We start from the raw sequence: 72,089 nt of genomic DNA, 5'->3' as shown, positions 1-72,089 counted from the left end.
TTTCGTGTCGGATTTGTGTCGTGTTTTCGGTTCATGTCATTGTTTGCCGACTCTAAATTATACTAGAAATACATTTGTCAAAATCATTTATTTGTTTTTTTATTCTTTACTAAGGGTATTTTAATTAAAGGGTTTTGATATATACAACTCATTGGGTTGTATTTAAGAAATTAAATATGGAAAGAATTTGTAAATATATGCATTAATTACATTGAATTGTGCATAATTTGGTTTTGAATTCCTAACTTAATACCAAATATAGAAGATATTAAATGTTTAAATACAACCCAATGGGTTGTATATATCAAAATCCTTAATTAAAGGCAAACAAATGATTAACGAAAGTAACTAATTTTATAAGGCTACGTATAACAGCATTTATAACAAAAGAAAATGGTTAGTACAAAATTAGCCATATAAAATGATTATTTTTTATTTCGGAACTTATTAAAAGAAAACAACATTCGCGCATCCTACGGTTTGGAACTTTGGATGATACCAAAGGTCCAAAGCTATATGGACAATATGATGGAAATTATGTTTAAGTTAATCATATACATGGAATTATCTTTTGTTATAGTATTATCTATGAAAATCACCCACATTTGATTCATATCTTAAACTTTGTGCAAAAAGTAGATTAAATGTAAGAAATTAATTAAAAAAAAAGGCGTAATATAAAATGAAATATTCACTCCATCTCATTTTTATTGTCCTAACATCTTACTATTTTGGAATGATAATATCAAAAATCAAATAAATTTTGTACCCAGAATAAAAATGCAACAATTAATTTGGAAAAAAAATTATTGCCCATACTCGTATATGATTTTTCGACGATTAATGAGAAAGGACAGTGCTCTACACAAGGAATTCTAGACGTCATTAACTTCCTTCTTCCTTCCTTTCACACATTATATTTACATTTTTACATCTTATCTTATTTATATAAAACCAAGAACATTTCAAGCATCCTCATGTGTTAGGTATTAAGTGGTAAAATAAAAACAAAGTATGGAAAAACACACAAGATTTTAGTGGAAGAACTCTCCCACACCCTTATTGTATTAATCAACAAGGCCACTTATAAAGAACTCTTTGTAACACTAAAACTTTGAGAACTCTCAAATATGACTACTAGGCTCTCTCTCATAATTCTTGGGTACAATTATGAGCAACCTAGCCAACCCTATTTATAGGGTAGTATAAATATTCTCCTTACCAAAAAAGAGTCTACCTTCCTAATTCTATTAGGAAACAAATAAACTTTCTAATATCTTATCTCTATTTTTCCAATAGGAAAATATTTCTAATTAATATGCAATATTAATCAAGAACTAACAAAATATCAGAAACAAATATCCTACTTTGTCTAGAACTCTAGACTTATATTTCCATATCAAGCCTATTTCCTAACAAACCTCCCCATAGGCTTAATATGTTAGTCAACCTTGATTAATGACGAACAACTTCACCATGACGAACTCGTCCTGGCAAAGCCTCCCCTGAAACACAAACCTCTCCACAATGCTCGAGCTCATAGAGGTTTCTCTTGTTTCTTCTTCCTACTATAGCCACCGATAACCCATTAGTGACCATAATCCTTCCGTCCCCTACATGAACGTTGTACCCAAGTGTATCTAATCTCCCTATTGAGATTAAGTTCTGGCTTAACTTAGACACATGTCTAACCTCAGCTAGATGGAGTATTTGATTATAAGGAAGCTTTATCTTGACCTCTCCGACTCCTTCAATCTTCACCTTTTCTCCAGTAGGTAAAGTTATGAACTTCCCCTCATACTTTTCATACGAAGAAAAAATTTCCTTCTTTGTACAAATATGATATGAACACCCGGAGTCTAAGATCCACTCTCCCTTAGCCTCACACTTCTCTTGTACCAAGAGCAATTCACCATCCTCACACTCGACCGCCACAGCTGCAACTCCTTTCTCCTTAGACTCCTTCAATAATTTTAAGTCCTCCTTCACTTGGAGACACTCATATTGAATATGTCCAAGTTCCTTGCAATAATGACACTTCACCTTACGGCGCCCGCCCTTTTTTGAAGATCTACCGCCACTACCGTCAGCTACTAGTGCACCCCCTACCTCCGAAGTGCTCGAACTTGAGCCCTGCTTTGACAACTTGTCTGCTTCGAATATAACAACGACAGTTTCATCCAAGGTTAAAGTTGTCCTTCCCACTAACAAACTAGTAATCACGTTACTATAATGATTAGTATTTGGTAGAGATGCCAACAACATTGTATTTGGTAGAGATGCCAACAACATTATCGCCTTGTCTTCCTCCTTGAATGTCTCATCTAAACTAGCCAAATGGGTGATCAGGCCATTAAACTTGCTAAGATGATCCCGCAAATCGCCGTTCTCTTCCATCTCGAGCTCAAACAAGTCTTTCTTCAAAAACAATTTATTTGCTAGGGACTTCGCATTGTATATATGTTCCCTAGTTTTGTCCACAAACTCTTCGGATTGTCTTCATCAAGAACACTATACTTGATTTCTGGTGCAAGGGCTAACCGAATAGTTGAAACTGCTCGTAGTTTCATCTAATTCCACTTGGAATCTTCTAAATCTTTGGGCTTCTTGTCCTCAAGAGTCTGATGTAACCCTTGCTGTATGAGGATATCTTTCACCATGCTTTTCCATAACGCGAAGTTGTTCTTACCGTTGAACAACGACATCTCAAACTTACCACCTAATATTTTCTCCATCGCAGCGGAATCTTCAACCTAGCTCGGATGCCAGTTTGTTAGGTATTAAGTGATAAATAAAAACAAAATATGGAAAAACACACAAGATTTTAGTGGAAGAACTCTCCCACACCCCTTATTGTATTAATCAACAAGGCCACTTACAAAGAACTCTTTGTAACACTACAACTTTGAGAACTCTCAAATCTGACTACTAGGCTCTCTCTCACAATTCTTGGGTACAATTATGAGCAACCTAGCCAACCCTATTTATAGGATAGTATAAATATTCTCCTTACCAAAAAAGAGTCTATCTTCCTAATTCTATTAGGAAACAAATAAACCTTCTAATATCTTATCTCTATTTTTCCAATAGGAAAATATTCCTAATTAATATGCAATATTAATTAAGAACTAACAAAATATCAGAAACGAATATCCTACTTTGTCTAGAACTATAGACTTATATTTCCATATCAAGCCTATTTCCTAACATCATGCGTCCACGTCATCACACACAACTTTTTTTATTTAAAAATCTACCTAGTATAAAAGCCAGGTTCTTTCAAGGCTTCTCATTGGCTGAATTTTTTTTTAAATTTGGCCAATATAGGACCCACCATGTTCTATACACCATTTAATTACCCTCTCTCCTCTCATCTCCTCCACCCAATTCAAACTGAAAAATTACTCCGAAGAAAACGATTTTGAGTTTATTTTGCACGTTATTTTTATAATAAAATCAATGTATTAATACTCCGTATAATCTAAGCTAATATAATTTGAATTAATATAATCTAATTCTTTTAAATGATCTCAAGAAAGTGATAACAAATATCTATAAATACTATTAAAAGGCTAACCTAAAATGTTCAATTAAGTCCACGTAGACAATGCCACGTAGGATAAAAAAAGCCACGCAGACATTTGAAGCCCACCTGAGCCCATAGCCCAAATGCCACATACACATTCATACCCAATTACCCCGTCTCTTATCATCACTGTTCCAACCGACAACGACAATCCCCCTTTTTCCGCTCATTTTGTTAACCGGCATTAATTTATTATTACATGACATTAATTTAATTCATTTATCTATAAATTAATTTAGTTCACTTATCTATAATATTAAAAGATATTATCTATATTCTTAAATGATTTTTGTATATTAAATATATTGTTTTCCCAAATTTATGTAACCTTAGAAATTACATCAAATTTTCATAATTTATAGTTAATATTGACATTTTAATTGAAATTTTTGTGATAAAACATGTTAATAAAATTTATAATTTATAATTAAAATTGAAATTTTTATAATAAAATATGTTAATAAATTAATTAAAACTTATTAATTAAAACTCTTCATATTACTTACCACCCACCATTTTTATTAACATTTTTTCCTATTTAATTCATTTTTTTAATTAAACACGGAAATAAATTGATTAAAACTCTTCATAATACTTAACACCCACCAAATTAATTATTTTTTTTTTCTATTTAATCAATTTTTATAATATAATATGTTAATAAATTGACTAAAACTCTTTATATTACTTAACAGTTAACACCAATAATTTTCATTAATATTTTTTCCTATTTAATTCACCTCTTGAGTTTCTCGGCAATCAATTATCTAATTAAATAATACCACAAAATAAATTAAAAATAAAATTAATATATTGGATTTTATGGTTGTATAATGGCTATAAAACCTATAATAGTTTCTATCTATAAAATCTTATTAAAAGGCTAACAAAAAAATGTGACATTGCAAGTTTAATTGTGATGTGACAACTTTTAATGTGACATGGTAAAAAAAAGTGATATGGATTACCAATTTAAGAAAATTAAAAAAATATAAGGTAAACAAAGTTAAAAAAAATATAAGGGATAAACACACACAAAAAAAAAAAAAATTGTAAACCATTGATCTCCTCTCATAATTGTTTTTTATTTATTTACCTTATTTATTTAATAACCATTATTTCCTTTATTTAATGAAATGACCTTTTAACTTTCCTTTCATCATTACTATATATACTCCTATTTATGTACCATATTTTTTTTTTATTTTTCTTTCATTCATAAAATTTTGAGAGAATTTGTAATAGAATTTTTCATATATATAACTATTATATTCACCCTAATTTTCAATTTTATTCAAAAAATAGCACCTAAAGTATACATAGAAAAGTAAACTAATTGTTTCATTTTTCATTTTTCTTATGTTTTGTATTAATTTGTTATTATTTTTTGTGTTTGTATTAATATTGCAGGAGAATGAATTTCCAACTTTATTCAAAAAATTGGTAGGTAAGGTATAGCTAAAGAACTAAATTAATTATTTCGCTTTTTATTTTTATTATGTTTTGAATTAATTAGAATCTTATTAGTTACTTTTTTATGTTTATATTAATATTGCAGGAGAATGAATTTTCAACTTTATTCAAAAAATTGGTAGGTAAACTATACAATGAGAACTAAATTAATTGTTGCACTTTTTATTTTTATTATGTTTTGAATTAATTAGAATTTTATTAGTTATTTTTTTATGTGTGTTTGTATTAATATTATAAGAGGATGACATACTCACATATCAATAACAATGCACGAGATTCGAAATAATGGCTATGGATCTTCTTTACAGATTTTTTTTCTTGGTTTGGATGACTCTTTCATTTTTGTCAGTTTTTCATTTTTCTACAATGGTGTATTAGAAATATCGAATGGTAGCAAAAATCTTTAATAAGTTGTTGACATGTTGTTGCATTATTGTCCTTCACTCTTTCATACACTTTAGTCTCCTTTGTAACACTTATGTTTTATTTTTACTTTGTCAAACAGGTTACAAATCAAATTATTTAGCCAAATTACGATACACATGTCAATTTGATCTTATCATAGTGTTATAATATGCATAAATAGTAATTAGTTAGAAAACGATTCTTATTCTCCAATTCATTGTTTCAATTCCAATGTGTAATTAGTTTTGCTCATCTTATACTAATAATAATAATTAGGGTTAATTTATAGGAATAATCCATCCTATTACCCATCTTCTCAAAATAATCTGAACTATATTTTAACCGAAAATAAACCCAACTTTGATTGCTATCCTCTCAAATTACACCAGCTTAATTTTAACCTGATATATCAGGTTAAGGTGACCTGCTCTATTAAAATACCTCTTTCCCCCTTTACTGCTTTCCCCACAAAACCACTACTACCTCACCCATATCCCCATCACCACTTCTTCACCTCCGATCACCGCCTTTTTCATTGCCATTGAATCTGCACCACCACCGAACGATCACCTCCTCATTACCACCACCTACTATCACCACCCTGACATGTCGTTCATGCCTGTAAATTGTAATACTGCACCAATGAGGTCCAAATCATTGGTAGCACCAGGCCAGGTCCGCCCCGCAATGTACTGTAAAGGCAAAAATAAATAAGCAGTATATATCAGTTCTATAATTGAAGACACTCGCTATTGACATGCCTATTAGAAAGGAGAGCAAATTATTGAAGATGAAAATCAACCAAGAACAACTTATTGTCCTGATTTTTACCTAATCAGTAAGATGTTAGACAGGTTTGATCCACCTTTTTTAAATAGCTACTCTTGAGCTCATCCATTAACCAAGGAATATTGGCGTACTTGTACAAGAGCTTCAGTATTCAAGGTACACATAAGATAAGTTTCCTGAAATAGGTATTAGCGTCTATCAGAAAAGCAATTAACGGAAATAGGCAAGACCGTCTATCAGAAAATTGATGTGCGGTGGGTTGGCAATTGGAGGCAATGAATGACAAAGATGATTTGGTTGATTGGCGATAACAGTTGCGGTGGTGATGAATTGGCGATACGGTGACGGAGGAAGGTAGGTCTGAGTGGGTGGGAATGTGGGATTGGGAGGGTAAATAATTAAGAAGGGGGAGGGGTTAGTTAACTTAAAAAAAAAATGAAGGTAAGTTAACCTTTTAAGCAGGTAGTAGGTTACTCGAATTGTTACGAGAAGAAGGGGCCAATAGTATGGTTTATTGTGAGTTAAAATAAAGTTCAGATTATTATGAGAAGACGACTAATAGGTTAGATTATTCTTATCAAATAACCCTAATAATTATTAGAGTTCACCTATAAAGTTTTGATCCTTACTTTACTCTCTTACTTTTTGTCCCATATCTAATCTTATATATACTACGGAGTATATTATTATAACATAAAATGTGATATTTTAAATATATGTAATCTTTCCTTGGAATTATTTGGAATAGTTGTTAAAGTTGCTCACATAAAAGTTCACGACCGTTTCTTTGCAAGATAAACATAGGGCCAAGTACTTTAAAATGCACCAAAACGACAATAAAAACAGTATCTTCATTCAAGCAATAAAGAGGCAAAATGCAATGTTTGTTGGTGAAAAAAACCATTCATATTCTATAATCTTTAAGCCGGTCAAATCAATGGTTAAATAATAAAGAGACAATTGAAGAATCGCTAATTAAAGAGACAATTGAAGAACCATTAATTGAACAGGCAATTGAAGAATCATTAGCAACTAAAACGAGAAAATTGAGAGTCATTGATTTTCTTTCTATAAAATCTCATCAAAATACCAATTCATATTGTCTTATTTGATACCAGGTTGTCGAAACCAACATTACCCGTCCTTTGAAAACAAGGGACGACAATGGAGCGCAATTTCATGTTCCAATACTTCTATGGCGTCAAGATTGTCCATAAGACCAGAAGTACCCGAAAATTCAATTTGAGGATTGTGTCCTCACTTCAAAACAAGCAAGCTAATCACATTTTGGTTTGCGTACCATCCAGAATCAAAAATTTGGTGTATTAAACTTTTGTTTTAAAATACCGTTCCCCCAGTCGTGTTTATTTATTTACTTTTTTTTTTAATTATTTGTGAGTGGTTTTTTTAATTAAAATTAAACAAATGATTGAGAGGGGGACTACTCCATATAAGTTATTCACAAATTAAACACTTCAACACAATCAATTATTAACGATCCCGTGATTTTCACGGGCTCCAAAACTAGTTTAACATCTAAAAATTACTTATGTTTTTTTTGAAAAAATTGTTTTAAAATCTTCAAAAAAATCCGAAAACTAAATTTAACAATTTATTTCAAAAAATTCTCTTTAAAAATCATGTAATTCAGTATAGGAAAAATATGCCATTAAACCATAAAAAACTTATATAAAAAATAATATTTAGGAATTTAATTGATAAATATTCTTCACAAAATATCCAAGTCATTTAAATTTAATAGATTTGATTTCCGTTCTTAGAAATACTCTATTGTTTTGTCAAAAATAAAATAAAATAAAATAAAGAAACTTCAAAAAAGGGGAAGATTACATTCAAAATATGGGATTTTTTAAAATTAACGAAAATAAGTTTTAAATAAATGAAAAAAATAATTTAAACATAATATAGGCAACGAAATAAAGTAAAAAGAATATTATTTAAAAACACATACTTACTTATATTGAGTAATTTTATTTTAAAAAACAATACTCATTAGATCTATGATATTCACTAATAATTTTATAATTTATAAAAAAATAAAAAATCAACTTTTATAAAAATAACCATCAGATCTATGAGAAATTGAATAGAAAAAAATCACATAAACATGAACAAAAAATGAAACCAACATAGCTGATAGTGAGAGAGATTGACAATTAGGTAAACATTATCGAGTAAGGAGATGATATATTGTTTAAAGAATGAGGATTATAGAGAGAAATTATAGGGACTATGAATCCATGAGATTTACGAGAGATAAAGTTGAGACAAAAGTGAGAGAATGAGTTTGAGGGAGTGATATAATGACGGTGACTGGTGACGGTGTGTTTGATGAGAGAGAGCGAGGGAGAAAGAGGCGTGTGAAGTATGTTAGGTTAGCATTACTGATTTACTACTATTAGGTGAAGGTGGGGGCTTTGGCGATATGTACTGGGATTTTAATGGGTTAGTTTGAGGTTGTTTAAGCCTATTTTAATCATATTTAGATTTTGAGCCAACAGTTTGTTATTCACCCTATTTAGATTGACACGAATTATAGAGTAAGACGGATCACCCTGTGAGACGGTTTATTTCTACAAATAAACTATTTATCTAATACCAGTGGCGGACCCAGGAATTTAAGAATGGGAGTGCACACTAAAACGAAAAACTTCGGACAACATAAAAAAATGATTCAACTGCATCATTGTCATTACATAGTAAACATCTTGCCAAATTTTTTTTACCAATGATAAGGATTTGAAATCATCCTAAAAGTTAAAAATCGTCTTTTAAACTATTGAGTTTTTTAAATTAATGAAAATGGTGTATTTTTTATCTCTAGCTTGTGAGTACTACCTATTGAGGGTTTTTATGCGTGTGTTTTTTTTATGGATTAAAAATAAAACTTTTAAGTTATTGTATTTTTCTACTTTTATTAATCTAAAAAATGAAACGTAATATTATATATTATATAATACATAATTCACAATGAAAATTCACAAACAATCAAAACAAAAGTTAAAAAAAATTCATAATACAAATCAATAAAAGAGAATTTGAAACTAACAATCTAAATTAATTTTTAAAAAATGGGTAGAGGGAATTTAGAAGTTAGAGTTTGAAGATTGAGGATTTACACCAAATTAAAAAAGAAATCGAATTTCCTCGGAAAAAAAACAAAGGAAAGTTGTAGTCAGCGATTTACACCAAATAAAAAACAAAAGTTAAAAAAAATTCATAATACAAATCAATAAAAGAGAATTTGAAACTAACAATCTAAATTAATTTTTAAAAAATGGGTAGAGGGAATTTAGAAGTTAGAGTTTGAAGATTGAGGATTTACACCAAATTAAAAAAGAAATCGAATTTCCTCGGAAAAAAAACAAAGGAAAGTTGTAGTCAGCGATTTACACCAAATAAAAAACATGGGAACAAAGGGAGGGGGAATGGAGGCTGGGAGGGATTGAACACGCAACCTCACTCCTAAGTGATAGCTGCGCTACCAACTGAGCGACTTGACATTAATGATACATAATAGGCGGAAATAATATAGGTACTCGATTTTCACTGCTTTTATAAAAAAAAAAAAAAATCCCGCAATTAAGGGTGCGCACCCCTGGGTCCGCCACTGTCTAATACTAATAAGTAAGTTGTTTTTATATACAACGAAATCGTCTCACCGTGTAAAACCATCTCATGTAATAACGACTGTATTAATGTTATTGTCTTTACTATATTCAATATTGTCGATTGATATTCTTACTTATAATTTTGTATATTTGAAATTCAATATTTCTACATTTTCTTCATTCATAATTTAATAATAACAATTGTTTAATAAGTAACCCCATGCAATTTTTGCACGGGATTAAAACTAGTAAAATAGAAAATATGGGACCCATAACAAAGAATCTGGAATAATTAATTACTGAAAAATCGACTATGTTTATGTTTGTACGTAAATGTTTACATTTATATTCTGTACGTAAATATTAATGAATAACGAATAATGAATAATTTAAATAAAAAATAATTCAGTCCAAATTTTTACTACAAAATAAATTACATCAATTGATAAGAATTCAGTCCAGTTTTTTACTAAAATGATAAATTGCAATAACAATAACAATAATAATAATAAAGTACAAAAAATTAAACCATAGATAACAATCAATGGATTTAATCAAAGTGTTGAATATCCATCCCGTGCAATTTTGCACGGGAGTAAAACTAGTTAGTTTTATTCCTAGAACTTTGAAGGTTATAGTTCATAATTTAGTGAAACGGGCTCTACATATGTAAGAAATCTACCTTTGTTATTGCCGAAAAAAAGAAAAAAAAAGGGAAATAATTGAGCAACAAGGCCATTAATTTAAATTTATAATACATTCGAACTTGAAACATAATATCCAAAATACCTTTATCTTAACCACTAGACTAAAATATCTTTTGTAATTTGTATAGTCGCATTAACGACTTAACGTAAAGATCAAAACAGTTGGTATCGGGACAAATTGAAGGCTGTTGATAGCAACCCGCAAGGCCGCAATGAGTGAAGTTGCGAGATAATTGGAGGACATTAGATATTTGGAGCCATTTGGATATGAATGTGATGTCTTACTTATTAGAGCATCAAATGCTGGACATTAGATATGAATGTGATGTCTTACTTATTAGAGCCATTGTATGGAAGGAGTAGTAAGATTGTGAGGGTGTTTGGTAAATAATAGATTGGTGAATTTTCAGCATATTCAAGCATTTTAGCATGTTTGACTCACCAATTTACTAATTTACGTGTTTGTTAAATGACATATTGAAACAGTAGATTGAGCTTCAATATGCTTTTTTACAATATGCTACTTCACCTAGCATATTCACATTAGCAGATTGAGAAAATTGAATCTGTCAACTATTTCCATATAGATACAACAATCTATTGATCTAAATCCGCTAATTATCAAACACTATTATTAAATATGCTAATTGAAACATACTCGTCAAACCTGTCAATCCAATCTGTCATTTATAATCTGCTTAACCAATCTGTTTCTGCTATTATTAATCTGCTGAGTATCAATCAGGGCCTGTGTTTAGTTAACACCCCATAAAATATTACTAAAATTTGGGAGAGGTGGTTTCTCCTTAAGTTATTGAAAGACCAATCTTTTATACTAATTTTTTTTTTCGTGATCCTTTTATTGTCGATCGTGACATGTTAATTTCGTACCTATTTACATAATAAATATACCCATTTGATCTTTAATCATGATTTGTACCTACTATATTACCTTTAGTACCATTTTTTCGTAAAAGTGTAAAATTGTGTCTCAATAAGCTTATTGAGATACCGTCTCTCAGGAGACTTATAAAGATACATATTGAGACTGAGAGAACTCAAGTTAGTCATACATGAATATATTCTTGTGACTATTATTTTAGTTTAAAAAAAAAATAGTACGATTTCATCTTTCAATATCATTAGTTATGAGAATATTTCTACATATGGTTTCTTTTTAGGTACAATATATGTCCCACATTGAAAGATTAACATAATGTGGGGTGATTCTATGATTATAAATATGATCGAGTCATTCTTGGAGCTTAAATATCAACCCAAAATCTTTTGAGTCTCTAAAGTATTGTATTAGATACCTCTTATAAGAGTTTGTATTATTAATTTCACAATAGTGAAATTTATTTGTATTATACTTTTGATTTTGTTGGTTTCACAATTATATATAGGGTTAATTTACAAAAATAATCCATACTATTATCCATCTTCTAGAAATAATCCGAACTATATTTTAACTCGAAATAAACCGAACTTTGGACAATCTTATCTCAATATAGACTCACTTTATTTCGACTTGTTAAATCAGGTTATTGGTAACTTTTTTTTTTTTTTTTTTTTTTTTGATTAGGTAAGAAAACTAGGTTGATCCTCTAGGGTAGGACCAACCTATCTCATCCTTTCGAATGAGGGAGGTAAGTTGAAGCCACCGGCTATCAAACCACCTCGAAAGAGTTGGACATGAATGTCCAACTGAAGCCATGAAGTCAGCAACCTTGTTGGCTTCACGAAAGCAATGTTTAATTATCACTTCATCGAAAAAATGAAGGTCTAATTTCACATCCTTGATAATACTAGAAATTTCCCACGGAATTTGCCAAGTACCTCGAATCGAGTTAATAACACATAAGTTATCACCCTCCACAATTAACTTTGAGATTCCTAAGTATTTAGCTGCTAAAATACCTTCTTTTAAAGCAAGTGCTTCCGCAACAAGGATACTATTGGATCCGCAATTTTTTGCTCCCAACAAAACGACTTTACCATTGTGATCTCTTATAGAATATCCTAAAGCAGCTTTATTACCTTCTATTCTCGATCCGTCAAAATTTAGCTTTAGGAAACCGTTTGTAGGTTTTTCCCACCAAATCTCTTCCTTACTAGAATTGTTTCTAGCTGATTCTTCTACCTCGGGATTGTTGAGATCCTTAAATCTAGTCACATTCCATGTCTTAATGCTATTATTACATAAAGTAATAAGTTTGCTGATACTTAAATTAACATTATTAAAGATAATATCATTTCTATGGAACCATGCATTCCACCAAATAAAAATAATCTTTATAAAGTCATCTTTTGGAATTTCCTTGAGATAATTAAGTTTCGTTAGAAAACTTTGACTTGTAATAGTATCATAATTTGACAAAAACTCGTTGAAACTAATAATGTTCAGGTCTTGGATGACAGATTCAATTAAGGGACATTCGTAAAAGAAATGATCTTTGTTTTCAAAAGGATTGTTGCACAGAACACAATGAGGTGGGACATCAATATGACAAAACTTGTTGTTGATGTGGCAATAATAATAATAAAATAATAATAATAATAATAATCATAATAATAATAAATTATTCCCAAATCCACCCTCCTCAGTAAACAGTGAAACAACACCACCCCTAAATCTCCTCCCTGCCTTCCACCGAAGATTTAGTCACCTAATCAATCAACCAAAAGACCACTTCAAGTTGAAAAATTAAAGGGTTGGCGGGGATGATAGCGTTTTAGTGAAAATAATGGTTTAATTCTTCATAATTTCATAATTTGATGCCTTTTCATCTTGGTATTATTTTCTCATCTTTTGTGTTTTTCATCATAACTGTCGACGCTGCATCCCTGCCGCATAATCTAATGCCTTTATTTTTCTTCTTAGCCGCACCGTAACTATGCGCCGCCGTCGAATTCATAGCAGTTGTCGGTGTCAAATTTTGCCACCTTGAACCACCGCTTGTCCGCCTACTTTTGGGTAATTTTGCAAAACCCTTAATGTAATACTCCGTATTTATAAGTCTTGGGGTACTCTATCGAGTAGCCCTTACTCTGTCGAGTAAGGGTAAGTTGCGAAATAAAATAGTTTCTGACCTGTTGGGTACTCGATCGAGTAGTCAGGGTACTCGATCGAGTAAGGGGGTACTCGATCGAGTACCTTGGGTACTCGATCGAGTGTCCTGTTTTACGGGGAGTTTTCTCGGGTTTTGTTAATTATGCGATTAAGGTATTTAAACATAATCGTCATTGTTTTAAATCACTTTTACAAAACCTAAAACCCCGTTTAAGAGAGAAAGCGACCGTTCATCTTCCTAATCGCATTCTTAGCAATTCCGGAGTTCGGACGGTCGATTCTTGTCGTAATTCGTGTCGTTGAGTTCCTTGCGTCGAGGGTAAGCTTTTAACATAATTTTTATAATGCTTTGTTAAGATTGGTTAAACCCTAATTTAGAGATTGGGGTTTTGTGTGTAGTATGTGATGTGTAGTCTCTATGTGTTATGTGATAGGAGGAGGGTTCGTAGAAGAGGCGTTTTGATACAAATTTGTAGATACCGTCTCGCTTATTGTGCTTTCCGGTAGGATTTCTACTCGGTATTAGTCCCATAATGGGATATTGGTGATGTCTTTGTATTTGGTTGTTTGATATAATGATTGTCTTGTGTTTGTGGTTGTGATTGCTTGTTGATGGTTCTCGAGATGCGTTCTCGGGTGAGTGGGGTCACTTGCGGGAGTGACTTCACGCCCTAGTTTCGCCCTTCGTGGAACCCGCCACGAAAGGGGATGTGCACATTAATGGACGGGGTTATCGCTCGGTATGATGAGCGGGGCTTAGGTGGGAACGGCTGCGGTCCCCCACTGGCGGGTCGTCCAGGTGGACGGTCGATATTGAGATGATGGGAGTTGGTTGGTGGTGTGTGTGTGTGTGATTCAAATTTTGTCGGTTTATCTTGTTATTATTGTCTATATTGATTGTGTGATTAGTACTCGACCCGGTGTTGTTTTGTAAACTGCGGTGATCCATTCGGGGATGGTGAGCGATATTGAGCGGTATTGAGATGAGTACTTGGGATAGGCGGGATGCCACGACATGATGATAGGAGTCTTCCGCCGTAGCCTTTAGTTTATTTACTTTTCGATTAGACGATCGGTTTGAGAATAATGTATCGTACTTTTAGTTGGTTTCATGGATTGTAACTATTCGTTAAACTATTTATAATAAACGTTGTTTCTTTATTGTTGTTTGATTATCATTGCCTCGGGTAACCGATATGGTAATGTCTTCATACCTGAGTGGTCCTGGTAAGGCACTTGGAGTATGGGGGTGTTACACTTAATCCCCATTTCAATTTTGGGGTTCGAGAGGTCGTGGGTTGTGTTATTATGGTGGCTGTGGCCCGTGGGAATGGTAGCCGATGACTGAAGTGGAAGGTAATGCTTGTCAGCTTGTGATGGTGGTGGTGGGGGCGGTGACTGGTGATAAGGATGGGGGAGGAGGACTAGGTGAATGATATTGGGAGGATAATAGAGTAATTAAAAAGGGGGGGGGGGAGAGGGGTTGTCACGTAATTAAAAAAACAAAAAAAAGGTCAGTTATTAACTGGTTACACAAGTAGCCAGTTACTCAACTCGTTGTGAGAGGAGGAATGTAATACTCCGTATTTATAAGTCTTGGGGTACTCTATCGAGTAGCTGGGGTACTCGATCGAGTGTCCGGTTTTACGAGGAGTTTTCTCGGGTTTTGTTAATTATGCGATTAAGGTATTTAAACATAATCGTCATTATTTTAATTCACTTTTACAAAACCTAAAACCCTGTTTAAGAGAGAAAGCAGCCACTTCATCTTCCTAATCGCATTCTTAGCAATTCCCGGAGTTCAGACGGTCGGTTCTTGTTGTTTTTCGTGTCGTTGGATTCCTTGCGTCGAGGGTAAGCTTTTAACATAATTTTTATAATGTTTTGTTGGGATTGATTAAACCCTAATTTAGAGATTGGGGGTTTTATGAGTAGTAAGTGATTGGTAGTCTTTATGTGTTATGTGTTAGGAGGAGGATTCGTAGAAGAGGCGTTTTGATACAACCGTAGATACCGTCTGCTTGTTGTGCTTCCGGTAGGATTTCTACTCGGTATTAGTCCCATAATGGGATATTGGTGATGTCTTTGTAATTTGTTGTTTGATATGATGATTGTGATTGTGATTGTGATGGTGATTGGTTGTCTATGGTTCTCGAGATGCGTTCTCGGCTGAGTGGGGTCACTTGCGGGAGTGACTTCACGCCCTAGTTTCGCCCTTCGTGGAACCCGCCACGGAAGGGGATGTGCATATTAATGGGACAGGGTTATCGCTCGTACGATGAGCGGGGCTTAGGTGGGAACGATTGCGGTCCCCATGGCGGGTCGGTCCAAAGGACGATCGATATTGAGATGATGGGAGTTGGTGGTGTGTGTGTGTGTGTGTGTGATTTCAAACTGTATGCTGTTATCTTATTGTTGTTATCTATATTGATTGTGTGATTAGTCGACCCCGATGTTGTTTTGAAAACTGCGGTGATCCATTCGGGGATGGTGAGCGATATTGAGCGGGTATTGAGATGAGTCTTTGGGATAGGCGGGATGCCACGACATGACGATAGGAGTCTTCCGTTTGTAGCCTTAGTTTATTTTATATTTCGGTTAGAACAGTCATTTGAGAATCTTGTATCGTACTTTGGTTTGGTTTTGAGGATTGTATTTATTCATTAAACTATTTATAATAAATGTTGTTTCTGTTTTGTCTATTTGATTATCATACCTCGGGCGACCGAGATGGTGATGTCTTCATACCTGAGTGGTCCTGGTAAGGCACTTGGAGTATGGGGGTGTTACAAATGGTATCAAAGCGACGATCCTGAAACCTGTAACCAATGAATCTAATGAACCTAGGGAGTCTAATTAAAATGAACCCGGGGTAAAAGTTGTAGGAGCTAATGCAAAGGCTTGGGAGACGTCCTAAAGTCGCGAACTCGCCCTACAATTTTGAACCGGTCACCATGGGATATGAGTCGGGATCGCTATGTGTTTATCTTGTGAATTGTGTACCAATATGGTGATGTGTGGCATGAATAAGGGTGATTTTGTATGCTGTTGGTTGAAAGCATGTTGGATGATACTTGGTTTACCATGTTGATTGGAATAGTTGGAAAAGTATGTGAGAATGACGAATGATGTGGTGGAAAAAGGAAATAGTTTATATGTGATGAATAATGATGTGTAGGATGAATGATTTATAATGTGTACATACCAGTAACTTGTGGTTAGAAGATGTGACATGATTTTTCATAATCCTGTTTGCGTAAAGTTAGATAATAAGTTCATATAATTGTCTCTTTGTGGTATCGTATGCACTTGTAGATGAAGAATGTGGATGAAATAGATGAACTGATTGGAAAAGATGGGGTGTCAATTGCATGAGAATATGAATTTTGTGATTATGAATATGTTTAGGTGATGAAGTTGGTCTGTAATATTGTTGCATTAGTAACATGGAAATAGGATTTGTAAGATACGGGTATGTTTTGTGTTACGAAAAGTTATAAAATTAAAACATGTGGGTAATATGTGATTGGTAAGTTGAATGATATATGTGCATCGAATTATTTGTTGCTCGGCTTTTGAAGTTAGTAACATGTGGTTAGGGATACTGGTTTTATGAGCATCGAGTTGTTTTTGTTTACCATGTTGTCATTTAAGTTGTTTAGAAGTAAAATCAAGTAGTTGTGTTTCCGATTATAGATATGTTGTCTTTAAACTGTCATAACTTGAGATGTATATATGATTTTGATGTGATTCCAATTGGAGGTGATAGCTTGTTCTTTTACGATTCTAACGATAGGTCACACGCCCAAAACGACCAAGAAATGAGTGAGTTATGGCTGTTTTACGAAAACTGGACAGTGCTGAGAAATAGGGTACTCGATCGAGTAGCCTTGGTACTCGATCGAGTAGGGGGGTACTCGATCGAGTACGTCAGTTACTCGATCGAGTGTCCCTGGTAATTTGTTTTACGTGCTTCTGATCTTCACCTACTCGATCGAGTAAGTCCCTTACTCGATCGAGTGGCCTGTACTCGATCTAGTGACCCCTATTTTGGGTCATATGCTTATCTTTTGACTTCGTTGCATATTATGTTTAATTCAAAGGCGTTATTTTGCTTCTTTATGCATTGTTTTACATGTATGTTGGTCTTGACGCGTAAGTTACCCAATTTTGTGGTGTAAAGAGTGGCACCTATGATGAGTATGAGTTCGGTGGGGAGGACATGATTTATATGTGTTGGGATTCGTAAGAATTAATTGAGGCATAGAGCATGTTGTGTGAAACGAGATGAATGACATGATTGTATGTTGAGTAATGTAAAAGTAAATGAATGTGGGCAAGAGTGATGTAAGTCTAAGGAACGTGAAAATAAAAGGATTGAGAGTATGGATGTGGATAGTGGCAACTTGAGATGTGTAAAGAATTATGGAGGGAGATGGTTAGGAGTCGTGTGGGACAAGAATATATGTAGTGAAAGTTCGTTTTAAAGGGGTTGAGAAGAGTGGTATATAGTGAACTTTGCGGAGACATGTCGCGAGGTGGATTTGTAGACAGTGAATGAGTTTGGAAGATTTGGTTTATTAAGAGATGAAACTACTGTGTGATTTCCTTGGGCAATTAGAGGTATGAAAGGAATTTTGATTTCTAGAGATGTAATTGTTGAACAGTAAACGTTGATTCTATGGATGGATTAGTGGCAAGGGTGATTGATGACATAATAAGAGAATATTTGTGGTAAGAAAGAGTGAGATGATATCGATATGAAATAATTAGATGTGAGTTTTGGAGCAGTGAGAAAGTAACCGGAACACTAAAGAGTTAGGTAGAAGTGATAAGGAGTTGAATGGTTAATTGATTTTGTAGAGTGTAAAAGAAAAGAATGAGGGGAATAAAACTAAGAAAATGTTTACCGGAGTTATGTGATATAGAGGTAAGGAGTCGTCGAGATGTGTGCTACCAATCATGAGGATGTTAGTTAATGGTTATAGAGGAGTTTCGGGACAACATGATTAGTCTTGAGTTTTGAAGAATTCAGGAAAGTAAGAAGTTGGTAGAATATCTGCATGATATGAGATTTTGATGGAGATTTAGATGATGATACAGTTAAGAATGGTATTGGGAAGAATGTTGAAGTAATTTTGTTGATGGATTTCATGTTCGTTATTTGGGATGTTAACCAAAGATAGGAAAGAAATCGTGATATTTAGAGATGAGTGTAAGGATTTGATGTCCGGACAGTGGTAGTGTTATGGTTTGTGACTAGTGGTTAAGGGTGATGGTATATTAGAATGGTAACAATTAAAGCGGTTGATTTTGCGAGAGACCGTTGATATATAGGGTTGTGAGAGAGTGTAAGATGTGGTTATATGAGGCGGTTGTTAGTAGTTGAGTATTAATACTATGGTTATACTTGGCATGAGGTGATGGTTATGCGAATGATGGAATATGCTATGAGGGGCATATGAGTTAAGCTCGGGCGACAGGCAACCTTTGTTGAGTGGTAACTTACGTGATCAGGATTAACTAGGTGGATGTGATTACGGGTCTATGATACGTGTAAATGTTTGTGTGAGGTTCTGACCTCACAAGAAGTGGTATGGTGTGATAATTATAAAGTTGTTTTATGAATGTTCTGTAATATATATATGTTGGACACGGTAATTTAATTGAATGATATCCAAAAAGGTAATAATTTGATTAATTTGACATGGCTAATTATAATTTTATGTGTATTAATAACACATGTGTATTCCGTGAAATAGTAGAGATGATGTTCATGAGATGCTTATCTATGTATCCATAAAATATGTTGTGTTATGATTTAGTAAAGTGGATTTGAGTAAGTTTTTCTTGTCGAAAAGTTATTCTGAGTCGGTGTTTATGGGAGTCTGTATGCGATTGTGATATCTATCGGTGTGGTTGTGGTGCCTCGGGTGGTGATCCGGGCACGGTACATAGTGGTTTGTGATACGGGTATTTTTTCGCACTACGGTGTGGCTGTTGGTGGCGGTGTTGTGATGCCGTCACCGGTTGTGGTGGAGTAGGCGGGATGATTATGATACGAGTTTTCAAAGTGCATACCATTATACATAGATTGTTGTTTTGTTTGCTGTCGTTCTTTGTGAGTTTTGGTTGAACATGTAGACAGTTGTCTTGCTTATTGATGTTTTCTTTACTAGGTTGAGTTAAGAATGAGGTAGAGTATGATATGAAACAGAGTTGAATATGTTTTCGTTGTTGTCATGGTATAGTGATGTTCTTTTGATGGGACACGGTTGTGAGAGGTTGTTACAGTAATTTTGATCTTGTTCTAGATAAGGCTTTAGTAGACATGGTAATGGAAAATGATTCGTGGAACATGTGTTGTAATGATCCGAAAGCGGCAGGTAGTTCATAATCTTTTGTTGGGACAGTGAGTGTAGGGTTTTGGGGGAATTAGTGTCATATTAAGTTATGTATGAGTTTTGCGGTAATGAAGGAAAGAACTTGAGGATCTGGAATGAGTGCACGTAACAAGTGTGGATCGTGAGTTATGCTTTTGATGATGGGAGTTTCATATAGTTTATATAGAGAGGTATGTCATGTTGCGGTAATGTGGAAGAGTTGAAGTTTTGGGTTAAGATAAAGATTTTGAGGTATAGGTTAGGTGGTGTGACGAGTGAATTGAAGTATGAGAATTGTTTAAGTAAGAGAGCCTTGGATGCATGCATGGCGAGTGTTTAGAGTATAGGTAGTTATCTATGACATGTGATGATGATGAGAATAATGAGAAGATATAACTAAGGATATAGTATTAGTAGGTTACGAGGACGTAACATTTATCTTAAGAGGAGTAGGATGCGATAAAAGAGATTTTGATGGTTGTTCATATGGTAGTATATTTGGAAGTAGAGTGTTGGTGTAGCATAAGATATGGATTTGTATATGTTGTGGTTGATAGTGTTAAAGGTCATGACCGTGCTTGTAGTAGCGTGATGTTTAGGAGTGTGGGAATATTTCGCGAGTGTTGACAGTTGGATGATGAGGTTACGAGTGTGAGTAAACTTCGAGGACGAAGTTCCTTTTAAGGGTGGTAGAATGTAACATTCCGTTTGACGTCTATGAGTGTCTTGGTATTGGGTTTGATAGTTGATGATATTATGGAGCTAGCAGCATTAGAGGATGGTAGTTGATTATGTATGGAATTGGTGTCGTGAGAGATATATATGTGGTAGATATGATATAGTGAGTCATGTTGTGGAAGTAACATAGCTGGTAGAATGGGGGTTAAGAGTTCATGTTCTATGTTCGGTCGAGTTCTTGAGTCCTTAGCTAAGTTGTTGTGTCTTGGTCGAGTCAGTATGGTTGTTTTTATGTATGGGTTGAACTTCGGGGACGAAGTTCCTTTTAAGGAGGGAAGACCGTAATACTCCGTATTTATAAGTCTTGGGGTACTCTATCGAGTAGCCCTTACTCTGTCGAGTAAGGGCAAGTTGAAATAAAATAGTTTCGACTGTTGGGTACTCGATCGAGTAGGCAGGGGGTACTCGATCGAGTAAGGGGTACTCGATCGAGTACCTTGGGTACTCGATCGAGTGTCCTATTTACGAGGAGTTTTCTCGGGTTTTGTTAATTATGCGATTAAGGTATTTAAACATAATCGTCATTATTTTAATTCACTTTTACAAAACCTAAAACCCTGTTTAAGAGAGAAAGCGACCAGTTCATCTTCCTAATCGCATTCTTAGCAATTCCGGAGTTCGACGGTCGGTTCTTGTTGTTTTTCGTGTCGTTGGATTCCTTGCGTCGAGGGTAAGCTTTTAACATAATTTTTATAATGTTTTGTTGGGATTGATTAAACCCTAATTTAGAGATTGGGGGTTTTATGAGTAGTAAGTGATTGGTAGTCTTTATGTGTTATGTGTTAGGAGGAGGATTCGTAGAAGAGGCGTTTTGATACACCGTAGATACCGTCTGCTTGTTGTGCTTCCGGTAGGATTTCCTACTCGGTATTAGTCGCATAATGGGATATTGGTGATGTCTTTGTAATTAGTTGTTTGATATGATGATTGTGATTGTGATTGTGATGGTGATTGGTTGTCTATGGTTCTCGAGATGCGTTCTCGGCTGAGTGGGGTCACTTGCGGGAGTGACTTCACGCCCTAGTTTCGCCCTTCGTGGAACCCGCCACGGAAGGGGATGTGCACATTAATGGGACAGGGTTATCGCTCGTACGATGAGCGGGGCTTAGGTGGGAACGGCTGCGGTCCCCCATCGCGGGCGGTGTCCAAAGGACGGTCGGTATTGAGATGATGGGAGTTGGTGGTGTGTGTGTGTGTGTGTGTGTGTGACGGTTCAAATTGTATGTTATCTTATTGTTGTTATCTATATTGATTGTGTGATTAGTACGACCCGGTGTTGTTTTGAAAACTGCGGTGATCCATTCGGGGATGGTGAGCGGATATTGAGCGGTATTGAGATGAGTCTTTGGGATAGGCCGGGGATGCCACGACATGACGATAGGAGTCTTCCGCTGTAGCCTTAGTTTATTTTATATTTCAGTTAGAACAGTCATTTGAGAATCTTGTATCGTACTTTGGTTTGGTTTTGAGGATTGTATTTATTCATTAAACTATTTATAATAAATGTTGTTTCTGTTTTGTCTATTTGATTATCATACCTCGGGCGACCGAGATGGTGATGTCTTCATACCTGAGTGGTCCTGGTAAGGCACTTGGAGTATGGGGGTGTTACAAGGAAGGTAGTAATATGGTTTATTGTGAGTTAAAATAAAGTTCGACTTATTATGGGAAGATGAGTAATAGTTTGGATTATTCATGTAAATTAACCCTTTTATATATTTATATCATCTCATTTTCTACTCAAATTTAGTAGTTTAGCAATAAGTTATTTATTTTTTATTTTTTAAGCTGAATTTTTAAATAATGAATATATATCAGTAGTATACTTATTATATAAAAGACTTTAAAAGTAATGTTACATAATGTTAATTTTTCAAGTTTTAACATTTTTTAATCTAGAGAGTCTAACCCTTAAAAACTACTTAATATTTATAAGAAAAAAATGTTAATTTTATACGTAAGAAAAACTTTGGACTTTAGATAAGATTATCTTCTTAGGAATAAGATAAAATTGCACAAATATTACCTAGCTATATACGTGCGAAAAACTTTAGACTCTAGATAAGATTAGTTTGTTAGTATTTGCTCATTATTATAATCAGATTGGATGTTGAATGTACGAATAATAACATATAGTATTTGCTCATATTATTAAATAAAATTAGATTTAATGAGTAGCAATTGTCCGTATTTCGGGATTCGGGTTGGATTTCGAACTAGGTGTGAAAAAGATGGTGTATTTCTTAGTATGTTATTTGTCCCACATTGAAAAATAATGGAGCTGTTGTGAATATACTACGCATAAATAGTAGAATTATCCCATATTGAAATATTAGCTCCCCCTATGGTGATCTTATGATTATAAATAGAAGTCATCATTGAAACTTGAGAATAAACCCAAATTTTTTTGAGTCATTTAAGTGTTGTGAAAGAGAGCTCTTAAAAGTTTCTATTATTAACGGTTAAAATTAAAATTTAACAAAATATAATTTTGTTGTCACTAATGTATGTTTGCTTATAGTGGCAAAAAACATAGATGAGTTTATCTTTTACGCCTTTGTGGTGGAATGATATCAATAAGATGATCATAGGAGTATACATTGCATATGCTTTGTGAAAGAAAGAACATAAAAATGAACTCTGTGTATCGGTATTTAGAAGATTAATTATAATTGTTATTATTATGTAAGACGGTCTTATTAATTAAAAAAAATTGAAATGACTAATTTAAAAGCATGACACGTATAAGTAAATTGTCCATATTTGAAGGGTGGGTATATGGTTCAAACAAAATATATACCCCCTCTGTCCCTGTCAATAAGTCAATAGTTTACATTTACTTTATTCCCTCTCACAAAATACAGTAAATGTAAACTATTCATTATTTTCACTCTTGTCTTTATATTAATCATAAGAGCTATCAAAACGCCCAAATTCCCTTACACTTATGATGATTAGTACTTAATAAATTTTGCTAGAATTCGAGATAACAAAGCTTTAGATGTTACTTAATGCTTAGAATCAAGTACGTATCAAGAGACCATAAGGAATTACGATATTTCATTTTTTTTAAGAATTATGTGACACCTGGATTTGAACTTCGAAACACCTATTCGATAATGTTTTATAACTTAGTTTTAAAATAATAAAGGCCATTAATCTGTACGAAGTACGGGCTTTCAAACTAGTATATACTAAGGGTAAGATTATTGGTAGTTTTGAGACACGACTTACCAAAGTCTTAAGACAAGACTCACTCAATACTACTAATAATTTATCAAAGTCTCAAGTGAGATGATGAAGAGGAAATGGAAAAAAAAAAAAATGAAGAAAAATCAGAAAATAAGAAGGAAGAATGGGACACATGGTCACTAGTTTACAAACCGGTGATATCAAGTCAAAAATATTGTAACACCCCCATTTATTTAGAAGCCTTTAGCTAGACATTTCCAAATAAATAGGACTGTTACCATCTCGGTTTCCCGAGGTAGTGAATAACAAAGACCAACTCACCAAAGTACTTTAAATTAAAAACTTTAACAATTACATGTTTATTACAAACTAATCGACTAAAACCTAATATAAAATAATTACAACTCGCAGCGGAAATAAATAAAGTGATAAAACATTTTATGTGGTCTAGACTTCTAGGTAGGTTGTCCAAGTCCTCACGCATTCCCATAAGCTCCCAAGTCAGCTAATCTTTAGTACCTGTCAAATCTGCTCCCCATAAAACGGTTCACCGCAGGTGTTCACGAATACACAGTCAACCACGAGGTTGAGTAGGATAATCACACAACATCAAATATACAAACTTAATAGATGTAAACACGTGGAATAAATACCACCACCATTTCTCCATCATATTCACCCTAGTCGTCCCGGTCCCTGACCGAGGCTCCACCACACCGTCGTCCCGCCAACTCCTGGCCCGGGGATAAACACAAATGTCGTCCCAGTCCGAGATTGAGGATATCTCATAACTCATCGTCGTCCCAGTCCGAGACTGAGGATAATCTCATAACAATCTCATATCCCGCAATATAAACACAAATGTCGTCTCAGTCCAAGACTGAGGATAACCGATAAAATAGTATGCCAATACGAATAATCCAATCTAATAAAACAATAATAATTTACGCATCCATTCAATCCTACAAAAGAAAACGAGTTGAGTAGTTATCCTACCTCGAAAGCAAGCACTCCAATTACGCAATCCAATTAGTAGAAATCCAATATAAGCTTCTCAACAATACCGTCACCTAACCATAAATAATTATTTACAATTACTAATTATTCTCAACCAATTGATTTAATCATCTTTAATTATATTACTTAAATTATTAATTATCCAATTACTTATATCAATTTACTCAATTATAATATATTTACATTAATTATTTCCCGTGTCAATTAATATGCAAAACCCGTCTTATAAGAACCCGACTCGACCCAACTAACAAATTAAATAAAACAAAAGCAAACCCATGGCACACCCACGTGAACCTCGTAAAACAAACACAAACACCATCAAACGACACAGCCAAAACCGACTCCCAAACCCCTCACCAAAACCCGCCTATTGCGACACCCCTAGCTACCGACACCACCACCCAATCCTACCACGCCCTAGCCCGCACCACGGCCAACCCCGAAAGCCCTTAACCACCACCTGAACCCTCCTATACAGGCCGTGAAATCACGCCCTAAACAACCACGAAAAACCCGACACGAGAACAATGAAACCCGGCCAATTCACCACCCTACTGCCACCATGACCACCCGTGGCCACCACCGTGGTCTCCCCTGACCCACGGTGGTCCCATCACCTACTAAAGCTACCCATAAAACCCCACGACCTGAACACGACAGCAACAACAAACTCGCCATCCTCTGTTTTTGCGAAATCCCAGCAACACCGTACAAACCACCATGTCCGACCACCACCTACCCACCACGGTGGTCGACTATCATCCGTGGTCCCAACCCTAGTCACGGTCAGGTCTGGGTCACACGCAATAAGGGTCAAAAACCCATATAACCGATGATACACACACCCTCAAACACCTACACGAAAACCCACAAAAACACCCCTGCCCCGCCGGTCAATGGTGGTCAAACGGAGGTCCGGCTACCCTCTGGTGGTCCACGGTCACATTCACGGTCAAAGCAAGTCCTATGGTGGTCTAGATAACAAGTTATTTAAGTTATAAAATCGTTACATTAAATTGTGAGACGGTCTTACCTCGAGGTAATTAGCTATGTAGATTCCGTCTTAATTCCTTCTACTTCTCCTCCTCTTCTCTCAAATTTTCAGTTTGCATATCATAAACTAGGTCAAGGTATTTATCTCTATTTATAGGGTAAGATTAAAGAGTATGTGAGGTCAATTAGGAAACTATTATAATTAACTTATTCTAATTATTATAGGAATTACCATTATTATAATTATTAACATTATAAATTATATTATTATTATTATCATATATTACTAGGATTACCATATATCTCTTTTACTATTCTAATTATTGTCATACACAAATATTATTAGGATAATTATTAATATAATTTTTATTATTATTAATTCCCGATATAAATCCCGAGCATACTCATACTAGCTCAAATAAATTTGGTCCACAAAATACGGCACACGGCCCAAGGTCCACTTATTAGCTAAACCCAATTTCCCGACTTGCTTACTTCCTTTATTATTTAATTAACGTCTTATTTGTAATTATTATTAGAAATGTCTTTAACTAATTATTAAATTACATAAATTATTCTCATAAATTAATATCAAAATATGGGGTATTACAAATATGGTTAGTTTAGTATATGTTAAATGATATTAAAGTTGGTATTTTTCTCTATTAAATATTAGCTTAGATTTGGATTAATCCCATAAAATACCCTTATAAAGAGTTTTTTTTTGTCAAAAACTACCTAATATTTACCTCATTTTCATAAATACTGCCTAAAGTTTTTAATTTTGCGAGAAACTACCTAAATTTTCTTGACTTTTGTCGAACAGTACCAAATTGAAAAATTCGATCAAATTAGACAAAATTCTAACTCGATAACATTATTTTTGGCATTAAACATATATTATTTACTATACTTAATCACCGCCAACTGTTTTTATTAGTTACTAACACAACTATTTCAATTTTTTTTACTACAATTTTGACTAGTTTGGCGAGATTGTGGCTAATTTGGACAAAATTATGATTTAATTAGATTGACATTTTGACTTATTTGTCGGAATTTTAGTTAATTTGTAAAAAAAATTGTCGAATTTGCTCATTAATTTCAATTTGGTAATTTTCGACAAAAGTAAAAAAATATTAAGTAGTTTCTCGCAAAATTAAAAACTTTAGGTAGTACTTATGAAAATGAGGTAAATAACTAAATATTAGGTAGTTTTTGACAAAAAAACTCCCCTTATAAAATAACAAAGCTGTATATGAACGAGGGTTACACTTGTCAAATTTCATGTCAGCCCACAATTTCTTTGCACTAACAAGCTGGTCTTTAAAGTTGGTTAAAGATTCTCATTTTAAATGATTGGGCTTTCTTCTCACTTATTTTCACTCAGTGAACTATGGCCCAATTAAGAAATTAAAATTGTTACTCCCTCGTAAATATACCTGATAAAACTGACTCGATCTAAACTTGACTCATATTCAAATCGAGGACCCAAATCTGACTCGAAATTTGAATTGACCAAACTTATTCAAACTGACCAAAATGTTTATTATCGAAAACTAACAATTATCCCAAACTTGAAAATCACTCACCCAAAAATGACCCGACCTGATCTTAATTCTTGCAAACCTGAATATCCGACCCAAACCCTAGCGAATTAACCCGCTTGTCAGATTTTACTCCCAAGTCCCACCTACGTTTCATCCCACACATTTTTATGAACTAGTTTTTGGGCCCGGCGATGCCCCGGCTTCACGGTATAAGTTTCTCTATAAGGATATTTGGACTCTGTGCGCGTCTTGATAAAACTTGATTATATATATATTGGAAAGGTGCCATATGTATATATATACACACATATTCCTACAAGGTTTTACAAGAGGTTTTGTGCCGGCAAAAGTATTGAAAGTATCCCAGACGTTCATGATGGTATTTGACCTGAAAGTTGTGTCTTGTATGTCTGTATCATCAGTACGCCTGAGCGATGCGTCCCATGAAATGAGGTTAACCAAGAAGTTACAAAGTTGTATTTCCACCTGAGATACGCTTGTCTTGAGCAGCTTCATTTCGCTTCATTTTTACTGAGGTAAACATGGAAACTAATAGTAATACTGAAAGCTACACAACAGTTAAAAGTATACGCTATAACATAATCACGCAACCGCAAGTTAGCTAGGCCTGTACAATAGTAACCAATGATACACATTCTGCATTATATATAATATAGGTTACTAAAATAATACAGTTAATTTTTAGCTAAACATAATAGAGCAACATGAAGTAATGAAACGGTAAGCTGAAGCAAATACATGTCAGACGAAAGTCGTAGCTAACAAAGACACTACCAATATGAACGTCTCGAGCTCAAATGAAGATTTAAAATGAAGTAAATGAATTTTTTTTCTTGATATCAAACTTAAGTAAATTTAATTGAACCTACATTAGCATAAATAACTTCCCAAAGACCACGGCGTAAGCGCGTTCATAGTTTTTCAGACATCGCGCGTTCATAGTTTTTCAGACATCGCTGAAATGTAGGGGAACATTAATGACGATAAAAAAGGGGAAAATATTATATGAAAAGCAGAATAATCAAGGTCAAGAAAAAAAAACACCTTAATATTTCGGTGCGCCTTAATTTTCTCTTATCTAATCAGTGCACAACACTAATTAACCTCATCACTAACCTCATATGCAAGCAGCGTGGGTGAATTTTGTACTTTGGTCAAGGGCGTATCTGCATTTAAAATGAAGTAGTAACCACATGGTGTGTATTCTACTCAGAGTATAATTGCGTTTTTTAAAAGCCAAAGTGTATACCTAGCACACCAGGTATGGAAAGAATTCCAGATGCATTCACGAAAAGATTAAGATACACACATGTTTCTCTCACAGAATTTGTTGTTGCTCCTGAAATAGCATTGAATTTTTCATTCAGACAGACATATGTATGTATGTACGTCTCTAAATCACAATATAATAAGGGAGCTACCTGAATTGTGGTGAAATCCAATTTAAGAATGTTAAGACAATAAGTACATCTATTTTTGAGATCATAAAGTCCAGCAGAATTATCAGGCGCTTGATATATAGCAACGACATGCCCTCTCTTATCCTTTTTTCCCAAAGTTGTTTTACCTGTAAACAGAAACACTAAGCCAGTTATTATGTAAAATACAAACTGAATATAGCTTAACAGTTGCTCTGCAATGTGCTCTTCTCCTCGGTTTTGAAAGATATGAGTGTCAATCAGGCACCTCTTGACCAGGTGGTTGGATATGTCCAAATTGACTACAAGCGGGTCGCTATGAGGAGAGACGACTCCCTCGTAGTCCTTCCTTCCAATAGTCATATCGGGGATGTTGGAAGCGGGGGTCGCTGTGCTGGGCACGAAGTTGATGGCCTGGTATAGTTCGTTCAAGTGCCGCTTATACCCATGAGCGGACCCTCCGTTCTCATTACCCCCGATGACAACGTGGATCACTCCTATCCGTTCGAAGACGGATTTCCTATCTGAACTGCTGGCATCGGTCTTTTGGCCTTTGGCGACGTACTTGCCGAGGCTCCCTTTCCGGATCAGCTCTTCAATGGCATTCTTCAGATGTCGGCAGTCGTTGGTTAAATGGCCGGTGTGGCCGTGGTACTCACAAAGATCGGCTCGTGTCACCGTCACTCTTTGGCTTGGGGGTCTCTCCCACTTCCGGCCCTCGTTTTTGCTCGGGCGAAGACTTGGCGGGCGACACAACGAGAGGGGTCTTATTATCATACCGCCTCGGTGGTACGTTCCCGAACTCCACCGGCGCCCGCCGAGTCCTGTTTCTGGCAGATTTATCGACCGTGACCTATTATTCTCACGGCGTCGTTCATCGGACCGTGACCCATTGTTGTCACGGCGTCTTTCATCCGGGTTTTCCTCCCGGCGCTCTTCTTTTCGAGTGCTCGGCCTCGCCGGGGCCTACCCGTCTTGTGGTAGTCCTCCACCTTAATGGCTTGGTCGGCCATCTTCCTGGCGGAGTCTAACCTTTGGCCGCCGCACTTGATGAGCTCATTTTTTAAGTCCCCTCTTGGGAGACCTTTCATCGGCGCGAAGGCGGCCGCTCATTGCTCGGATCCCGAACCCGCTTGAACCTTGGCGTCGAACCTCTTCACATAGCTTCGGAGAGTCTCGCCTCCCTCCCGCTGATAGTCGGGAGATCCGATGTTTCAACGGCCCTCCTCTTATTGCGGAATACTCGGGCCAAAATCTTTCTCTCGGTCGCCATACCCGTATATCGATCCGTCGGGAGTCCTTTGTACCAACTTTGTGCCATCCCATGCAAGGTCGTTGGGAAGACACGGCACCGCACCTCATCAGCTGTTCCCATACCGACATGTGGGACTCGAAAGCCTCCGCGTGGTCGGACGGGTCGCCTTCTCCTGAGTACGATATGGGTGGCAACTTTAGCTTAGTTGGCACCGGGATTTCTAGGACGTAGTCGCCGAGGGGCCGTCGACCACGTGTCGAACGGCACGCGGCGATCGGCTCCTCACGTCCCTAGTTCGGCTCCTCTCCTCGTGGCGAGAAGGGCTTCTTCCCGACTCGGTGAGTCGGGCTTCTTCTTCTCCGACTCGGTGAGTCGGACTTCTTTCATTCCTCCGGGCGGCCTCGTGGGCGCTGCGGTGACGCTGTCCTCCCGCGAGCGCGGTCAGGACTTATGTCCACCACTTGCATTCTGGGCTCTTCCGGCGTTTTGACAGGGCCAACTTCTTCTAGTGCTCTATCCAAGTCTCTTGGAGTCACATTCCGGGCCCTGGTCTCTTGTGCGGGTTCCGCCGCTCTTGTCGGTGTGACAGTGTGAGCCGACGTACTACCAATGAGATCCGTTTGCTTCGGTAATGCCACGTCCACCACATGTCCCATGAGGGTGACTTGGTTGGCGAGCGGCCGCGCATCGGTGTTATTGGCATCCCGAACTCCGGTTGGATTACTCCGCCGGTGGAGGGCTGCATGACTCCAGAATTGTTGAAGGTATCATCTGGGTGGAGGGGCTCGTCGGTTACGAACACCTCTTGCTGCTTCGACATCTTCTCAGCTTTTTGGGTGGGTTTTTGTGTGTTTTTTTTTTTTGTTTTGGGAATGAATGTGACTAGCTTCTAGTGTCTTTTCCCCACAGACGGCGCCAATTGTTCCGGGCGTAATTCCAGAGCAAGTATAGTTACCACCCGTGGCTTGTTGAATGATGTCTTGAGTTGGATTCTCCCTTGGTCTTAATCGCTCCTCTCGGCCTCTCCTGCAACAATGAACGAACTGAGGGCTTGGCTTTGAGCCAAGCGTACCCACTCCGACGCCCAAGTCAGTAAACTTAGATGTATAAGTTGTATGCTAATTGGCTAGGAATATATTGTGGAGAGATAAGGAAGATTATACCAGATGAATAGTGTACTTAGGTCAAGTTATGTATTTCTGGCTTGGATCCTTTCCTCAATGAAGGTTGAGGAGTATTTATAGACTTCACCTTTTGTCACGTAGTGGCCAAGTGGCCAAGTGGCTAGCAGGTGGAAAGACTGATCTACCCCTCGGCCGAGGGACTGTGGGCTGGCCGGCGGGCCCCGTGACCCGCCGAGGGGTCTTGGATATGAGTACGCGGATATGTATCCCTTTGGCGGGTTGTCATGCCGGGACCCAGTTAGCGAGTGCCGATGGGTCAGACGGCTAGGGCTCGTCTAAGTCGTTGACTTGCTGTGGACATCTTTGACCTTGCTCAATATGTTGACTTGGTCAGCGGTGCAGAATATGCCCCATCAATGGTTAAGGAGGAGTTAGATGAACAAGTAGAATGATTTAAATGATGAGACTAAATTCTTAATTTATTTTTATAATTTAAATCATGATCTTATGGTTTCCACATAAAAAAGATATTACTAAACCTTATAATGAATTTTAATAAATTTATTAAAGTAGCCTTAATATTAACAATATAAATTAATAGAATTTAATTATGATAATCCTACATGACAAAAAATTAAATGTATTAAGTTGTCTTTTAACTATATAGTATAGATTATATAGATTTATAGATGTGGCATTCGTAATGCACGCGTGGTTTTTTCTTCGTCTATGTGGCTTTGTCTATGTGGCCTTTTAAGGTTACCCTTTTAATATAGTTTTATTGATAGTGGGATAGTAATGGACGGGATAAAAGTTGGGTTGGGTTGTCAAAAATTTTGGCGTCAAATTCATATTTGGGTCACCAAATATGGAGGGAGCAATTAGATTAAGTAATTTGGGTTGGCCTAATTATTTTGGGTTAGGAAAATAATCAGTGTGTTTAGGCCCATTAATGAATGGCAGAAAATGTAATAATAAAAAAGCAACAAGGACAATATAGTAAATTTGTTGTCTAATAAAGGAAAGTTGAGAAATGGGAAGAACACAATAATTTTGCCTAATAAGGGAAATGGGAAGAAGATAGGAATGTGGAGGGAGTAGTATATTCATTATTAGTAATAATATTAATAACATATTTATTATTATTATATTATTATATTTAATATCATTATATTAGATCTATTAATATTATTTATTTTTATTATTATTTATATTATTATTATTATTACTATTTTATTTTTTATATATCTTATTAGATTATTATTATATTATATTAATATATTACTCCGTATTATTATTAAATAATATTATTATAATATTTATTATTATTATTATTATTATTATTATTATTATTATTCATTATAATATTTATTATTATTATTATTGGTACTATTGTTATTATAGTATTTATTATTATTATTATTGGTATTGTTGTTATAATTATTACTCCGTATTATTATACTCTTTTTATTATTGTTTCAGTTCAGTTCAGTTCAGTTCTATTCAGTTCAACTCTATTAAGTTCAGTTCAGTTTAATTTAGACAATTTCAGTCTAAAAGAACATGACCTAAATGAATAATAATTGACCCATCCCCCCTACTACTAAGAGAATAAAAATTCTCTTAGTTTTTCCTCCAAAAAGCATCTACATAAATTAGGAAATAAGTATCATAAAATTATCTTTTCAATAAATATGTTTTAATAATTATAACTCTAATCTTTTTATTAAATCTCAAAGTTTTTCCGCCTACATTGCTAACTACTACTTACAGTACTTAGTATATTTCTCTAATTAACTACTCTCCTAATTCATTTTAATGATATTCTGATTTTGTACACAGTAAATATATGTTGTATAATTGAAAATAGAAAAATACCAATAGTTTAATTGTTAATTTTTCTTACATTTCCATCTAGAAAAACCGTGCTATAGCACGGGAGTTACACTAGTGTAACTATTAAACGGATTATCTCCTACCTAAGCAAGAATTTGTGATTTATATTAGTACAAGTGATTACACAAGAATATGGGCCCCTCCTCTTCGTCACCCTTTTAAATTTCCACAATTTCACCCTATTGTCTTTAAAATCCTTTCCTAAACTTCTCCGTAAATAAAATAAAAAACCCTCTTAAGTCTTAACCATCATTTCCTTAACTGAAACAAACCAATTCCGTTTCAATGGCGTCAACAATGTCTTCAACACAAGAAGTAGAAAAGGCGCAAGCATTACTACTCAATGAACACAAAGAAAAACATTTCACAGCGGGTGAAGTAGTCCGCGATATCATCATTGGTGTTTCTGACGGTCTTACCGTCCCTTTCGCTCTCGCTGCCGGTTTATCCGGCGCCAACGCTTCTTCTTCTATTATTCTTACCGCTGGCATTGCTGAGATCGCTGCCGGTGCCATCTCCATGGGCCTTGGCGGGTATGTATGTTGTTACATTATTGTCGTTTTTTAATTTCACTAATTCTTGTATGAGACGGTAGGTGGCACCATTTTATGTTTTTGTCGACGGTGAAAAAGTCACATTAGTGCTGCTCCTCAATATTGGTCTTATATAAAATACAAATGATTAACTGTTGCACTTTTTTCATTAGTGGTAGATGATACGGAGTAATATTTATATTTAAAACAATTCCGTCTCAATTATTTATTTATAAATAAGGGTTTTTATTTTTTGTGAAAAATATTTTAATCAAAGATAAACAGTAATTGCGAGTGACGAAGGGAGTATTTGGTCGAATGCATGTACTTCCACCTATAGGCCATATATCTCACCCTAGAGTTTTGTCGTACAATCTCAGTGAATCTTATGTTAAACTGAACCATAAATTAAAGATACGTATAAAGTTATAGAGTTATGCACGTATTATAATGTTTGAAAATGACCTAAAACAGCTTCTATAAGGATATTTGGGTTAGTTATGTGATTTTATAATAAAAAGATTTGGTTGATATCGTCACAAGTAGTTTGTGTTTACCACTCATTATACTCCGTCGAATTAGAGAGCCAATGGATGATCAGTTCACAGTTGGTCTCTCTTAATACGGGTACCCGTTTCTTTTCTGTATTTTTTGGCAAAAAGTAACCACCTTTTTTTGATTAAGAGAAAAGAACAATTCATTAATAGAATTTCATACGACACTTACAAAAACTAATTATAATCGAAAACAAATTTAATGGAAACCAAAGAAAAATAATTTTCTTATAAACTAGAGATCTCAAAACAGCATCTGACAATTCGACTCGTCCTATTATTGCTATCTTCATGAAGCTTTTGAGGGGATCCTTCGTTTGATTTATGAGATAAAATTTACCTCCGACTAGTTCCAAAGATCGTTGACAAATTACTTTTACCCTTTGAAAGAACACGCTGCAAACCATCAACGAACTACTCTTGACTATATTATTGATGAAACTAACCCAACGAATAAATGGAAAAACCCCGAAATAAGGGACGGAAAAACGATTCTCACCAAAAGGGAGACTTTTATTGAATAGAAAACAGATATGCATACTATTGATTGAAATTTGAAATAATTTTGGGACTTACCATCGATCGATTGATAATCGATGGGAACCCCTTGTATAATATGGAGGCTAGGATTTTTTTAGAGAGAGTTTTTTTTCATTAATTTTATACTTGAATATACATAATTTTATAAGTAACCACCTTTGGATAAATGGTATTTACAAAAATTCTAAGGTATATTCGGTGTATAAGATTAGTGTACTCCCCGGCCAATGAGAATGGTTAATTTTTAATATTAAGATTTTACTTTATTATTTATAGAGTATTTGGTCAATTTTACGAGTAATATTTTTATTGGGTAGGATATATTAGGCCGGATATATTATGATGTGTTACACCCGATGTATCCAAGTACAGTGAGTCAAATAACTGTTAGGAAATACTCATAATAAAATATTTATGGTTAATGCTTGGTTTGTATTGCAATTATATATGTATTGGGATATATGTGAAGGTATTTAGCAGCCAAAAGTGAAGCAGATCATTACGCAAGAGAATTGAAGAGAGAACAAGAAGAGATTATAGCAGTCCCTGACACAGGTAAGTATGGCAGTATTTTCTTCTGTTTGAATTATCTGGTCAGCCTTTTCTTTTCTTGTTTGTATTCATTGTGTTCATTGTTTGGTAATGCCAGTCTTGTGGGCCTCCCTTTCTGCATCAAATAAATTCCATGACAAAGTACATTTATCCAAAATTTATGACATGTGATTTTTCACACTCAGATTTAGCATCAACTTTGGGGGTTTGTCTGATAACAATGCATAATCTCGTGTAATAGTTTTGGCTTTACCCTTTATCCAACCTGTTTAATCATATAATTAAACAATAACTGTCCGTTAGTTAGTAAAGCTATGAGATGTGATACTATGACCTGGGTTTAAACCCGTTAGCATTGTTAGGCCTTTAAATTGAGTATTTTCGTTGGCACGGTGTAAAGTTCCACAATGTTGTTATTCACATTAAAGTGCTAAGTAAATGAGGTAACATTATTATTTTGCATTAGTGCTAAAATGCATATTTGAGTTGATGATTAATGTTTTTGACATATTCATGTTCCTCCCATGATGACAATGCTTGACTTTATCCAATCAGTTAGTACTTAGTAGTACATGATCATAATTAAAGTTGCTCCAATTTCAATATATAGTTATTATGTGGAACCATTTTACGAGACAATTCATTTGTGTAAAAAGATAACTTTATTATTAGCATTGAGGGAATAGTTTTCTTATAAAAATGGACCATTTTACAGTGTGAAACCGTCTTATTCTATAATTTGTGTTAAATACATACAGAGGCTGCTGAGATAGCAGAGATATTATCAGAGTATGGCATAGAGCCACATGAGTATAATCCTGTTGTAAATGCTCTTAGGAGAAAGCCTCAAGCTTGGCTTGACTTCATGATGAAGTTAGTCTCTCTTTTCCTTTCTTCTTTTAATTTGATCGAGTATCTTCTAATCTTTGTTATATCCATTCATAAGTTAGTATGATCGAAGTCTTGATAGGATAACTCCCCTATCAACCCGACGAGTTAAACATGTGTCATGCACTTAGTAGTTAGCCTACAATAATGGACATGGTTGGGTTAGCTTATGTCAAATCAAATCTTTAAAAAAGAGGTAGTACTATATCCATGTCAAATGTGCACATATATATCAACTTTATATATCAGGAATCTTATAGGCTAAGTGACAAAATTGATAAAATAATAAAAAAAAGAGGATAGGGGGTCCAAATTCACCAAACTCTTAGCACTTAGCTTTTTTTATGGTAGCATGAAGGATTCCACTTTGTTATTGGCATTGCACTCCCATTGTCTTGTGGTGGTCACTCCATATCTTTGTACCAGTAATTTTGATCCTTTTAAGGCTTTGCAAAAGTTGTGTACTTCCTACTGTGAAGGCGACAATTTCAATTCGTGTCGAGGGTTTGGTGCTCCTAAAATTGATTCTACACTTAAAGTTGCGATAATCTGGTGGGTCGGTCTCCCTTCTTTATGAGGGGAATGTTGAGAATCCAATCCTCACACGATAGTCGATAGGTGCAAGTACTAATCATTTGAAATGCAGGATACATTTACTCTGTGTACCATCTTCACTGATAGCATCTACATTGTACAGGTTTGAGCTAGGCCTAGAGAAGCCAGACCCAAGAAGAGCCCTACAAAGTGCATTCACAATCGCAATCTCCTACATAATCGGTGGCATTGTGCCCCTCTTCCCTTACATGTTCTTACCGGAAGCACGTGAGGCGGTCTCAGCATCAGTCATTGTTACCTTAATGGCACTCTTAGTCTTTGGTTTCGCCAAGGGTTACTTTACTGGCAACAAGCCTTTTAGGAGTGCTTTCGAAACTGCCTTAATAGGAGCTATTGCTTCTGCAGCTGCTTTTGGCATGGCTAAGCTTGTCCAAGGATAATCAACCGAGATTTAATTCCAATCCTATTATTTTAACGAGATTAGTATCCGCAAAAGGTTACGTTTTACAAACTCATGTGTGACTGTGCGAGGTCGCCTCCATGAGAATATGTGTAATGTTCTATCTAGGAAAATTGCTTAATCACTGTTCTTAATTAGCTAGATGATTGAAGTTATGTACTCTAATGTGGACCGACTATATTCTATAGGGATTGTGTTCTTGCGATTTCGTGTTAAATGGCTAGCTGATTGTATCATTTGCATTTTAATAAAATCGAATGCTTGGAATGATTTTTGTTAACTTGCCTAATTTCAGTGTGAGAGAATGAATGCTTGTTGGGATATACAATTAGAGTTAGTTATAGTTAGTTAAGAATCAGTTAGATGGTTTGTTAGAATTGTTATATGATGTTATGTATCAAATCTAGGTCTGTTAGATTATCTATGTCATTTAATTATTTCTATAATTTTCATTGATTTTATATCTCAGATAAAAGGTAATCAAGAACCTCTTTTATTATTTACGAGATTTTATTTGGTATCTCCATTTTCCTCAAATTTTTATTCCAAACCCGATTACAATCCTTGATAAGAAATAAGCGAGAAAAAATTGGAGTGGATCCCGATTCGGAAAAGACCCTAGATATTTGATATTTCCCTTTAATGTGAAACACACAAATAGAAGTAATTTCAAGGCAAATTAAAAAAAAAAAAAAAAAAATCATTAGTCAACATCAAATAAGTTAAGAAGTTGAGATGTTATCTATGCATTTTGGAGACCTTAAACAATAGCCTTAGGTTTCTACAATGGAATCATCTGCTATATTCAGTCTTTCTCCTCCTTCATTTCTAAACACAATCACACCCAACAAAACTAAAGTTACTCCCTTAAGTCTTTGGAATCACAAGAGGAATTCGCATCCCTCGAACTTGCATTGCAACAAGATGTTTGTCCCTGGTATGATAATCCATCTAATTTTTAATTTACGAAATCATTTTAGTTTATCGAGCTGTATCATTAAATGAATGACTTTACCAACTAAGTTTGCTGGTACCCCGTACATTTTAGCTTATCGAGTTGTATCAGCTAATTTACGAAATCATTTTAGTTTATCGAGCTGTATCATTAAATGAATGACTTTACCAACTAAGTTTGCTGGTACCCCGTACATTTTAGCTTATCGAGTTGTATCAGCTAAGTCTGCTGACATCTATTAGTTGTCGTATATATGAGTTATTACAATTACGTTGCTGTTAATGAAGGGTTCGGAGAAGCATCTCCAGAGGCCAAGGCAGCCAGTAACCTCCATCATTTCTTCACTTACGTTGCTGTCAAAATTGTTGCTGCCCAGCTCGAGGTAATCCCTCATCTCTTTGCCACAGCTAAGTGGGATATAAGCAGAATAATAATATTCTGTATTAGTTACCCTTTTTTCGAGTCAACTGTATTCCTTAGCTCTAGCAAAACAGTTGTCAATTTTATTTTACTGAATTTAGCGAAGATGTTAATTCTTTTGGGAAGTCTTAGAAAAAAAGGAGTATATGGAAATAAATGGAATGGTGGGAGTATGATCTAAGAATCATGAATATAAAACGCGTACAAGATACAGCGGTCTTATTTAACAACGTGTTTAAAGGTCGATACTGTGAAAGATGAGAATACAAGGTTGTGATAACATTAAGATTGGCAGAGCAGAGCTATAATCCAGAAGCACACACAGAGCTGATGGAATTCTTAAGTAGAAACTCTTTAACTGATGGAGACAAATTCTGTGCCGATATGATGAGAGAATCACCCCATCATAAAAACTTAGGTATGTTTGTTTACCTTGATTTAAAACTATGGAACAAAACTTTTGACAGGTTTAAGTACTGTAATCTGCCAACTAACCATCGATTGTCCTGAATGTTTGAACATTACAATGTGAACTTTGGAACAGCTCTTCGAATTCTCGAGGTCAGTCAACTGCAATGCGTCTATAACGATTCACCTTTGTTAAAACTCGGTTCTTATGTAGTGTCATTATTGCAGGTTCGATCTGCGTACTGCAAGAATGACTTTGAGTGGGATAACTTGAGACGTGTGGCCTTAAAGGTGAGACGGCCTTTACCTAAAGATGCGATCACACTGACCTGAACAAAGTGGGGGCGCGCTATGTAGTCTAGCGCCTTAAATTTGATGCCATTGTTTATAACCCGAATCTCATGCTCTTGGATCATTAGTAGATCGTAGATGGACATTTTCTATTTTATATTTCATTCATCTCTTTATAATCCATATGACGAAATTGTAATGTGACTTGATGAAACAGATGGTGGACGATTCAAACACGAAAATCATGAGGGACTATGTCGTGGAAACTAGCCATGAGACGTGACAGTAACAAATTGCGGAATGAGGGGGGTTGAATACTTTGGATATACTTGGATTTCTAGATTGTGGGTTCTATCAAGTACTTAATTGATTTACGGAGCGTACTTAATTGGTTGGGGTCGATGTAAATGTGTAGTTGTGTACTGTCTCACCGGAAAAGTTGAAACCTTGTACCACTTGCGATGTGATTTTATGATCCGTTGTCAAAGTCCAATTTTTGTATTGGCGTCCTATTATTATCCTAGAAGGAAAATGAGCATGATGCTTTTCAATATTTATCACCTTCATAACACTCAATCATAAAAAGATTGATCTCTTTGGATTAGTTTTACTAATTTTTAAGTGTCAAAATTGAAAAGGGTAAGGATATAATTAGTTAATTATTATTAAACCCCCTATCCCTTTAATTACATGAGAAGTGATATTAGAAGAACAACCGGGTAAATAGCAAATACACCCAAATGTTTACACATATGTGCAATTTAGCCCCAAACGTTTTAATATGTGCAAATTAGCCCTATAAGTTTAATTAAACGTGCTATTAAGTCCAATTTACCAACCTATGCGAGTGGATTACGAGCTATAGTTTTTAAGTTCGGAGAATTCTAAGCCGATTCCAAACTCAAGCTCAAATTTCCTAGCCGATTCCAAGCCGATCCGAGCTCGAGCTCAAATCGTCTTGCATTGGTTACAAACCTAAATTCATACTCGAAAAGTTGACTGTGAAATGGTTACAAAATCCGGTTTTATTATTTCAGACCAAAATGGCCCGTTTAAAGCAAGACCAACTGTATACTTTTTATGATTTAGTTGATCGTATAAAGTTATAAACTATAAACTGGCTAACATTACGCTATCTCACATATAAAACTCTAACATTGAACTACAAATTCATCATTTAGAAAATTCACATTTTATAAAAATACAAAAATATTTAGACAATATCCTCCTACATATTACCAAACCAAAAATAAAGAAAACATCCATGATAAAATCTAGGACTAAATTTCACAACTCCTTAATCAATAAATTAGGACAATAAAAATAAAAAGTCATAAAGAAGTCACAAAAATAAACTTAAAAAACAAGTCAAATATAGTCACCTTTTTTTCTTACTAAAGACGCAACTTACTCTCCTCCCTCCAATTCCTTTCCCTTGAATCTCACCTCCATTAGCATAATCAAAATTTCCATCACCATTTTCAACAATTTCATAAAACACAAATAATCAATCTTAATCCTCTTTTCATAACAAAAGTAATTAATTCCATTGATTAATTGATGAAGAAGAGATGAGCTCCATTAATGGAGGTGGAAAAACATACTCAGATTCAGACCGGGCCGATACACCCACCCGTAAACGCGGGCCGAAGAGGAGAGTTTCTCGTTTCAAAGGGTTGGGTTTTTTGATTGGATTTCTGGGTTTGTTCTTTTTTGTTAATTGGTGGATGCATTCTCGACTTAATCATCCTGATTTAGGAGCTAATCTTACGGATTCTTTTACTAATTCCACTCCTTCTCTTGTTTTTAAGGTATGCTCATTTTTTTGTTTTAATTTGAAATTTGTTGTTTTTTTGGATATAGATGAATTTGATTCCTGGGAGGGCGGAAATGAAGCTAGATGGGTAGTTTTAATGTTGTCGGGATTCGAACCTCGAATATTGGGTAATGTACCTTTACCAGCTAAGCTAGATGAATTTGATTCCTGGGTAGTTTTAATGTTGTCGGAATTCGAACCTTTACGAGCTAAGCTAGATGACATCGAATATATAAATGAGATTTGGAATTGACTGCAGTTGGTGTTGACTTTGTATAATGGTAGAATTGGACCCATCTACAACAATAAGTGGATAGTAATTTCAACATTCTAGAAAAAAGAAGAAAACTTTAGACCTGGACGAGATTTGAACCCACGTCGTTTGTAGACCAATATGAAAATCATTACTAGCTTAGTTTGAGGGAAATTGTGGTTTTATGTGTAGTTGGATCAATTGGATGTGTAGAAATTGATTTAGTTGAATTATAGTGACAGATGTGCAGCTGGAGTGGGTGTATTTTGTGAAGTTACTTGGGTTTGGGGATATTACCGTTTGGTGAAAGTTACAAATGGCCGAGATTTTACTAGTTACTCCCTCCGTCCCGGTCAATTGTTGTCCTTTGGTTTTGACACAAAGACAAGGAAAGAGGAGGAAGCCAATTATAATATGACAGGTGGACCAAATTGAGTGTGAATGATCAAATTGATCACCAAATGCATTCCTAAAATAGAAAGGACAACAATTGACGGAGACACCCAAAAATGGAATAGGACAACAAATGACCGGGACGGAGGGAGTACTAGTTAAGTTAATTGACAATTGTAGTTTCTAGTGTAGGTGAATGTGGTTGAGTCGAGTATTTTCATGCTGAAGTTAGGATAAGGGGAGACAGAGAAACATGTAAAGCTGTTTGCTATAGAGTAACGTTAATGGAGCTAAAGTTTTATTGGACAAGAAGTAAACAAAAAAGTATGAGAAGAAAGGAAACAAAATTCATTTTATTAATGGAATGGGCACTATCCAAAGCGCCTCCTAAAAAGCGTGTTATGAACGGTGGTGAGAAAGATGTTGCACTATAGTGAATATTGTTTATATGCTAAATAATGCCTCATCGTAAAAAGCTAGATTAAAAGGCACACCTAAGGCACGCTTTGGATGAGGCACTATCCAAAACGCCTTGGTGCGTTTTAGGTGCTCCTTTTAGACAAGGTTCAATAGTACGCACTGTTCGTATTTGTTCTTCTAAATCTTTATGCCATTTCTTTTCCTCGTTCTTTCTAAATTTTACTCCTTTAGATGTTAGTCAACTTGAAAACTCCTAAAAAGGGTATTGTTGCCTAAATTTTTATTTGGAAAATACAAATATTGTTCCAAAACTACAACGCCTCGGCCCTAAAAAGCTTGCGCCTTACGCCTTATGCCTTGCGCCTTGTCGTTTCAGACCCTTAGCGCCTCGGTGCGCCTTGCGCCTCTTCAAACAAAGAGACCGACACATCTGATATAAAAAACAATATGCGCTAAACTGCAACATCTTTCTCACCACCCTTGATAACAGTATAACACACTTTTTATGATTTAATTCTATCAAGTAAGGCTATATGGTTGTTGAAGTAGTCATGATACTTGAAATGCTTAGTTATTTTTCAAGGAATAATTACATACTCTTTACTCTAGACATCGTGAAAGAGATCATCACTTGTATCCCTCTTCTCTAAAGTTGTTGCACTTAGGCCACAAAAGTTATCCAAGGTTTCATTGTTTGTTGGAGTTGGTAGTGGAGTTTTGTGGGCATGATGATTTAGATTCTTGGTTTTTTGCTAACGCTTTTTTTTTTGTTGCAATGCTTTGGAACACTTCAAAACCAAATATTGGCGAATCTCTTAATCGAGTTGAAAAAAAAATTTCTGTAACAAATAAAAAAGATAAACCGATAGTCCTTCTATGGGAGAGAAGTTTGTTGAGACTTGAGAGGTTATACATATAGTTTTTGCTAGTTCTTATAACTTTCGAGTTTTGTTTTATTATCACGTACAGCAGATTATGCCTGATGGCCTGTCATAATTTTTATGATCAATACAACATGGTCCTTCGGTTGAGGCTCTATATTTGATGATGTGTGATATGATTGGATGTAGGAAGATCTAAGAAATATTACTAAAGTGAACAAGCCTACAAAGACAGCTTTTGGGAGACTGTTGAAATTAGCTGCTCATGCCTTGGCAGAGGTATGCCTTTGTACTAACCTCTTAGCCCCGAGTCTTTGGCTGTCAATTTTGATCATGCCTCCATTTATGCACAAAAGCTAAGATGAGACGGTCGTGCATGTGAGGCCAAGGACAACTCATAATCAAGCGAGGAATACAAGTACTCGGTTGGTCTCGCATGTGAGACTGTCTCATAAAAGAATCACAACCATTTTTGTTGCTCCTGGTCTTCTGTTTAAAATATATAGTTCATTCGATGACGTTTAGGGACAAAATAAGCCGGAGCCGAAAGGGTTGTGGGAAGAGCCTCATGCTCTTGCCTCAAACTGGAAACCCTGTGCTGAAGAGCGTGACTGGGAGCCTAGCGGTAATTGCTGCCTCTGAAATCTCTTGTCCACAAAGTATTTATTGTCTTTAACCTGATGTCCTGATTTACTTTGTGTTCTATTTCCATTAATCAGAGGGAAACAATGGTTATATTATGTTTACTGCTAACGGTGGGCTAAATCAGCAGAGAGTTGCGGTGAGCATCTTTTCCTTTAGTTGTGCTAGGATGTAGTAGAATCTGAAAATCAGTACTTCTTTCTATCCCTCCATTCCGTTTATGTTGTCGTCATTTAACTTTAGTGGTCAAACAATTTTGAATTTTGACTATTTTTTTTCTTAAAATATCAGTGATTCCAGCTTTTTCAAAATGATAATATGAATATACTAGGTTGTTTTGATAAATCAAGCATGACAAGTCTTACATTGTATCTCTATGTATATTTGGAGAAACTAATGGTCAAAGTATTGACCATGAAAGTCAAATGACGACAATAAATTTGGGATGGAGATATTGATTTGATCGAAAATTTGCTTTTTTCGTCCCCTAAAATTTGGACTATTTTTCACTTTGGTGATCCGGGACTTGGGAATTTTCTTACTTTGCTGACCGAAAGTATAATAGTCACAATTTATTTAGATTAATGAAGTTTTTGATGTAATAGAGTATGAAAATAAACATTATGGTAAATAATAAAATGAACTCGCATAATTTTGCATAAAAACTTTTGTATGGTTAAATATATTTCTGTTTTGGATGAAATTGTAGTAATGTTACACTTTACATCACCAATGTGGAAAATATCTCAATCATCATGTCAACAAAGTGAAATTAGTGAACCCTCCTCCAGGCACGAAAGTGAAATTACTCCAAATCTTAAGGTGGAAGTGGAAATATACCTAAATTGAAAAAGCTTCCAAGGACAGTGTTATGCTAGTACTCTGATTGGGTCTTACTATTATGCTGCTTTTGCCTCTTATTTTACAACAGGTGTGCAATGCTGTTGCTGTTGCACGGTTACTTAACGCAACCCTTGTTCTTCCAAAGTTTATGTACAGCAGTGTTTGGAGAGATGTCAGGTATAAATTTCTTGCAAACTCGTTAAACTTGATGAAACTTATGTAAGACAGTGACTGTCATTATCACAGCATGTTGTTTTGTAAACTCGTTAATCTTGATCGATCAAAACCTTGTGTTGTGTTAGACGGTCTAACCATTGTTTATGATCAGACCATGTATTCAATGCTTACATGTGTAAAAGTTTAGGATACATCTGAATCTTGTTGGGCATAACTCTCAAGTCTTGGTCATTACTCATATCTCAGTTCCTGTTTTTGCATCTTTACATTTGCTGTCAATGAAGTGATTCATAGCTCCCATATCTGGGCAGATGTTACTACTCGGGGGAGTATATATATGCTTAGTTATAGATATTAATTTCACGGACCTTCCATCGAATCTTGTTGGTCACAAGTCAGAAGTCTGTTGTCTTTATAATCTTAAAATTTGAGAAATCACAATTTCTTCCAAGTTTTATTCTTCTTTATGCAATGCATGTTTTCGTTATTCAATCTTGTTTCCCCATTGCTTGGTCAGTGATACTGAGGGTCGACTTCCTAGTTCAAAATACTGCTTTATTTGTCTTCTCTTCCCTACTATTCAAGTTTATACCATTGTTTCAAATAAAAAAGTTATATGTTAGCTATTTTTTAAGTGAATGCTCTTTGTAATTGTTAACACTATATTGACAAATGCCCGTTGTTTTGAGATTTAAAGTGCTTCGAGTGGAAAAGTGACTGTCATATTCCATAATTCTTAGTCAATTCGGCGATATCTATCAGGAGGAGCATTTTATCAACTACTTGAAACCTGATATACACATAGTCAAGGAACTTCCTGAAGAACTAAGGTCTCTCGATCTTGATGCCATTGACAGCGTGGTTAGTTAGCCATCAATTAAGTAAAAACAATCCTGTAGGAATTTAAATATCAGTCATTATTGTTTGCCTCTTCTCTAACTAACACTTTCTGCCAGATTACTGATGAAGACATCATGAAGGAAGCAAGGCCAAGTTTTTACCGCAAAAATATCCTTCCTATCTTACTGAGAAACAAGGTCCTCCATTTTGTTGGATTTGGAAATCGGTTGGCCTTTGATCCTGTTCCATTTGAGCTGCAGGTAAAAGTCACATACTCCTAGGATGATGGACATTGCACGCCCTCCATTTCATCGAGTTAGCCACATTTGACTTCTTTAAGCCTCACAAAAGTCATATAAGGCTTACTCATTGAAATAGAGAGGAAAGTAGTCTGTAGTCTGTACAGATCCTAGGGCAACTTTTCATGATCGTCTTTTTCCATATGCTTGTTTGTGTTGCCTTTATGTTTCCTGATTTGAAGACTTCATTCAGAGACTCCGATGCAGATGTAACTTTTACGCACTGCAATTTGTTCCGAAGATTCAAAAGGCTGGTTCAGTAATTCTTCAAAGAATTAGGCAAAATTCATCATATGGTGGACTATTGGATTCTTATTTAGTGGGCCCATATGCGCAAAAGATGAAGGGAAAAAATGCTTCTAAAGTCCCAAAATACCTTTCTTTGCACCTGAGATTTGAAATTGATATGGTGGCTCACTCACTTTGTGAGTTTGGTGGGGGTGAAGAAGAGAAGAAAGAGTTGGAAGCATATCGCCAGATCCATTTCCCCGCATTGACGGTGCTCACTAAATCTGAAAAGTAAGTATCGATGATTTATCTGCTAATTCATGGCAAGTTTCAATTGGACACTAAGGAATATTGTGACATATTGGGTTATATTCATATATACATTTGCGATTTCCAATAAGTCTTGCTTCAGAAATAAGACGGAGCAAATGTCACCATTTTTTTAATAGAATGTAACTATTTAATGACAAAATGTTATAACTAAAGTTGTCACTTTTTACCATGAAAATGATGGTAACACTTTATCAGAAAATAGTAACATTTTATCGTAAAATGGCTACATTTGGTCCGTCTTATTTCAGACGGGAAATAGCCCGTCTGAAATAAGAATTTGCGATTTCTTAGAAGGCTGGGAATTCACCACAACTTGTATGAGAGATGCGAAGCAAGCCTACCAACCTATAATTAAATGAGGAACATATAAGGATTTGGGCTGGTTTGCATGTAAGATCGTCTCATACAAGATCCACTGTGAATGATATTGAATCTTGGTAGATGAGACTGACTCCTCGAGGTTGGTTTGAGGGAGGGAGGGGTGATTTCAGGGTCACCCTAATTAGACAATGGAAGTTTTCTCTGAACATTCAACATTGTAATATTTTGAGGGGTTAGGAGTTAGGACCTTAGAAACCCCAAAAAGCTACATGTGGGTTTACACTAGTGACACAAGAAAGATAGAGGTACAAAAGGTAATTGGATTGCACTGATGGTCAGAGTGAACATTTGCTTATTGTTCACTCGAGTAATTGCTATAGTTTCACCAGATGGGCCTTTTGGAAGTAGAGGCCCGACGTGAGCCTGGCTGCCTGGCATAACCTTTCTTTTATAGCCCGCAGAGGTTCGGGTAAACCGGTTTATGACTGGCTAGCGTGTCGGACTGCCGGGCCTATGTTGATTCTCAAAATGCGTTGTCCATGCTGACAAGCTGGGTCTAATGGGTTGTTTTATTATCGTTGTACTTTATTGCTTAGTTCTCGTTATTTCGTGCAGGTTACCATCTCCTGCTGACCTTAGGTCAGAAGGTCTATGTCCATTAACTCCTGAAGAAGCAGTACTGATGTTGGCAGCTTTGGGGTTCAATCGTAAAACACACATATTTCTGGCAGGTGCTCAAATATATGGAGGACCATCCAGGTTGACTTCCTTGATGAGCTTGTATCCTCATTTGGTTACCAAAGAGAACTTGCTCTCACCATCCGAACTTGAACCATTCAAGAATTTCTCATCTCAGGTAATACTTCTACTATCTTATTCTGTTGATTAATCCTTGAGATCATCCTTATTGATTGAATTTGACCGTCATAAAATTGAATAATGTATCTGATACATTATATCAGGCCTTGTATCTTATGATTAAATCTTTGAATACCCAGTCATAACTAGTGGTTTGAGTACTGCAAATATTTAAATCAGAGATTTCTTTGCCAACCTCATCATAGAACAAGGTGTTTGAACTAGTTGTGCTGTTTCCTGCGTTCACCATGAGCTGGTGACTGCAGATTTCGGAACATGCACCGCTGCTTTTGTTCTAGTATCATAGAGCTGTGTAATTGTTCGCTTTGTCAGTCAGTTTCGGCTAGGGTCATTACGGGATGGGTAGTCGTTTTGCAAACGGGCCAGTTTGGATACAGATCATATTCATGTCGGGGGTTTGGGTCAAGTCATTTTGCCGTGGCTAGTAAAAGAGTATGACGAATTTCTTTCTCCCTCTTTTAATCTCATAGCTGGCAGCTCTGGACTTCATTGGTTGTACGGCATCCACAGCCTTCGCCATGACAGACTCCGGGAGCCAGCTATCAGCTCTAGTATCCGGATATCGGATGTATTTCGGGGGTGGACAAATGCCTACAATTCGGCCAAACAAACGCAGACTGGCAGACATATTCCTGAAGAACTCAACTATAGAATGGAAGGTATTCGAGCAAAGAGTGAGAAAGGCTGTCAGGCAAACTAAACGAGTGCATCGTCGTCCAACAGCGAGAAGTATATACCGGCATCCAAGGTGTAAAGAGTGCATGTGTTTATTGGAATAGACTGTTGAATACTTGTTTATTCTTGTAGGTTACAGTTTTGTAAGTGTGAATTCATTTTATACCCCTCGAAAGGGCATATACTTCAGGCTGATAACTGTACCAATGAGTTGAACTTGTGTATAACTTGCACTAATGCAAATTCATTTTAAGCCGGATAGCTCAGATAGCTCAGCCGGTCTTAAGCCGGTATGCATCAGACTTTAGTTAGCCCACAGCTGAGTCGATAAGGCCACACCAAATTAGTTTTTTTTTTTTTTTTTTTTTTTTTTTTTTGGGTTGTGTTTTTTCACATACGCATTTTACTCTTTCACATACGTTTTTTACAATTTTACCCTTATCATTTTTCCTAATCTCCCTCCCCCAAAACCAATTACATACTCCTTCCCTCCCTCTGACTTATCATCCCTGCTCCGGCGTATTCTATCCCGGCCTCCCCCTCCTCTGGTCATCTGGTGTAACCAAGATAGTCACCCGTCACATACTCACATGGCACGAATCGACATAATGAAAAATTACAGATAAGTGGAAATTGCCATAAAGTACTGTGATTAATCCGTGTAGCAAACCTAAGAAACTGGTTATGTGATTGTCGAAGAAATCCGTATAGCAAATCTACATCAATGATGACTAACATTTTAGTCTAGAGCTGATCAAGTGCGGGCTGACCCGTTTGGCCCAGCCCGTTCGGCCCGCTAAAATAGCGGGCTTGGACAAGAAAAATCAAAAATTAAACGGGTAACGGACAAGAAAACTAGGCCCGCTAGAATAAATGGACGGGCTTGGACTAAGCAAAATTTCCCATGGGCGGCCCGCTAGGCCCGCTATTAATAGTGACCTCATAAAAACCCTCAATCCTCGGACTTTCTCTGCTCATTTCATTTGCAATTTGTACACTCTAAACCAATTAGGTAGCGCAAATGAATACTTATATCTTACGTATAAGTGGGAGATTGTCAGTATTTACACTTGTTGTATAAAGATTCTCCGAGAATGGACTTACTAACGGGATTGTTGTATAAATATACTATCTTCAAGTATTTACACGGGAGTGTATGTAACCGCTAACAGTGCCGCACAATTACCGAGGCAAAAATGAACTTTTGATGTTTGTAGCAGAACATTGCCAAACTTGTATTTTTTCCAAAATCTAGTAACCTTATCTTTTGAAAATTAGTATACTTTTTTAAGGGTAAGCTTTTAAAGACAATTGTTAAGATTTAGGGGATGTATCGATAACAAACTCGTGTTTTAATAGAAACACTAATTTTTGTATTTTATTTTAGTCAGGCCCGCGGGCCGGCCCGCTATCTTGAAGTGGGCGGGTACGGACAATGAAAAATGGCCTGCTGAGCGGGCTCGGGCTATAAAATACAGCCCGTCGGACACTTTTTTAGCGGCTAGGCCCGGCCCATGTTCGACCCAAGCCCGCTTTTGATCAGCTCTACATTTTACCCACTTCAAATGATCAAGATTGACAGTTTGCCCACCATAATCAAAATACACTGACATGGTTGTGATTACCGAAGAAATTCCTGGAAAGAAGTCATTCAATTCAATACGGAGTATCATTTTGTGGCATACTCGCAGTTGGTGTTCACATATAATCCATTAATTAGAAACTAGTGTAGCTCCCGTGCTATAGCACGGTTTTTCTAGATGGAAATGTAAGAAAAATTAACAACTAAACTATTGGTATTTTTCTATTTTCAATTATACAGCATATATTTATGGCTACTTTTATTGTGTACAAAATCAGAATATCATTAAAATGAATTGGGGGAGTAGTTAATTAGAGAAATATACTAAGTACTGTAAGTAGTAGTTAGCGACGTAGGCGGTAAACCTAGGCGGAAAAAGTTTGAGATTTGTTATTTTTTTTTAGTAAAAAGGGGATGTCAAGTGATTATCTAAAATAATAATTATTGCATTATTGAAAAATTTAACAACTTTTAATTTATAATTTAATACTAACTTTATTTAATTTTAATGAAAAAATAATAATTAAGAATTTAATAAAAAGATTTAGAGTTATAATTATTAAAACATATTTATTGAAAAGATAATTTTATGATACTTATTTCCTAATTTAGGTAGATGTTTTTTGGAGGGAAAACTAAGAGAATTTTTATTCTCTTAGTAGTAGGGGGAATTAGGATCTACTATGCAAATTCTTGGAACAATTAGATTAGGTTTTAGGAAAAAGGATTGGTATAAGAGTTAATTTAGTGTGTTTAGATTTTAGGGAAAAAGGGTATTAGTTGGAAAATGAATGAAAAAATGTATGTGAAAGAGTAATGTTCGTATGTGAAAAAGTAATTCCGTTTTTTTTTTAAAGTAAAAAAAAAAAGAAAAAAATGACTCTTTGGGCTAGTTTACATATTAACGACTCTTTGAGCTAGTTTATGAGCCATTTTATTGTATTTTCTAGGAATAAAACAAAATGAAATACATTGGAACATACATAGATTAAGGATGCCTGTCACCAGAACTCTAGTCTTCAAGCCAATCTTCGAATTGTCTATGATCTAAACGAGCACCTGTAAATAGTAAGAGAAGATACTAATATGGTAGATATTTCTTTCTTTATAAATTAGTGAAATGGTAGAAGAAACAAGATAACTCATTCTCATTTTTGGAAATCAGTAGGTCTCTTAAGAGCCGTCTCTCAATCAATAAGTTATTAGGGGATTATTTTACAAATTGAAGTAAAAATGGTGGTAGAAGTACTGAAATTGTTATGTATAATACTCTATAAAATGGTTTTTTTATTATTAAAAATGGTATCAGTATAGGATAAATCAAAGGGTTACGCTCAAAATGATAACATATAGTTTTAAGAAGCGATCAATAGCGAAATAAAGGAGTATAAAAAAGTGGCATCTCAATAATTTAGCGAGTCTCTATGATCACATATAATTTTGAAAAAAGAAAAATCAAACGATTTATGTGATTTTGGGCAAACAAACAACTTTCATTTTTTCAATTCATGTAAATTATCAATTCCTCCACTTTTAAAGGGGCAACCAAACGACACCTAATAGTATAATGAATAAGTATCTTAACCTTATTTGATGGGAGAACGTAAAAAAACATACTCCCTCCGTCCCGGTCAATTGTTGTCCTTTCGTTTTGGCACAAAGACCAAGGAAAGAGGAAAATGCCAATAACTAAATGACAAGTGGAACAAATTGAATGAGAATGGTCAAATTACTCATCAAGTTCATTCTTAAAATAGAAAGGACAACAAATGACTGAGACACCCCAAAATGGAAAAGGACAACAAATAACCGGGACAGAGGGAGTAATAGATAATTTTTAAAGAATGTCTAAACATATATCCAAATGATAAGCTACATGAGAAATGATTGACAAAGTAAGTTGCCAACTTACCCTCTCTGTTCTAGTGAAGAATTACATTTGTTTTTTTTGTGAGAAGGAAATAAAGTAGATGTAAAATATTGACCGAAACGAAGGGAATAACTAACGTATCCTATCCTATTTATTGTAAAAGAAAAAAAAACGAACTTATTTTCATGCCCTTATTACCAGCTATGATGTATGACATATTGACATGGCGTCAGATATCACAAATACGGAGTACTATACAATCTGTTGCACTACTTGTATAAGGACATTGTATGTACAACTATAATAAATTTAATCGAGTTTATGTGTATTTTTTTCGAGTTTTTATAATTTTTTATTTATATTTAAATTTTTGATGTCAAAAATAAAATTTTGAAACTGTTTTAAGTTTCATTATAATTTTTTAAAACCATTCTTTTTATAATGGAGCTCAAATTCTTCCAACTAAAGCTCGTAATATATAAGTCTAAGTCAAATAATTCATGATAAAGCTCAGATTATTTTTTATACAACCAACCAATACCTGGTTATAAAGTATATTTACTAGTCAAAGATTTATAAATTCAAATTTCAGATTTGTTTTTCACGGTATCATATAGTAACATGAGAATAGCATTCCAACAGAATTAGAAGCATCAAAATCGCTCCATTCTTTTCAATCTCGCCAATTGCGAAAACTAACTCCGCAAACCTATCGTCTCTCATGGGAATAACAAGTCGAAAACCCATAAAAACGTCAAGACAAGCTTTATCCATGGTGCCCTAATTAATTATTACTTGTTGCCTCCATTAATACCTTGCTTCTTGCTTCTTGTGGTCATATATAATCAATCATGTGCCTAATAATTGAGCCAAAACATGCATGGATATAAGATCGGATGACGTAAGGAATGAAGCCAACCAGGGATAATAAGCTTGTCTTGTCGTTTTGATGTTTCATGACCCGATTTGGTTTGGGTTTCAGGTTTGGCAGTTGGAGAGCCTAGAATCATTATATTCCTTAATTATATGCTTCTGTTGCATACTACTTGCATGAAGTCGCATGCATTAGCGTTATTATGCTGTTATCATAAGCTTAAGAAAAACGAAGACACAGATGTATGTAATATGTATGCATGCATGTCTATTCCCCCCTACTTCTCCATGCAAAATACCCCGTACTTTACTACGGATTACGTACGGGGTATTAACATTTATCCTGCAACAAATACAATCCTAAACAAACTAAGCACGATGAGATTTTTTATAACTACCGAAATTTACTTTCATTATATATTAGATTAAACATATTGAACGGCAAAATTATATATTTTTCAAAAAATAAAATTGACAAAAGATATATTTTTCGAAATTATAGCCTTTCCTTTTACTCCTCTGCAGTGGTGAAATTTTGTTTAACCGTGTAAAAATCATCTCATGAGTTTTACTCGTAATAAAAATTATTACGCAATCTCTTGTAAAATAATTTTATGCTTATCTATTATACAAATATCAATAAAAGTATTCATGCTTTTTTGGAATATATATTTTGGTAATTCAAATAATCATGCTAGTCAGTGTTTCTTACCGTAAACGGAGTATTTTAGTAATTCAAATATGCAAAATCATCCTACACAGAAATTTGAATTTATGATCATAAAATTGAGAAAAATTAAAATTCACAATTTCCATATTTAACAGATAAATCTTCTAATACCAAAACTACCTACTAAGAATGTCAAAAATTCTAACGACCTCCCGGAGGTCGGTACTGCTCACACACAAACACAATCGGTACTGCTCACACACAAACACAATTCACCCAAGTGGAATATTATAATGACTTGTGGGTGAGGAGAACCCGGACGGTAGAATTACTCCTTAAGAATGTAGGATCGAGTCTGCCATATTCTTCAAAGAAACTAGACCGTAAAAACAAGTTCATTACATTGTTGTACAGGTTTCGGATATAGGGAGAAAACGGGAAGTTACACAGAAATTTAGCAAACGAGAGTTGGGGAGGGTCATCACACACGGAACCAATGAGAATATCGTGGGTTAATAGACCACACCAAATGCAGCAACAAAATCATGAGTTTCCTTACAATTTACTGCGATAAATATCTATTCAAAAACAAAGGGTTTGCCAAGCAGTTAAATGGCTAACAATTTGATGAAATCAACCAGAGCTAAAACTGGAATCATCTTACTGCACAAATTTTACACTAGATAGAAGTCATACATGCATGGCTCGGAGAGATGAACACACAGAAATTACACTCATGATAGTTTTCAGCACAAGCCGCATGGGCTAATGTTCATGGTCGAAAAGTACAAGTCTCACAACACGGTTAGTAAATACAGGTGTGACTTCCGGGCTATGCTAGGGCAAGGACATGCTAAGCCAATCTCGGGGTTTGGAACTCGGGCTCATCTCTTTCTCCGCTTGTTTTCTGTCTGCAAAACGACAAATGTGCAAATCCTGTTAAACACGCATGAAACCTAGTAGCAAAAAAGTACTCGTATGGAATAGCATATAGAGGCACGGCTACACTAAAGTCATTTAGTTTCATGCCAAGGAAAATGCTAACGAAGAATTATGTTGTAACTCTCATTTTTGGATGGTGCTTCTTGTTTCCTTGTATTGTGAAGTACTTCGTAACAGTTAATCAATGCAATTCTCGATGAAATTTCCTTTACTGGTCATCTAGAGACGGTCGTTTATCACAAAGGGAAGATTTGTGTACATTGAACTACCTAGATCTATATCCCAATCATTTAAATTTGTGTACATGACTGACACACGTTAAAATAATGGATCATAACTCCTTAGATCTATTCACAAAATCCTATGTAAAGTTTACAGGAAGGAAGAAATACTAAAACCATAAAAAAATATCTAGTCGACAGACAAATATTGCAATGAATCCCAGAGCAAAGAAATCTAATGAGAGCAAATAGAAGGAAAACGGTAAAAACGAGAACATGAGAAAATGAAATCTAATTGACATTTGGACTAGGGAGCTTCACTACATTATTTGTTGAGCCAGTGAGCTTCACTGTGAGAGTATAGATAAGCTAGAACCTAAAATGTTTAGGTGTTTGCGCAAATCAAGCAATAGTAGATAGACAATGCATTCTACGAAGATGATGGATTTGTGACTAGTTTCAGCAGCAATAATCATAGAAGCAGACCATTTAACGTTCGTGTACAAAACAAAAAAACACCAGTCTCTTCAGTGCAACGCAGCTGTATGAGTAACCATAAATGCCAAAAAGAACATGAAACACTATAAAACTAGACGGGTGAAATCAGTTCCTAGATACATGTACTACACAAAAATACGTAATAAAAAAAGTTAAGCAATACGTCAGATTAAAGGTCCAGCAGACCGATTAGTGTAGCCCTATAAGTCAAGAAATACCCATTTTCTGCTGGAAATAATAGTTTAACACTAATTCAATAAAAGCGAGCAGCCACTAAGGGTGGGTTAGTCCAATACCATGACACCGTGAAGCCCTATAATTAGTGCCAATGATGCAAAATACTTATCAAGAGTAGGCAAAAGCTTAACCTTGCCATCAGCCAGCTGTGATACAGAAAAGGAGTTGCTCCCTTTTTTAGGCTCATCTTCAGCGACACAATCTGAGCACAAAAAGTGATCCAACTTCTTTGCTTCCTCAATTGACATGCCCATGCACGAAGGATGGAACCTACAACCATAATATTCTTTAAAAAGAATGAGAGAAATTCACAGGATGCACATTTGCTTATAGGGCTTGCCAAGTTTTGGTCTAGACCCCAAATATGGATTGGACCGATCATTCATATGGAGAACCTTGACCAAATAGAATTATGTTTCGTCTTTGGTCTCGAATTTCATATTTTTGGTTGTGTCTGGTCCAGTCCAAGACCAAAAATTACCCAGACATTATGCAGACTCAGCAAAGCTTATTACTTATATTCATGCAATAATGTTCAAAGAGAGAAAATCATTAAATCAGTAATCTTAGGGTAATCTAAATGTACTTAGTCAAGGTTTGACACTTTGACATGGATACCTCAGGAGTGCCCAAGTAGACATTTTTTTTTTTCTGTATAGTGATCAAACAAGATTTGATTCCTTTTTAACCAAAATACAGCTAGTAGTATTGCAGAAAATTCTATGGAAGATGGCACAGAGATAAACCCTAATCTACACGCTACTTAATACTCTACAAAAAATATGCTACACTAGAGCCAAGCCCTAGAGAATAATGTTTTGAAGTCCTTCACAGCAGACTTATAGAAATAGGTGCAAGAGACCGATCCACAAGTAAGTGAAGTTCCATCCTAAAACTAATTGGTGATAGGAGAAGTGGCCCACTAATCAACAAGTCCCTTCACTTTTTTTCTACCATTGTAGGACGATACCCAAACACACACATGGGAAGAGACCGTTACAATCGTCATAAAGACACAAGACTTGCTTTCAATTCATGTGATTTGAAGTATCAAGACAATAGGAAAGGATCAATTCAATTCACGTGATTTGAAGTATCAATACGATAGGAAAGGATCAATCATATTAAAGTCAAGCCATTACCAGTCCTTGCAACCCTCACACTGAACCATAAGATCATCCGGGTTATACGGCATTTCACACTTGCAATACCTACAAAACGGAAAAAGAGCAAACATAAAACCAAATCAGAACCCAAGTATAACAACACAAAACTCCACTCAAAAACGACAAGAGACTCCTATTCTCCTTTTTCTCTCCAGAACTTACACAGCAACTCGGTCAGGAGTAAAAGCACCAGTAGCAGCCTTATATTCAAATCGACAGAAGTAATCATCAGCGCCAACATTCTCAAGCTTAGTGTAGTTCTTGAAGGAGTGGACAGTACACTTCCCTTCAATTGTATGGGCACTCTGTACATCAAAATGGTCTGACAAGAACAGCTCTTTTGCCCCATGAAACTGTCTCCTTCCTCCCATTGATTCCTCTGGTCTATAATACCATCTCACTTTCACCTTCACATTGTTTCGATTATCAGCCTCAATTTTTTCAACACGAGCCACGTATGGCGGCTTCCCGACATCTGAAGGCCTCATCAAAACACAATCCCCAGCTGAAAAATCAACCCCATTTCAAAAATGAGTATATCTTTCAATCAACTAATTCAAATTTCCAACAAAAACACTCATTTCTGAACCAAAATCAAACAAACCCATCATTCCTTAAATCTTTTAGGGCAAGTCAACAGCAAAGATCACAACTTTCTATCAAAAAATTAATGAACCCACCAAAAAAAAAACCAGAATTCTTTTACCAACAGTAATTATGTTGCAACATTAACCAGATAGTTAAACTTAATTATACAGTAGAGCAATTAATCAAGCAAAACTAAAGAGATGAAAAGGGTAATTAAGAAATAACCTCGAACAACTTTGTTGGTGCCTTTAATGGTGTAAGAGTCAAGGTCACGTTTCCCAGGTCGAGTTTTCGCCATTGATGAAGAAATAAGCTAGAAAAGTGAAGGGTTTAAGGGAAAAAAGATGGAATCTTTTAAGCAGAAAATGGGGATTAAAATGAAAGGAAATAGAATAGATAGTGTGAGAAAATTAGGGAAATTGAAGAACCCTAGATTATGTTGAATTTGGGGGAACTGGGAGCGTATGTGAGAGAACTGAGAAGGGATGAATGCCACAATGCGACAATGCCACATACTACTGCTGTACTAAACGGGAAGAAAATTGAAACCAAATACTGTAGTAGTACTGTAGTAGTATTTTCAACAAAATTAACAAAATTACTAAAGATCGCCCCTATATTACTCATCTCGCCCCTAATATTCATTTTACTTTCCAATTTTGCCCTTTACTCTAACGCATTTTCAAAACTATTTTTTATCGATAATTCAACATATGAATGGCGGTGACCCATTTTACGATAATTAATAATCAAGCACGATTAAATTCGAAACAAAATTGACGATTAGAAACGTAAAAACTTCAAACGATCATAACTTTGTGCTCGGGTGTCCGATTTTGACGAATTTTTTTTTCAAATCACTTAACTCGACGAGACGAACGCAAAGGTAAAAAAAAAAAAAAATAAAAAAAATTGGAAAGCGGGCCCATTCGTGTGAAAAACAAGAACAAAAGCCTAGGCCGCTCATTCATATGGTTTACATGAACCAACCTTGGCCAGTTCATGTAAATCACACGAATGGGCCTAGGCCAGTTCATGTGGATTACACGAATTGGCCCAGGCTGGTTCGTGTAAACCACAAGAATTGGCCTAGGTCAATTCGTGTTTTTTACACGAATGGACCATTTCTCAATTTTTTTTTTTTTTTTTTTTTTTTTGCATTGCGTTCGTCTCGTCGAGTTAAGTGATTTGAAAAAAAAATTCGTCACAATCGGACACCTGAGCACAAAGTTATGATCGTTTGAAGTATTTTGGCTTTATTCGTCAAATTTAGTCCAATTTAAATCCCTATTTCGTATTATTTTGAGACGGTTTTGTTTTTGTTAATTTATGAAGCGTTTTTTTTGAAATTTTAAATTTAAAATCGAAAATGAGTAAAAAGGAAGGTAAATGGGGTTTTAATTACACAAGGGCAAAAAGGTAATATTTAGGGGCGATATGAGTAAAACTAGGGGCGATCTTTAGCAAACCCGAAAATTAATTAATGTTTTTTTTTCATTTAAATTGTTGATTACAGCCTTTTAAAAATCACTTTTTGAAAATTACAGCTTTATAAATTTTTTTTGAAAATTACATCCAAAATATTACTTTTCTTCTAAAATTGCACCAACTTGAGGTTTCCGGTGAATTTTGATGATGTTTTTATGATGTTTGGGGTGATTAATTGGTTTGTGTTAAGGAGAGGTAAGAAATCTGGGTAAGTAGGCTCTCAAATAATAAAGGGTACATCATAAAAACATCATCAAAATTCACTAAAAACCTCAAATTGGTGCAATTTTAGAAGAAAAGTAATATTTTGGATGTAATTTTCAAAAAAAAAATTATAAGGCTGTAATTTTCAAAAAGTGATTTTTAAAAGGCTGTAATCAACAATTTTCTCTTTGGATTATAATGTTCTTGTGCCCAACAAAAAGAATACCATGCTCTATGTTTGTTGGATGGATACTATCAATCAGTCCATGTTAGTGGTCAGTTTTAGGTGATACGGGTAGTAAGTAGGTAACAAGAATCTAACTATGGGCAAAATGTATCTAATTCGGGTTTAATTGAGTCGAGTTGATTGCAATCGTGTTAGAAAAATCTTTGAATTGATGTTATCTTTATTGATTTGATTTCAAGGGGTCTTCTCTTAGTCTTGCAATTTTTCAGTCTTGCAATCACGTTAGTCTAAGTGTCGAGTTGATCACATATCGAAATAGATAATTCTTAATATATACTCCCTCCATTCAACTACACAAGGCCATTATGCTTTATCACGTTTGGCAACGCGGTTTTTACTCTGCAAATATCTTTAGTTACGTATTTGCAAAAATTATAAAAGTTAGATATTTTTAATGTAATCTTAAAGACAAATCAATTAAGATCTCACATGAATATATTTTCACTTACTCTATCGGCCTTGCATCATAGTAACCTTTGGGAAGTGGGAACTCGATCTAGTGTAGGCTACTCGATCGAGTAATCTAGTGACTCGATCGAGTAGAGGCCACTCGATTAAAGTGACGGATAAATGTAGATACCTCATTTCTGCACCTCCCGCAAACCACCCGGTGATGATTGGGCCGCATGTTTGGTACGCGGAACGATTTGTGACAATTCGTAAGATTATCGTCAAGTGATTGCTCAAATATTAATGTCTACCTCTTAGTTGTCATCTACGTCCGATACGGTCGTTTGACATAATTTAGAGTACATTCGAGTCCGGCCTAAAACCGTCTCCATTTTCTGATAACCGCTAAAACCCGAGTCAGAATGTTCTGGAATGTTCCGGATATTTCTATTCCATATTTCATAAATTTTATCTTTTAGTAAGCAATTTCCCGTAATATTCACATAAGATATTAAGGAAAACCGAATTATTTCCGTCCTACCAAAACTCAAACACGGAGATCTTTCTTCCGGGGAGGAAACCACTTGGGAACAGACGCAAGGCCCAGTCTTTGCGCGCCTCTTCCAAGAGACGCAGTGGTCGCCGCGCCTCTTCCCGTGCCCTTTTCTGCATATTTCTCGTATCTTTTTCATATCTTTCCGAGATTCACTTCCAAAGAGTCTCCGAAACCCTAGTTCCTTCACGTGATTAGTATAAATAGGAGCCTTCGCTCCTCATATTTCTCACGCGAGTGTCCGCCCTTCTCTTCTCCCTTTGCATTCTAGACTTTGTTCTTACTTTTTGGCGTCTATGTGCTTGAACTTTCGACCACGTAAGCTCGGATCCTTCTGAGTACCAGCCTCCCCGTTGCATGACCGACCAATTTGACCAACTACACCAATAATCAACTTAATCGTTTTCCTCTTACGAGGGCACTTTCTTTGCATTCGCGTCGAGCATCACTAATCGATATCTTAGTCCTTCTCGTTTCGTCAAACATGTAAGTCTAAGGGTGTAAACCTCTCTTTTATTTATTGTATTTATTTATTGTATCATCATCAATTGTAAGGTTTATGTCGAAAATACCATTAAAACCGATTTCTAAAACCATGCATTAAAACCTCTTTTTACGGATTTCCAGTAGATAACCGTCGAGAAAGGACGCAAAGAATCGCTGCGCCTCTTGAAGGAGCGCGCTTCTGCCGCGCCTCTTCGTGAGGCCGCCGCAGCCTCCTCGCTTCCTTTCTTCTTCGTTCGTCCTCTGTTATTCGTTCCAAAATCCTTTTGATTGTTTCGTTTTGTTTGTTTATTCTTCGCCATAATAGTATATAATTCATATGTATTACATTAGTCATCATCATTAATATGCTTTAATCATCACAAATCCGACTTAAATCCCAAATAAACCAATATTTGCGGGTTTTTGTCATTAAATTCAATTCCGGGTTATAGAGATTCAATTCATCAATATTGGGTTTCTGGAATTCGTCTTTGATATAGTTTTCATCTGTCTTTTGTCGTATTCATCATATATTCATCATCAAACCATCGTATCTAACCTAATTAATTGAATTAATTTGTTTGACTCATTAATATTTTTCACTTCTGTCATTATTCCATCTTGTGCTAATTTGTTCAATTCCGTCTCATTCATGTTTTACTGTTTTCACGACTCATTCGCATGTTAAATAATCTATTAATAACTTTCATCTGAGTAATATCATCAATCGATCATTAAAATCACCAATTAACATTAACGACTTGCAATTACGGCTTCACAGCCAGAACTGAGCCAAGGAACAGACGCAGCGTCAGCTGCGCCTATTCCAAGGGACGCAGCTCTGCTGCGCCTGTTCCTGGCTGAGTTATGTCCCTGAACTCCGTTTCTGCCTTGACCTTAGTTATTTAGTCTACGTTTAACTAACTATTATCCGTAATATCACCTTCTGTTTTGTTCGTTAATTCTTTCCTTTATCGTTTTTATCAAATTATCCGTTTTAAAGGTATTTTCGACATAAATCGCCTAATCCGTTGTAATTAATGTAATTTTCATTATTGTAATTTATAGTTTTTGTATTTCTTTTATTACTTCATATGTAAATGAGCATTAAATCCTACTTCGACCCAATTGTATGCTAATTATGTGTCAACCGACTTAGCCTAATTCTCACATGCTAGGATTAAAACAATGGATGTTGCATTGCATGCATATAGCCGATGATATATCGAGTACGAATAACTTCCCTAATCATTAGTAGAGGCCGCTATCGAGGCGGGCGGGATTAGGTGTTCGATCAAAAGAGCTTCCTAATACGTACCCTCACCCCTTACTCCAGATATCTGTGAACACCCGTGTTCATTGGCATCCACGAGAGTCATTCTAGACATAGAATGCTAAGGGTAACGATTGCTTAGTGTTCATGTCTCTACTTTGTGTCTTGACATGGCACAAGGTATTCGAACGGTTCCAATTTCCCATAAAAATTGGTGGCGACTCCAACAAAAGTGCAAACGCTTGTTTCCCAAGCGCCCCCGTGGTCCCCGCTGTCCACAATAAACCGTCAATTTATAAGGAAATATGACGGATGGGCTTTCTGGCGGATCATAGCCGTCAGATAAATTAGCCGCGTTAAACAGATTTAATGGTGCCAATATTATCTAACGGAATATCCATCAGGAAAACGGATATTGACTTTCCTGACGGAATATTTCCGTCAGGTATTCCGTTGTCTTTGCTGACAAATAGTGTGTAACAAGGAAGTATTCCTAAGTTAAGGGAAAGGAAGTGTGTAACAAGTAATCGATATTCCATCAGGGAAGTCAACAATTTAATGACTTTTCTGACGGATATTCCGTAAGAAGTTCACTTGTTATCGAAAAAAAAAAAACTCGGCGCCTTCACTCTCTCATTTACTCCCAAATTGATTCTACCCAAAAAAACCAAACCCTACCCCAACTATTTTCGACAACCACCACACTTCCTTCACCTCCGGCCACCATCACCACCACCGCCTCCACCAACACCACCACCTCAATGCTGGTGATACCGTCGTTTTAGTATCAAAAATAAATACCTATTACTACTAACAGAAGTCAGCGGTAAGTAGGGTCGATCTCCGCAGGGAGATGGGAAAATGTCAGCTTAACTAAGTCCGTCAGGGTAACAAATTCTTGGGGGTTTTTGAATGATTGCTCTAAACTAAGGAGGTCAAAGGAGAGAGATAAAGTAAGAGTAGTGAAAACAAACAAGCAGAGAAAAAGCAGCTAAGACAGTCGGTTCACCATGATTCTCGGAAATGTAATCTAAGGTCTCAAGTAAATGCAAATTCGATTTACAGGGCAATGAATATCTCCTTCCGGTCTCAATTCACCCTAAAACACTATTAGCTTAGCTTCCGCTCTCACTATAGTGCCCTAACGTTCGCTATAGGTCTTACCTTTTCCAATCTTCCGATCTAGGTCAAGAAGTACCGTGATTAATCACCTAATTGCGTCGACTCAATTAGACAAGAACAGTTATATGCAGCGATTAACAACATAGACCTAATTCGCATCAAACCTAATTACTTATTTACAATTCCTTTAAATCATGGCTCCCCTATGTTTTAGCAAGGGAGATTAGCTATGCATAATCCTTGAGCAAACAACAATAACACATGAATTATAAGGATTCAACATGAGGAAAGGTATAAAAAGAAATCAATAACAACAATGGAGATTATAGAGAAGAAAGCAACAGAACGCAATAAAATTAAGAATCAAGAATAGAGTAAGAATACCGATTACAAGAGATAAAATCCAAAGTTAGGGCTCTAAGAAGGGAGTAGTGAGAGGAAGGAAAGGAGAGAGGAAGAAGAAGAGATCCTACTATGACTGCCGTCATAACCTTATATTCTAAATTACAAAATTAAATCTCTCGAATAGCCAAAAATTCGCCTAAGACACATAGGCTCTCGATCGAGTGATTTGAAACAACTCGATCGAGAGAAAACTCTGGAAATCCATTCGATCGAATAGAGAAGGAACTCGATTGAACACTTCAAATGATGGCCAACTTGATCGAGTGAAAGCAGATCTCGATCGAGTGATTCTTGAGTGGTAGAGCTTTCGATCGACCACAATTGGTAGCAAAACTGGCCGATCGAGCTATATAAGCATGGGTGAACTCCTTGGCACCTTCCGAAGCCACTTCACGCATCTTTAAGTGACAGATTCCGAGCTCCGATTCCTTGTTCTCCAAAATGCATACGATTAGGACAAGTTCGGGCTTGATTTTGCTCCTTTTTCGGTTCATACCTGCAATTTATACAAGACGAACCAAAATTGAATATTCGGGGGAATTTGTAGCTAGATGCCACATAAATAACACGGAAATGCAACTAAACATTTGCTTGTCCCCAAGCAAACTATGAATGCAACTAAAGACAACTACGGAATGGGACCAACTCATCTGCTACAAATTATCCACCCAAACCAATTTAATGCAACAACTAACAAAGTGGCAATTGGTAAGTGCCAACGAGTTAAATCAATGTTTCAAACTACTGAACCGTCGACCTTGCAAGACTCATAGATATCAGACTCTCACGGGTCGCTCGTCACACAAATTAGGCATATGGTGAGTATATAAGTAAGAGATAGAAAGAAGTAAAGACACTCACCTAACTCGACCTATAAGAACATGCATGCAGTCTAACATGAATAAAGTCTCTACAACCGTACATATGCATTCCAACCAACTAATGACCAAGACACATGCCGAGGACTTAAATTTGGGTAAGTGAGGTAATGGGTAAGAAGGGGCTATAATGAATTTGGAGGTGTGGAGTTAGTAGCCAGGCTAGCAGCAACGGATCCAAATTAGAAACACTTCCCAACTTCATACTCAATATATCAATGCAAAATGGTGCTAAACTGCCGCACACAACTCACTAACCATCATAATATCGTCAACTCCCCATAAGATACAAATATAACATGGGAGCGAAAATCACAAAATAGAGTAATTCTTGGCTCATGATTTTTCCTAATATTTCTTTTCTCTTTTTTTTTTTATATTTCTTTTTTTTTTTCTTTCATTTTTTCACAACTTTTTCTTTTCATTTTTTTTCATTCCCTTCAACATTTTCACAAACTTCTCAAAATAGATATAACCACATTGCAATGGAACATTCCTAACAACTACTATTACTAGCTTGGCTAGGGTAGGCAAAATTATAGATTGTAGCTATATGGGACAAAATGGGCAATTTGGCTATCTGGGGCTCATGGGTAGAATAAAATAAAGGGAACTGCCTCTCCTAACATGCGTCACCAACCACAGACCGAATTCATATAGGTACCAAGTAGACTGAATTCATGCTTATGTAATTTGATGTTACATGCCTTATAGAGAGTACTACTCACATCCTATATGAAACTGGTCACGAATGTCATCAGTTTATTGAGCTCTAAACCTCAGAATGTAAATGTAGCTTGCCAATATAAGAATCAAGTCTATTGGTTCAGATAAGATTTAAAAAAAACTCGTAGATTATGCACATTACCATGCCAACAGAATGTCAAGAATATGCAAGGTAAGAGTAAAAAGGACTCAAAGTAGCGTAAAAGTTCAACGTTTTGACTCAACCTACATGCTAAAATAAACGTGAATTTTTTTTTAATTTTTATAGATTTTTCGAATGAAAGAAGCAATGCATGCGAAAACAGATAAACGTGCAAACTAAATGCAATAAAACAACATGTAGACATAGATATGGATGCATACCTCCCTAAACCAAACCGTACAATGCCCTCATTGTACCCAAAAATAGGGAAAAGAAATGCAAATTTAAGAGAAAAAAAGAACGGAAGTCGAAAAACTTACAAGATGACGTCAAGGGGGGACCTCTCCAAACCGACCATGAACATAGGAGGTCACAAATGGCCCATAAACGTCGCAGCATGCGATAAATAACAACATGACTCGATCGAACAGGGCATAGAGGTTCGATCGAGTGGTTATGGTGCCAGTAGCACTCGATAGAGGAACAGAAGCTCTCGATCCAGAAAAGGGAATTTGCAGGTACTCGATCGAAGGCAGCAGATGATCGATCAAGTAGGAATGTCATAAAAAGTGCTCGATCGAGTAAGAAAACTACTCGATCGACCCATTTTCGTAGGAAACCTGCAAGGCGCAACAAAAGATAATATGCAACTCGCAAAAGTACTTACAAGTTCAGAAAATGTTCGTAAAATTAGAGTCTAGGCAGTCAACGTGAACAAAAACAACAAGTTTAAACAAAAGTATAACAAAATAGTCCGAGTTGCCTCCCGGATAGCGCAGGTTTAAGAGGTCCCGCACGACCTTTCTGGCTTCAATTAGCTGGCGCATCAGGATTGTCGAAGTACAGGACTTCAACTCGGTTATCTGCATCGTTTGCTTCATGGTAATGCTTTATATATTGGCCATTTACATTGAACCTGTTGCCCTCGGAACTTTCTAATTCAGCGTACCCAAATTTGGTGACACCAGTCACTATATAAGGGCCACTCCACCTGGACTTCAGCTTGCCAGGAAATAACCGCATTCGGGCATTAAAAAGCAGCACCTTCTGCCCGACATGAAATTCTCGAGGTATGATCCGTTTCTCGTGGTATCTCTTCGTCTTCTCTTTGTAGATGCGTGAGCTATCATAGGCATTTAGCCTAAACTCCTCCAGTTCATCTAGCTGCAATAAACGGTTCTGACCACACAACTTAGGATCAAAGTTTAGTTCACGAATAGACCACCAAGCCTTACACTCTAACTCAACAGGTAAATGACAGGACTTCCCATAAACCAGCCGATATGGTGATGCACAAATCGGTGTTTTAAATGCGGTCCGATAAGCCCATAATGTGTCCTCCAGTTTGAGACTCCAATCCTTCCGTGATTTAGAAACTACCTTAGCCAAGATCTCTTTAATCGCTCGATTAGAGACCTTAACTTGCCCACTAGTTTGGAGATGATACCCCAAATCGCGCCGGTGTTGGATACCAACTTTAGACAATATAGAAGTAAGTTTCTTTTATTTGACGTGCATTCCCCCCATCACTAATGACGACCCTAGGGACACCAAATCTAGGAAAATAATCTTTTTGAACATTTTAATCACGGTCTTGGCATCACAATTAGGTGAAGCAATCGCCTCCACCCACTTAGACACATAATCTATAGCTACCAAGATATATCTGTTACCTTTGCTAGACGGGAAGGGTCCTTGGAAATCAATGCCCCAGACATCAAAAACCTCGACCTCTAGGATACCATTCTGTGGCATCTCATGTCTCTTAGAAATATTCCCAGAGCGTTGGCAAGCATCACAAGCTGAAACAAACACTTTAGCATCAGCAATCAAAGTAGGCCAGTAGAAACCAGACTGAAGTACCTTAGTCACGGTGCGCGATGGACCATGGTGACCACCATAGGAGGATGAGTGACAGCCCTCCAAGATCGCTCTGGTCTTCCACTGCGGAATACACCGTCTGAAAAGACCGTCTGCACACTCCTTAAATAAATAAGGATCATCCCAGAAGTACCGCTTAGTGTTATAGAGAAAACGCTTCTTCTGCTGATAAGAAAGGTCAGGTGACAGCTCGCCACTAACAACATAATTAGCTAAATCTGCATACCAAGGGTCATGGTTAGAATGAAAACACATAACATCAAATAAGGAATCATCGGTAAAAGAATCATCAATAGGTAAAGAATCTTCTCCCTCCTGCTGCGACAATCGCGACAGATGACCAGCTACTACATTCTCTACACCTTTCTTATCTTTGATCTGTAAATCAAGCTCCTAAAGGAGGAGTATCCACCTCAGTAATCGTGGTTTAACTTCCTTCTTAGCAAGAAAGTGTCTAAGCGCTGCATGGTCAGTAAAAACAGTAACTTCCGACCCTATAAGAACGGAATTTTTCTAGCGCATAAACCACAGCTAACAGCTCCTTCTCAGTAGTGGTGTACTTCACTTGAGCCTCATCCAGAGTTCGGCTCACATAGTATATTGCATTCAGAGCTTTGTCTTTCCGTTGGCCTAGCACCGCTCTTAGTGCATATCATTAGCATCGCACATAATTTCAAACGGCAAGTCCCAGTTGGGAGGCTGTATAATCGGTGCCGAAATCAAGGCCTGGTTCAACTTGTTAAAAGCAGAAAGACATTCATCAGTAAATGCAAAGGCGGCATCCTTAAGCAACAGCTGTGTAAGCGGTTTAGAAATTTTTGAGAAGTTCTTGATAAACCGGCGATAAAAGCCGGCGTGACCAAGGAAACTCCCCACTCCCTTGACATTAACAGGAGGAGGTAATTGCTGAATCACTTGCACCTTTGCTTTGTCAACCTCAATGCCCCTGTCAGAAACTAAGTGCCCTAAGACAACCCTCTCGTTGACCATGAAGTGGCACTTCTCCCAATTAAGCACAAGATTAACCTCAATGCAGCGCTGCAACACTTTATCAAGGTTAGACAGACAATTAGCAAAATCACTTCCTTAGACACTAAAGTCGTCCATGAAGACTTCTATAATAGACTCTATATACTCAGAAAATATCCCCATCATGCACCTTTGAAAGGTGGCAGGGGCATTACATAAACCAAAAGGCATCCTGCGATAAGTAGAAACACCCTGAGGACAAGTAAAGGTAGTCTTTTCCTGATCGTCTGGATGAATAGGGATCTGAAAGAACCCTGATTATCTATCTAGATAACATAAAAACTTATGAGAAGCTAACCTTTCTACCCTTTGATCAATGAAAGGAAGGGGAAAGTGATCTTTCTTTATGGCGACATTCAGCTGTCTGTAGTCTATGCACATCCACCAATTCAACCAGTTACTACTCTAGTAGGTATCAACTCGTTTTTGTCATTCTTGACCACAGTAGTCCCTCCTTTCTTAGGAACTACCTGAACTGGACTCACCCACTTAGAATGACCAACAGAATAGATAATACATGCATCAAGCAGCTACATTACCTCAGCCATCACCACATCCTGCATCTTCTTGTTCAGTCGGCGTTGACCCTGTCTGTAAGGCTTGTGATCTTCCTCAAGCTCAAATATGTGCATGCAAATATCGGGACTAATGCCCTTAATGTCAAACAATGAATAACCCATGGCTTTCCTGTTTTTCTTAAGAACAGCTAACAAAGCGGTCAGCTGATCATCATCCAATTTGGCACTAACAATGACTGGATATTGCTTTGTATCATCTAAGAAAGCATATTTAAGATGAGAAGGAAGAGGCTTACACTTAGGTACCTTTACCTCTATGGCGCAAAGAGTATTGATCATTTGTTCCACTCTCTCTCCCCTTCAGCGTCGTGAGTTCACGCTCATCTAAAGCAGCTTCAAGCAAATCCAACACATCATCATTTTTCTCTGGGTTATCTGCACACTCATCTAAAAGCATCAAAGCTTCTAGTGGATCCTTTATAAAAGAATCAGACCAGAAGTCATAAACAGACTCGTCAACAATATCAACTGAATAGCAAGTATCCTCTATCATTGGCCGAGCAAGTGTACTAGGCAGACTAAAAGTGATTGCATCATCCCCCACTGCAAGAGTCAAACGCCCTTGTTTGACATCAATAACGGCCCCAGCTGTACATAAGAATGGTCTTCCTAGTATAATTGGGTCCGTGTATCCTCAGCTATATCTAAAACAATAAAGTCCACTGGTATAAAGAACTTGCCTACTTTAACAGGCACGTCCTCTAAGATACCCAAAGATCATCTGACAGATCTATCGGCCATCTGTAATGTGATGTTAGTCATTTTAAGGTGACCCATATCAAGTTTCTTGCAGACAGAAAGAGGCATAACACTGACACTGTCCCCTAAATCACAAAGAACCTTATCTATCACTTCATTCCCTATGGTACAGGTAATAGAGAAACTACCCGGGTCTTTCATTTTTGGTGGAACTTTGTTAAGAAGTAAATTACTAGACTCTGCCATAAATGTAACAATCTCGAATTCATTAAGCTCTCTCTTACGCGTCAAAATGTCTTTCATGAATTTTGCGTAAGTAGGTACCTGGGTAATAAGTTCAGTAAAAGGGAGGGTCACCTGAAGATTCTTGACCACGTCCACAAACTTACCATACTGTCGCTCGACCTTAGCATCCTTCAGACGTCCCAGATAAGGAACCTTGGTAGCAATAAGCGGGCCTGCGGCCTTCTCTTTACCTTTATCAGAACGTGACACCTCCACAGCAGGGGAAGATGACACGGTAGCGGAATTAGGCTTTGAAATTGAACTTCCGTTGGCACAGGTGTTCGATCGAGCATTATTCCCACTCGATCGAACTGTTTCTTCAGGAAAACTAATCGATCGAGGAATGTGTACCTCTCGATCGAGTTCTTCAATTTCAGCATATTTCGATCAAGAGCCTGAATCACTCGATCGAGCAGTCTTTTTGGCCAAGTTACTCGATCGAGAATAATGATCTCTTTGATCGAATTCTTCTATTTGGGCATCTCTTGATCGAACAGAAATGGTGTTTGATCGAGTACTTGTAACACCCCGGTTTATAAAAGAAGCCTTCGTCAAGACATTCCCTAATAAACCGGACTGTTACCATCTCGGTTTTTCGAGGTAGTGAATAACAAATTAAACTCCAAGGCAATTTATATAACTATTTTTTTTAACTCAATTATTACAAAACCGCTTTACGTCGAATTACAAGAACTAACATAAATAAAAGTGAAAGTCTTCTAGATGATGATCTAGCTACTAAGTCGTCTGATCCAGTGTCTCACGCCCATCCAGCTCCCGATTCTATCTCTTAACCTGTCAAGTCTGCTCGCCAATATTTGGGTCATCACAGGTGTTCACGAATACACAGGGTCAACCACGAGGTTGAGTAGGGAAAACAATAAAACAACAAAATATGATATGCATGCTCCTCCGTCACCTCCATCTCCATCTCAACTCATATCTCATATCTCATACCCCGGACAACCCAGCCATACCGATCCCTGGTAGACTATATAATATTGACCGTAGCCGATCCGCCACTCGCGGTGAGGACACCAGGGCAAGTCTGCGAGAACCCGCCTGGGCCTTATCACAACTCACATCGTATCTCAACATCGTCACTCCTACACCATCCTCCAACTCCATTGCATATGAAATGCTCAATGAAAATTAATGCAACACAATATATATATATATATATATATATATATATATATATATATATATATATATATATATATATATATATATATAAAAAATCACCGAATCGATAAATCATAAAATCATGCCGGTTACCCAATGTTGTGATATCATATTCAATACGATCAATTCAGTCAATCACCTTCCCATATATGAATCATAACGTAAATCAACAACCACGAATCAAGTCAACACAATTAAACAACAACGATAATAAGTCAAGTGTCTTTCCCTACCTCAAAGTGCCAACAAATCCAATTAAGCGATTCAAGCGATCCAGAAAAATAAAGCAACGAATCTGATTATCGATCCTTCACGAATCCGTCACCTAAAACAATTATAATATTTATAATTACTAACTACGAAATCTAGAAATCTCCCAAAATAGAAGCTTTCCCGAAATACAATCCCGACACCAAACTTATGCCCAACTGATAACTAAAATAACCCGATTAGTATTTGACCCAACTTCCCAAAATAGAAAGTTATTAAAGTAGAATTTCTTAAAATGGAAACTTTCCCGATATAGTAACTTTTCTCTTTTAACAAACCCGACTCGAAACCCGACTTGAACTATTTAACTGGTTCGGGAATTAAATCGAATAACCAATATGATAATTAAAAGATTAAACGAATTATACTATTAAGAAAACCCGAATCAAACATTTGAACAATTTAACAACCCGTCTTTAATTATTTTAATTAACTCGGGAATTAAATTAATTAATTAAGAATACGATAATTTAAATAATAACAAAACGAATCAAACCCGACTAAACACACGCGCCTTCACTCTCACCCCCACCCTTCACGCGCCACCTACACCACCACGATAACCACCGCACATGCTCCCCACTTCGACCCCACCACCGACAACCATCACCACTGGTCGATCGCCCGGCGAGTCGAACCAGGGCGCCATTTGGCCTGGTTCAAGACCGTGCCTCACCAACCACCTCTCGTTCTCAACCCACAACCACCGCAACTATCACTTAACCCCGCTAAACCACCACCGCCTTACTCGCCGTCACCCACGAACCCAGACACACGGTGGCACCACCGTCTCGACCTCCCCTAGTCCACGGTGGCGCCACCCCAAACCTAGCCATTCTAAACCCGTCTCGAAAACCCCCGCTAAACCCCGTTGCTACCCCCTGTCGCCGCCGCCTTTCACAATGACCAATAACACCACCTAAAACCACCCCAAAAACCACCACGACACTCGTCTCACACCACACTACTCCTACACCCCGTCAACCACCACCTTAAACGTCTCTATCAGACACGCAACCACCACCAAAACTGATAGAAATTCGAAAACAGAGGAAGAGGAGTTGAACTCTTACCTTTCCTGCCGCCACCCGGGTTGCCCACGGCCGTCGACAATAGCCCCTAGATCTTCCCTGCTGTGCCGTCAATCACCCACAGCCACTCTCTCTCTCTCTCTCTCTATGCGTGAAAGT

The 72,089-nt window shown here is 36.3% G+C and overlaps 4 protein-coding genes and 1 long non-coding RNA gene across 5 annotated transcripts; 3 read left to right on the top strand and 2 right to left on the bottom strand.

Annotated features, from left to right (window-relative positions):
* Positions 1-24,367: 24,367 nt before the first annotated feature.
* LOC141629039 (uncharacterized) lies at positions 24,368-26,101 on the bottom strand. Its single transcript, XR_012537212.1, has 3 exons — positions 26,032-26,101; positions 24,975-25,048; positions 24,368-24,506 (listed from the first exon to the last, which is right to left on the bottom strand). It is a non-coding gene; the product is annotated as an uncharacterized LOC141629039 (long non-coding RNA).
* A 7,251-nt stretch (positions 26,102-33,352) lies between these two features.
* On the top strand, positions 33,353-37,601 carry LOC141642533 (vacuolar iron transporter 1-like). The gene is made up of 4 exons (XM_074451368.1): positions 33,353-33,788; positions 35,352-35,437; positions 36,193-36,307; positions 37,020-37,601. The coding sequence occupies exons 1-4, from the start codon at positions 33,541-33,543 to the stop codon at positions 37,315-37,317; spliced, it is 747 nt and encodes a 248-aa protein (XP_074307469.1). The 5' UTR covers positions 33,353-33,540; the 3' UTR covers positions 37,318-37,601.
* Positions 37,602-37,995: 394 nt separating this feature from the next.
* LOC141642531 (chaperonin-like RBCX protein 1, chloroplastic) lies at positions 37,996-39,962 on the top strand. Its single transcript, XM_074451366.1, has 6 exons — positions 37,996-38,274; positions 38,580-38,674; positions 39,013-39,130; positions 39,257-39,273; positions 39,349-39,411; positions 39,629-39,962. Exons 1-6 carry the CDS (start codon positions 38,124-38,126, stop codon positions 39,692-39,694), a joined length of 510 nt encoding a protein of 169 aa, XP_074307467.1. The 5' UTR covers positions 37,996-38,123; the 3' UTR covers positions 39,695-39,962.
* An 865-nt stretch (positions 39,963-40,827) lies between these two features.
* Positions 40,828-48,672, top strand: LOC141642530 (O-fucosyltransferase 15). Its single transcript, XM_074451365.1, has 10 exons — positions 40,828-41,222; positions 43,364-43,453; positions 43,700-43,799; positions 43,894-43,955; positions 44,748-44,836; positions 45,577-45,697; positions 45,793-45,936; positions 46,169-46,494; positions 47,473-47,713; positions 48,207-48,672. Exons 1-10 carry the CDS (start codon positions 40,983-40,985, stop codon positions 48,513-48,515), a joined length of 1,722 nt encoding a protein of 573 aa, XP_074307466.1. The 5' UTR covers positions 40,828-40,982; the 3' UTR covers positions 48,516-48,672.
* A 5,264-nt stretch (positions 48,673-53,936) lies between these two features.
* On the bottom strand, positions 53,937-57,620 carry LOC141642534 (chromatin remodeling protein EBS). The gene is made up of 5 exons (XM_074451369.1): positions 57,284-57,620; positions 56,633-56,975; positions 56,447-56,515; positions 55,436-55,574; positions 53,937-54,317 (listed from the first exon to the last, which is right to left on the bottom strand). The coding sequence occupies exons 1-5, from the start codon at positions 57,354-57,356 to the stop codon at positions 54,291-54,293; spliced, it is 651 nt and encodes a 216-aa protein (XP_074307470.1). The 5' UTR covers positions 57,357-57,620; the 3' UTR covers positions 53,937-54,290.
* Between the last annotated feature and the right edge of the window lie 14,469 nt (positions 57,621-72,089).

This window comes from Silene latifolia, chromosome 2, assembly GCF_048544455.1.
Source record: "Silene latifolia isolate original U9 population chromosome 2, ASM4854445v1, whole genome shotgun sequence".
Taxonomy (NCBI): domain Eukaryota; kingdom Viridiplantae; phylum Streptophyta; class Magnoliopsida; order Caryophyllales; family Caryophyllaceae; genus Silene; species Silene latifolia.
The sequence above is the reverse complement of the archived record's forward strand: the minus strand, read 5'-3'. Positions and strand labels throughout refer to the sequence as shown.

Excerpts from the sequence above, each read along its gene's own strand:
- LOC141642531 (XM_074451366.1), top strand. The coding sequence starts at position 38,124 with ATGGAATCATCTGCTATATTCAGTCTTTCTCCTCCTTCATTTCTAAAC. Across the intron at positions 38,675-39,012 it reads TTGTTGCTGCCCAGCTCGAG|AGCTATAATCCAGAAGCACA; the intron begins GTAATCCCTCAT and ends TTGGCAGAGCAG. Across the intron at positions 39,412-39,628 it reads TGAGACGTGTGGCCTTAAAG|ATGGTGGACGATTCAAACAC; the intron begins GTGAGACGGCCT and ends TTGATGAAACAG.
- LOC141642534 (XM_074451369.1), bottom strand. The coding sequence starts at position 57,356 with ATGGCGAAAACTCGACCTGGGAAACGTGACCTTGACTCTTACACCATT. Across the intron at positions 56,516-56,632 it reads ACTCCTGACCGAGTTGCTGT|GTATTGCAAGTGTGAAATGC; the intron begins GTAAGTTCTGGA and ends TCCGTTTTGTAG. Across the intron at positions 55,575-56,446 it reads TGTGAGGGTTGCAAGGACTG|GTTCCATCCTTCGTGCATGG; the intron begins GTAATGGCTTGA and ends TTATGGTTGTAG.
- LOC141642533 (XM_074451368.1), top strand. The coding sequence starts at position 33,541 with ATGGCGTCAACAATGTCTTCAACACAAGAAGTAGAAAAGGCGCAAGCA. Across the intron at positions 35,438-36,192 it reads TATAGCAGTCCCTGACACAG|AGGCTGCTGAGATAGCAGAG; the intron begins GTAAGTATGGCA and ends AAATACATACAG. Across the intron at positions 36,308-37,019 it reads TGGCTTGACTTCATGATGAA|GTTTGAGCTAGGCCTAGAGA; the intron begins GTTAGTCTCTCT and ends TACATTGTACAG.
- LOC141642530 (XM_074451365.1), top strand. The coding sequence starts at position 40,983 with ATGAGCTCCATTAATGGAGGTGGAAAAACATACTCAGATTCAGACCGG. Across the intron at positions 41,223-43,363 it reads CTCCTTCTCTTGTTTTTAAG|GAAGATCTAAGAAATATTAC; the intron begins GTATGCTCATTT and ends GATTGGATGTAG. Across the intron at positions 43,800-43,893 it reads GCGTGACTGGGAGCCTAGCG|AGGGAAACAATGGTTATATT; the intron begins GTAATTGCTGCC and ends TCCATTAATCAG.